At 43.4% G+C, this 72,089-nt stretch overlaps 1 protein-coding gene across 1 annotated transcript; it reads left to right on the top strand.

Annotated features, from left to right (window-relative positions):
• Positions 1 to 31,436: 31,436 nt before the first annotated feature.
• Positions 31,437 to 51,850, top strand: LOC308327087 (P2X purinoceptor 7-like; the record flags this gene model as incomplete). Its single annotated transcript, XM_080780226.1, has 6 exons — positions 31,437 to 31,678; positions 31,985 to 32,054; positions 32,919 to 33,025; positions 46,498 to 46,557; positions 49,397 to 49,581; positions 51,834 to 51,850. 6 exons carry the CDS (start codon positions 31,437 to 31,439, stop codon positions 51,848 to 51,850), a joined length of 681 nt encoding a protein of 226 aa, XP_080636352.1.
• Between the last annotated feature and the right edge of the window lie 20,239 nt (positions 51,851 to 72,089).

Raw genomic sequence — 72,089 nt, 5'->3', positions numbered from 1 at the left:
AGACGTTACAAGTAAAGGGCTTTTCTCCTGTATGAGTCCTCATGTGTGATTTTAGATGTTCATTCCTAGAAAAGCCTTTACCACACACGTTACAAGTACAGGGCTTTTCCCCTGTATGAGTCCTCATGTGTTTTTTTAGATCACTACTCTGTGTACAGCCTTTACCACACACGTTACAAGTAAAGGGCTTTTCCCCTGTATGAGTCCTCATGTGTGATTTTAGATTAACACTCTGAGCAAAGCCTTTACCACAGACGTTACAAGCAAAGGGCTTTTCCCCTGTATGAGTCATCATGTGTGATTTTAGTTCACTACTCTGAGCAAAGCCTTTGCCACAGACAATACAAGTACAGGGCTTTTCCCCTGTATGAGTCCTCATGTGTGATTTTAGTTCACTACTCTGAGCAAAGCCTTTGCCACAGACGTTACAAGTGAAGGGCTTTTCCCCTGTATGAGTCCTCGTGTGTGATTTTAGAGTAACACTCTGAGCAAAGCCTTTACCACAGACGTTACAAGTAAACGGCTTTTCCCCTGTATGAGTCCTCATGTGTGTTTTTAGTTCACCACTCTGAATAAAGCCTTTACCACAAACTGTACAAGTAAAGGGTTTTCCCCCTGTATGAATCCTTGTGTGTGTTTTTAGACTACCACTATGAGCAAAGCCTTTACCATACATGTTACAAGTAAAGGGTCTTTCCCCTGTATGAGTCCTCATGTGTGTTTTTAGACCACCGCTATGAGCAAAGCCTTTACCACACACGTTACAAGTAAAGGGTTTTTCCCCTGTATGAGTCCTCATGTGTGTTTTTAGTTCACCACTCTTAATAAAGCCTTTACCACAAACTGTACAAGTAAAGGGTTTTTCCCCTGTATGAGTCCTCATGTGTGTTTTAAGATCACCACTCTGTGTACAGCCTTTACCACACACGTTACAAGTAAAGGGCTTTTCCCCTGTATGAATCCTTGTGTGCATCGTCAGACTAGACGTCTGATTAAAACATTTGCCACAGTCTGTACAACTAAAGCGTTTCTTCCCCGTGTGGCTCCTCATGGAGTGAGTTTGTTTTGATGATTTCAGTTCCTTGGACAGCTTGCTGCTCAAAGACAATCTTTGTCCTTCCACATTTGTCTTGTGTGATTTCAGTGTGTTTAAAGTTGACTGACCTTCACTGGGCTCATGCCACTCATCACTGTCTTCAGTGTCAGATTCAGAACAGTGTGAAGAGAGGAGCTGGTCGTCACTAGTTGGTTGTGATGTTCCACAGTCCTCTAGATGAGCTTGTGTTTCCATGTGTTGAGTTGAGGTGCCGGCTACAGGCTCTGTCTCTCCGTTTTCATCATCATGAACATCTTCAGCCTCAGTTGGTCTTTGAAGTATCTCCTCCTGTTCCTCTTTAGTCTGTGGTGGTTGTGGTTCCTCCTGGACCAGACTGGAGCTCCTCTCCTGTTGTTCAGTGAAAACCTCCTCTTTACACACAGGGAGGTGTTCAGTGAAAACCTCCTCTTTACACACAGGGAGGTGTTCAGTAAAAACCTCCTCTTGACACACAGGGAGGTGTACTGTAAAAACCTCCTCTTTACACACAGGGAGGTGTTCAGTGAAAACCTCCTCTTTACACACAGGGAGGTGTTCAGTAAAAACCTCCTCTTTACACACAGGGAGGTGTTCAGTAAAAACCTCCTCTTTACACACAGGGAGGTGTTCAGTAAAAACCTCCTCTTTACACACAGGGAGGTGCGGGACGGCTAGAAAAAAGACACAAAGAGAGAAAACATTTAATGTTTGAACTTTGCATTTTTCCAACGTAGTGTTTCCTGTTTCATAGCTTTGGTTTCGAAATCAAAGGGCTTGACATTCCATTTTTGAGCCTCTTGTCCTTTGGACAAGAACATTTACTCACCTGTCCAAGTAAAAATTCATGTACTTTTGTTTGTATTGTATTGAATATAATGTTGCATTTGAATAGTTACTAGAGCGGACGTAGAGGCATTTGAATAGTTACAGATAAGTATTAAGTGTTCAACAGAAGGTTATGACCAGGCCTGAACGCAATACTCGGCCAGTGTTCCGATGAAAACTCAGCAGAATTACCGCGGAATTTGAACACGTTCATCTTGTAGTTTACTTTACCGGCCAGCGTGATTTATTTGGGTTAAGCTGCAGTGGACGCACCCTGCCCCTCCCCTCATTGCTGACTAATATGTTGTGAGCTGGTCTGATAATTAATCAATAATTGACACAAACACTCAAACAGGTTGTTGGAAGTTTCAACAAAGGTGATCCAATACTCCAGGTCTTAAAATGACACTATGTTTAGTTGATGATTTGCATAAATGCAATAATGTCAAACACGGGTTTAAGATTAAATTAAAGTTATTCTCAAAACTTTAAAGTATTTCTCAAAAAATACAGTTTGTATTAGGACTCCCACCCGTGGGTTCTGGGACCCACTGCAGACCTAACAACATCACTGGGGTACCTTCTGTTTCCTAGACGGGCTCTCTACCCATTCAGCTGTCCCTCTCTAAAGGCCACTAGAACAACTATAATAATAAACATGTGAGTGAATAACGAGTGTGACAACATCATTGTATTCTTCCCACAAAACATATTACAAATAAATAAACACGTATTCAGAAGGACAATATCAGTCACCAGAACCAAGGATGGGTGTTTTCTGTGTATCTAAGATGGTTAAAATGGAGTTTGAAGTTACAATTGGGTTGTATATAATAGGAAGTGAAATTAATATAAAATATCTAAATACTGAATCGAGCAAATTAAAAACTGTCCAGAGTGTTCACAAAAAGCCAGAGTAGACGATAACATTACCCACAATTATTTTGAAAGTGAAATATCCCTTTATGTAAGTAAGTAAACAAAACAGCACATACCTATACGGTTATACGGTATAACTTTACGACAGGTTGCATCTTCGCATCAAACAGTCCACGTCTCTGGTCCACCTCTGGCTGTTCCTCTGACAACGTTGAATGTCTTTTGGAGGCCATCTCTCTAGATATGGTAGACCTCTCCCTGTGGTGCTCTGTGGAAAACACCAGTAGAAACAACTTGTACTTATCATTCAATAAAGGTTTACTGAACAACCAGGAGTAGTCTGGTGACCACCGGAGAGACGCGTGACAGCCGGAATGTAGGCGGCACCCGGGAGCAGTATGTTGGTTGGCGCCCTAGCCTGTGTCTTCCGTGAGGAGGAAGCCCAACAACCCCACGGTGAGGCCTTTAGGAGGGCCATTCAGGCTGCAAGAGGAGCCTGCAGCACCACTGTTGCCCAGGTGGAGCCTGCAGCACCACCGTTGCCCAGGTGGAGCCTGCAGCAACACTGTTGCCCAGGTGGAGCCTGCAGCACCACCGTTGCCCAGGTGGAGCCTGCAGCAACACCGTTGCCCAGGTGGAGCCTGCAGCAACACCGTTGCCCAGGTGGAGCCTGCAGCAACACCGTTGCCCAGGTGGAGCCTGCAGCACCATTGTTGCTCAAGAATCCACCACTCCTGAATGAAGTGTCTGGTGCTGATTGATGACCATTTTTTGCCAAAAATCTTAATCGCTATACATGATTATGGGTTCAGACCTGTTGGGCTATACTGTCGTAGCGGCACGAGCACCAACATGCTGTGTGTCTGTCTGTCTTTTGGGGGAACATGAGTTACCAAACTATATATTTATCGTTAGTTGCTGAATGACCCTTTAGTCTCGTTAGAATGAAAGAACGGAAATACATCACATAGATGCACCTGGTATCCTCAGTGACTCACATCATACCCCTCACTCGGGTGACCCAGCCGAGTGATCAAGTCCCGACTTACGTCCCAGTGGCAGTAGCTCCTAGGGGTGCAACGGTTCAGTTAGACCACGGTTCCGTTCGAACCTCGGTATGGGGGCCACGGTTTCGGTTCGGTTTCGGTACAGTAAAAAAAAAATACCCCCTTGTGAAGTGACCCCCAGGAACGCGCCCTACTGTACCCTCTACTGTACTGTACTAGTGTCACTGTACTGGCACACACGAAATCATCATATATACAGTTAATAATGTGCGTGTGTGTTGAGTTGAGTGTGTTGAGTTGAGGTTGTGGCATTTCTGCCTTTTCATTATTTTAAAGGGGGAAAAAAACCTTATATTGCTATTTTAATGTGCCTCATCATTATCTTCAAAAATGCACCTATGCGCTCACACGGGGCATTAAGCACATGGAGGAAAGAGGAGAGGAGAGTGCCTCCTGGGAGGGGAGTGATTCACAGTGAATGCGTCGTGTCGCTCAGAAAAATAGCCTACAAAAGTTTACAATAAGTCTACATGAGGATTTAAGGATATTATGCTTATATTATTAGAAGAAGGGCTTCTATCTACAGTCATGGATTGGACATGGAGTATTTTGTTGGTACTTTTCTGACGGAATGAATGTCCTGCTGCGGGTTGTTTTTGCTCTCCCTCTCCTTCTTAATTAGCACTCAAACAGCGAGTGCAGATGCAGAATCAGATCTGAACAAACTTACAACGACCGTGCTTAGAAACCTGTTGGCGCGAGGTTACTCCGCTGTGTGTGTCTCTGTGTATGACGATCAATAATTATTCCAAGAACGACGTTTAAAGACGAGGGCTGGATTCTCCTCACCATGCCGTCTCTCTCTCTCTCTCTGTTTGTGTGTGTGTGTGTGTGTGTGTGCGTGTGTGTGTGTGTGTGTGTGTGGGTGTGTGTGTGTGTGTGTGTGTAGGGGGTGGGCCGACAGAGTGCTACACTTCTGTGACCGAAAGAGTGCTAGACTTCTTAGTAGGACGGTGTGTGACCGATAGAGTGCTAGACGTCTAAGTCGGCCGGTGTGTGACCGAGAAATACATTCTTCGCAGCTGTAATAAATGAATTAATGCAAACCGAAATAGCGCGGTTCATTAGAGCGCATTGAACCGTGTATGTGGAACCGAACGGTTCGGTTTTAAACCGAAAACCGTTGCACCCCTAGTAGCTACCCTCGATCTAGACTGGAACTCAGCTATGCTTTCTATGGCATAGGTAGCTCCCGGCAGTATCCGACGGGAGAAACTAGACTGCAGGACTAATTGATTAGAGCGACAGACAGGAGATTGTGTGTGTGTGTGTGTGTGTGTGTGTACGTGTCTGCGTCAATTTAACAAAGGTGCAGACGATCAGAAATCAGCAGAGAGAGACCGACGTTTGCGCTACTGTATGCCTAATTGAAGTGGACTCTGCCCCAGACTTTTTTTTCTCCCTGGAAATAAAAACGTCTGGGTTTCCGAGGCTACCCTCGATCAGACCCACTAGGGAAAGACCAGGTGGAGGGACTAGGCTCTGTGGGCCTAGGCTCTGTTGACTCCAGTCCGGGCCCCTCCTATGTCTCACCAGGTCCACTCCTGCTCTCACCACGAGTACAGCCAGGACCTGTGCGTTGGACCAGACTCCCAGCACCAGACACTTCATTCAGGAGTAGTGGATTCTGAGAATAATACTAATACAAATATACATTTGTTTTACCTGAGAGAGTATCGCACCACATCTTCCTACGTAGTAATGTCAAAGTTGACTCACCAGTCTCCTCTTCCTGTTCCTCTTTAATCTGTGGAGGTTGTGGTTCCTCCTGGAACAGACTGGATCTCCTCTCCTCATATTCAGATGAAACCTCTTTACACACAGACAGGAGGAGGGGAGAGAAGGTAGCATCAACAGAGCAACTCAAAGATAACCTTTATTATCCTATTTGTTTTGTCAGGATAACCCTTGTTTCAAAAAATAAGTATCACGCCTTGCTCTGTGAGAGCAAGGCGTTTCGAATAGAGCCTGACATCGGTCTCACTGATGTATCCGTCATTTTAGGCGCCGATGCCCGATATCGGACATTATTTCACTGATGTGGCCGAAGTCTTTTTTTATCATCATGAATGTAACCTACACATGTAAAATGAGGCACCCTTATGAAACACTCTCTTTTGGTTTGATATAAATTAATTTCTTCAACAGCTGCAGAGAATGGAACGCACTGTGCGCGTCGTGCCTGTGACTCTCTGCAGCAGAAAACTCTGCCCTGCGAGTGACTGTCATAATTGGAAGTCCAGCTGTCATTCCGGACCACTCGCCCTGAGAAAATGACGTTTGTGTACAGGCCCGTGAAAATATATGAGAGATGTTTGAAAAGATGAGACATATTTGAATAAACAAGAACTGCCAGAACTTTTACATGGATAACTAGAGGTCAATATTTCACTCCACGTCTTTGGACATATTTATTTAAATGTATTGAAAAGATTTCCTGCACAGGATGAAATCCTCTACGCCAGACTCATAAACAGACATAATATACATCAATTGAGTGTAAAATCTGCCCCAAATTAGATTGTTGGTTTTGTAGTACACTCACGTCGCCACGGCATTTATAAAGTGATCGCAAACAGCTGATCCTTCCTTCATTTCGTTCTGACGTTATTAAATGTGACGGCTGAAATCTATCTGGCACGCCCTATGAAATCAAGCCTCGCCCTCATTTTTGCGACATGAACAACTGCAATACGACCTGGAAACCATGGTTACAGGGGGAAAAAAGTTTCCTTGCCTCAACCCTCTCTCATACACACACATACAGAGGCATGCATGCACAAGCAACTTGCAAGCCCAACTTTGTATCTTAAATAAATAAAGAACGAACACCTGCATGAATTAAATAAAGCTGTAGGCCTACCCTGTCTGTTTCCCTCTCACCTCGCTTGCCTTGCTGTCATGTCGACGCACACATGCACGCACGCACGCAGCTCAAGGCTACATGACACATCGCATTGCCATGAATGGAATACGTTTGTAGGCTAGGCCTATATTAATTTTACCCATTCGTGCGCAGTGCACGGCGAAGGCGATCAGTGAGACTGCGCACTGCTGTGATAAGTGTTGTGGGTGAGTGATGCCTGCATGAGAGATAGGCTACTACAATGTCGTCAAGGCAGTCATAATCAACGTTTATGGAGTGATTTGATCATTGATGAACGAATCATAAACATATGGATGAAGGCTTGCATGTGTGCTGGTATGTGCCGGTGACGCACGCTGCGGTCCCGACCTCCCGACTCCCGCTTTTATCTGAACTGTCAAAGCACTTATTTAAATGGTGAATGATTAAGCCCTTAGTTTACACCTATAGCCTACAATTGCAAATAGGCAAGCTGTATGGTTGTCATTGTCACTTGGAAATAAAGGCGTGCAGTCCATTTATGCCTAAATATTTATTTTTATAATATCAGTGATTATATAGGCATCTGATGTCACACTCATGTGCTCCCAAATCATCTCACCAGTGCGCTCGCATAACAAGGCCAGTAAAGCACTGTTTGATTAAGCACAAACTAATACATTGTAAACATGTTATATTATTTTTAATTATTGATGTATCTGTATTTTAGGCGCCAATGCCCGATATCGGACATTATTTCACTGATGTAGCCGAAGTTTTTTGAATCATCATTAATGTAACCTACACTTGTCTTTTAGAATGTAATACGCCCTTATGAAACACGCTCTTCTACATCCTGACGGTTTTCTGAAAAAGCTTTTTCTATGTCAGTCGTTCTTTGATTTTTCAAAAATAGCAGATCTACAAGCTCGCCACTCGGTGGCGTGCTACGAGCTTGTAGATCTGCTATTTTTCAATAGCTAAAGCATAAGATAATGCTAACACCAAAAGGGGTTCCCGCCCAAAATGGGTTAAGCACAAACTAATACATTGTAATCATGTTATATTGTTTTTAATTATTGCGTGATATTAATTGCTTGTAAAGTTGGAAATCTACCTTTTTCTTTTTACATGCATATTGTGGAGTCTCGAGAGCGACACCCCGTGATGGTAAGTGCGTTGCCAGGGCAACCAGACACGCTGTCAGACAGAAGAAGCCTCGGGCCGTTAGGAACGCCCTCAGCCGCGTGATAGGGAATGTATACGTCCCGAATCTCCTCCTCCGCCAGCTTGAGCTGATGGATCGACCGCACCCAAATCAGCAAGCGGCCACACCCGTCATATAAAAGGAAGACTCAGTTTACGTCTGACAGCGGCTGGTTCACACACATACGCTCACGGAGGCACGCATGGCACACCGTCGGGGGGTAAGAAGACACACACACTTCCACCGAACACACATTCATGTGAATAGCTCTGCATGTCTTAACTGTCATTCTCCTCTCATCACAGGCTCTTAGGAACGGTCCAGGGAATGTCCGAGGGACAGAAACCATCGGACTGTATGACTAAAATATAGAGACGGGAGTTCCATGTCCGCGCATCGCGCTGTGGGAGGATGGCAGCCCCGCCACAGTGACAGCGACAAGGACACTACCCAAAATAAGGTCGGAAAGAAACCTTTAATTCTTGATAATGCATTGAGTCCTGTCTGGCAAACAGGCGCTCATTATATACGCCAGATCGGCTTGACGGCTAGTGCTCTCTCGGAGCAGGAAACCCGCTAGGGGAGAAGACCCACCACAGTTAAAGATAAAGACCGATGACGTCACGAAGCAAGGCAGCGCCGTCACATCTTATCGTTATTCAAACCAAAGCCCTCCAGTGAGGAGCGAGCTATCAGAGACTGTACAAACCTGAGTTGAAATCTAATCTTCTGTTCTCATCCTTCTCCAGGCTGGCGACGACGCCTGTGAAACTGATATTGTATGGAATATAATTTATGTGGAACCTACGTGGGTGTTACATAATCGGGGATTATGTTTATATAATATAAATATATAGTATGATAACGTGGTTATATATATATATATATATATATATATTATATAGGGTACAGTGATTCGACACTTTCAGTCACAGGTCTGGTCTGCTGTGGTGCGTGGAGGCGGAGAAGCATCAACCTCCTTTCTGTCTGCCCACCCCCTTGTCACCAGGAGCCAATCTGCGCTCAGAGGACTAGACTGTGAAGACTACTTAGCAGCAGCTGTGACATGCACTCATTGGCATTGTCTCTCAGTCACCCCATACTGAGCTGAACTCTGTCCGTGTAGGAGCTAGTTAAACGCTGAAGGTTAAACCTGTTTAGAAGCATATAGGCCAGGGGCTAAACCTGTGTTGAGTCCCCTGAGCTTCATTCTGTCATTTGTGATTCTGAGCTAAAGATACAACTGATTATAATTATATATAGGTAGATATATAATATATATATACGGCGTATGGGTGCATACTTTTTGTAAATCTTTGTTAGGCAGTAGTTAGCGTAGACACTTTAGGTAGATTGAATTCGTGTAACATTTAATTTCATTCATTGGTTAGAGTTAGGTAAGAGTGTTGTGTGATACTTTAGAATAGGGCTAGACAGTTTTGATGGTTTATTCAAGTTGCCCCATAAAGCCTGTCTTTTGTTTTGTATTCAAGTTGTATTCTTTATTGTTTATTATTATTATACCTTATCACTTTAACGTAAATAAACAACAATTCTCGTGCCAGCTTGTTGCATCCTCTTCTTATACCCCTAGACATACAAAGGGGAATGTAACAGTGGGGTTTCTCCTGCATGCATCTGTATGATTTGCTGCTAAACAAATAAAGAGCCGTTTGAAACTGCTGCAATCCCCTGTTCCGCCTGCTCCTTGACCACTGATACTCCACAATATACATACAGTTTTATTTTAACATTTTAGGAGTGAATACATATGCTTAGATGCCTGTGACAGCATGTCAGCAGTTCAGACAATGCTGCTCTGCTTGTGTACGACAGAAAAACAGGTGAGGACAAAGCGTACGACAGCTCCCGACCCAACATGATTTTTGTCCTGGCACACGTTCAAGTTAAAGGTTTTGCGGAAATGGTAAATGCCTGAGAGAGTATTGCGACACATCTTCCTACGTAGTAATTAAGGCTGTCACGATTCTCGATACGAATCGAAATTGAATCGAAATTGACGTTCGATTCAATGTATCGAAATGACACACCGTATCGCGATGTTTCATGTTTTTACTTCCGCGAGCGGCCGGGCCATTCCGCGCATGCGTGCTTCCGCTGGGGGAGAAAAAAAACAGCTGTATCGGAGCCGTGCCGCAGCCACACACACACACACAGTCAGTCAGTCACACACACACACAGAGAGAGAGAGAGAGAGAGAGAGGAGAGAGAGTTGACAGAAAAGTGAGAGAACGAGACCGCTGTTGCATTTCACCATGGCCAGTGCTGTTGTAGACAGCGACGATGATGATAGTACACGGAAAGAAGAATTGGAAAACCCCCCACCTTCCTTCAAGTCAAAAGTGTGGAAATATTTTGGCTTCCCAGTGAGTTATGATGGCACACGACGCATCGTTGACAAAACGGCTTCAGTTTGTCGTTTATGCTCCAAACGAGTGCCGTATCCCAAAGGCAACACGACAAATATGGGCCAGCATCTTAGCAGACACCACAAAGACATCGATCTGTCCAAAGATGGTACTACAAAGACAACAACACAGCCAACTCTTCTAGATTCGTATAGAGAAAAGCTTCCAGCTAATTCGCCCCGTGCTAAACAATTAACGCACGGAGTTGCGGTCTGCATAGCTGCAGACATGCGACCACTTTCAACGGTGGAAAACGCTGGCTTTAAATATTTAATGAGTGTTGCAGAACCACGTTACAAAATGCCATGCAGGTCGCATATGACCACACGTGTGTTGCCTGGCATGTATGATGAAGTGAGGGCACAAATCACTGAGGGGCTGAGCCATGCAGATCAAATTGCACTAACAACAGATGGGTGGACCTCGAGAGCAACACAGAGTTACATCACCATAACAGCACACTACATCAGTGACATGTGGGAGATGGAAAATGTTGTACTTCAAACACTCCCAATGTATGTATCCCACACAAGTGACAATTTGTCTAATATCCTGAAGAAAGCTGCATTTGAATGGAAATTAGACAGACCCAATTTCAAGATCCCTATTACAACAGATAATGCAAAAAACATAACCAATGCCACAAAGGCGGCTGGAATGTCACCATGTATAGGATGTGTTGCACACACAGTGAATCTGGCTACACAGAAGGGGATGGCAGTGAAAGACATGGCCTCTATTCTGGGCAAAGTCAGGAGGATAGTAGGCTTTTTCCACCGCAGTACAACTGCAGCAGCTGCCTTTGAAGCCAAACAAAAGGGTCTCGATCTTCCACCTCACAAGCTAATTCAAGATGTAGTGACAAGGTGGAACTCTAGCTACGAAATGTTAGAGCGCTACATAGAGCAGCAAGCTGCAGTTTATGCTGCACTCACAGAGGACAGCGTGAAGAAGAATGCAAAGGACCTCATCACCCTCACTGATGAAGATATTAAAATCATAGATGCGGTGATTCCAGTACTGAGGCCCCTGTCAATAATCACCAAAACACTGAGTTCTGCACAGCTGCCCACTGTCTCTATGGTCCTTCCCCTCCATCACAAAGTCCTGACATCTATGACAATCAATCGCACAGATAAAGCAACTGTGAGGGAGGTTAAATCTGCTATATCAGGTAACTTTAAGGAGAGGTATTCTGACCCAACACTTCAACAGTTCCTGAATGAGAGCACTGCACTAGATCCTAGGTTCAAGTCACTAGCCCACCTAGATGACTTCTCTCGGCGTGAGATCTTCAAGAGTCTGACTGAGAAAATCTTGGAACAGCATCCTAGACAGGTATGTGGTCAATTAATGTAACAATAATTCATTTAAGAAGATTTTAATATTTCATGATACACCAAAAATATTGACCCTTTAAAATAATAAAAGTAATAATGCTTATTGCTTAGATAGAATTAATTTAGGGAAGAAAAACCTTTTAATATTTCTCGACAGCACACCAAAAATGTTGACCATTTGAAGTGATATAATTCATTTTAAGAAATAAATTAAGAACATTTTAACAGCAGCAGTAACACAACAAAACACAAATGGCCCTCAGGATGGCAGCCTCTCATTTATTGTTGACCCAGGCCTCTGGAGAAGAGACCAGCCAGAGCGGTGAAGAAGAGGAGACTGGAGCGGCAGCTCCCCCAGCCAAGAAATCAGCACTTGGTGAACTGTTTGGCAAATTCTTCAGCACACCCTCACACACCATGCAGTGGAAGTGATACTGGTGCCCCTGCCCCCACACCATGGCCTCAAGTTGTGGAAGAGGAGATTCAGCTCTACAAGATGGCCCCAGTCATCGATATTGATGAAAATCCCCTAGAATGGTGGAAAGCTAAAAAGCAGTCTTACCCACATTTAGCAAAGCTAGCCAAGCGTTATCTTGCTGTTCAAGCAACGAGTGTTCCCAGTGAAAGAGTGTTCTCAACAGCAGGGGACATTGTGTCAGCTCAAAGGAATGCCCTCGATCCAGAAAATGTGAACATGCTCATCTTCTTAAAGAAGAATTTGAAAATTAGTGAATGAATAATACTAGTATGACTTAGTATTCACACTTCTTGTTTGTTAGAGCTCTTAGTCTTACCTGTTCAAACAATGAAGAATTTGTAACAGCCAAATAACGTAATTGTTTGGTTGAACTTTGTATTTACTATTTGAAAATAAAAGTGACTTATTGGTAAACAAGTGTTTTTCTTTAAAAACCAAGATATTGGCCTAAATTATAATTATATAACCCTCAATGCTGAAAAAGGAGGTTTTAAAAAAATAGATTGAAAAAATCGAATCGAACATCGAAGCAAATCGTGAGCTTCATATCGAAAATTGAATTGAATCGTGGACTAGGCGAATCGTGACAGCCCTAGTAGTAATGTCAAAGTTGACTCACCAGTCTCCTCTTCCTGTTCCTCTTTAATCTGTGGAGGTTGTGGTTCCTCCAGGACCAGACTGGATCTCCTCTCCTCATATTCAGATGAAACCTCTTTACACACAGAATGGAGGAGGGGAGAGAAGGTAGCATCAGCAGAGCAACTCAAAGTGCTTTTGTCAACTCAAAGATGACATTTTTTCTCCTATTCGTTTTGTCAGCATAACCATCGTTAAAAAGATGTCTCGAGTCTCTTCACAACGCCTCACAGAGCAAGGTGTTGAACTTGTGAGTAGAGCCTGACATCGGTCTCACTGATGTATCTGTCATTTTTGGCACAGATGCAGACATTATTTCACCGATGTGTTTTTCATTAATGTAACCTACACCCTTATGAAATGCGCTCTTTCGGTTTGATATTAACTAATGTATTACAGCTGCAGAGAATGGATTTAAAAAGGCTCTGCGTGCCGTGCCTGTGACTCTGGAGCCTAGGCTGCAGCAGAAAATCCTGCCCTGCGAGTGACTGTCATAAATGGAAGTCCAGCTGTCATTCCGTAACCCCTCGCCCTGAGAACTGTTACATGGATGTGAAACTAGAGGACAATATCTCACTGACCACGTCGTTGGAATTATTTATTGGGTGAGTACAAACTGAGTGCGGAGCACATTTATGCTGCTCATATCTCCTTGCTCACTGGGAGCGGAGGCATCCGATCTATGGCTGTGTTTACAGGAATAAACAAAATAAGATTAGCTACATCATCACGTTAGATTAAATGGGCGTGTATGTTCTACGCGAGGCGGAACCTACATGGTGGAAACGCTTGGTAAAGAGGGAGTCCGCTGACTGTCAGGTTCATGAGCCATTCCTTTTTTATATACTGTATATTTTTTTCAAGTTCAAGTTTATTGGTCATTTTTAAAATACACACACCTTATACAATGTATTTAGGGTTTTCTTTTTTGACCAAAAGGGAGTGTTTGGCAGAAGCCTCAGCTTATAGTGCCAGCCCTTTTAATATTCAAAATAACTTTTAGATAGGAAGAATAGATACAACAAACAAATAAAAAAACAAAAACAAAACAAAGAGAAAAACAAAACCTAACAGAACAAGACAAGACAAGACAAGACAAGACAAAAACAAAACAAAAACTTACAGACAAACAAAAACGGAGAAGGACAACAGAAATAATAATAATAATAATGGTAATGATGATGATAATAGTAATAATAATAAACAAAGGAGGAAGGAGTATTTTGGTTATACTTTTGGTTATACTTTTATGATATCAATCCACTTTATACTTATCTATCATATTGTTTTTAAGAGTTTTTTTAAATAAATGTAATGAGCTGCTTAATTTTACTTCTTTATTGAGGCTGTTCCACAATGTTACTCCTGTGAATGTTAAAGATCTTTGTTTGCCATTAGTTCTGGTTTTTATTTTTGAATAAATGCATCTGAGATTGTATCCTGTTTGTCTTATATGAAACATCCCCTGGATGCAGTTCGGGAGCATGTGATTATTGATTTTGTACATGAGTTGAGCGATTTTAAAGTCTACTAGTTCTCTGAATTTAAGACTGTTTGATTTTATAAATAATGTATTGGTTGGCTCATAGTACTCAGCATTGTGGACAATTCTTATTGCTTTTTTTTTAAGTATATATATTTGGTTGCTTAATGTTTTATAAGTATTTCCCTAGACTTCAATACAGTATGTAATGTGTGGTAATATTAAAGATTGATACAGAATATATAGTGAATCCATGGAAAGAATGGTTTTCGTTTTAGGCAGTATTGCGATGGCCCTTGATATTTTTGTTTTTAGTTGGTTTATATGGGAATTCCAGCTTAGCTTATGGTCAATAACCACGCCAAGAAATTTATTTTCATAAACTCTCTATTTTTACTGTATCTATCATAATTTGTATATTTTGTTCAGTTTGACGATTTCCAAATATAATAAACTTAGTTTTATTTAGATGTAATGATAGTTTATTTGCATCAAACCATATTTTTATTGTTTTTAATTCCCTTTCCACTGTATCCAGAAGATGCTTCAGATCTGTGCCAGAGCAAAACAGATTTGTGTCATCGGCAAACAAGACACAATCCAGCCTCTCTGAGACTTTGCATATGTCGTTAATATATAAAATGAAAAGCTTTTCCCCAGGACGGATCCCTGTGGGACCCCACAAGTGACTGTTGATGATTCAGATCTGTCATTATTAATTTGTACATATTGAGTTCTGTTTTCTAGATAGTTTTTTATCCATGCATTTGCAACCCCTCTAATACCATATCTATTTAGTTTATCCAGTAGTAATCTGTGATTAATAATTAGTAATAATAATTAATAATTAGTAATCTGTGAAATGCCTTTTTTAGATCTATAAATATTCCCACAGTATATTCATTATTTTCGGTGTTGGTAGATATCTTATCTATTAGTTCCATAACTGCCATGGTTGTGGATCGGTTAGATCTGAAACCATATTGTTGGTCGCTTAATAGATTTTTTGTTTCTATGAAATGCTCCAGTCTATGTGCAAAAAGCTTTTCTAATATTTTTGAAAATTGCGGGAGAAGAGAAATTGGCCTATAATTGGAGAAATTATGCTTATTCCCATTTTTGAATATCGGTATGACTTTTGCAGTTTTCATTTTATTGGGAAATATTCCTGTTTGAAATGACTGGTTGCAAATATGGGTCAGTGGTTTTGCAATATATAATATAATATTTTTAACTAGACTCATATCAATATCATCACAATCAGTGGATCGTTTATTTTTAAATTTATTTACCACATCAATTAGTTATTTCTCCTCGATTTTCATTAAGAAAATGGTATTGGGGTTGTTATTAATGATATTTACATCAACACCGTCCTTAATTATTGGGTCAACAATCTCATCTGCCAGATTAGAGCCAACCTTAATAAAATAGTCATTAAATTAATTTACAATGTCCTTGTGATTGGATATAAGGGGTTTACTTTCTGTCGTAAAGTGCTCTGGATAATCCGATTTTTTTTAACCTTTCTTGATTATGCTGTTTAAAATATTCCATGTACCTTGTGTATTACTTTTATTTTGTTGCAACAGTTTATTGTAGTATTCCTTTTTATGAAGTCTCATTATACCAATTAATTTGTTTTTGTATATTTTATATTTATTTTCGGTTTCCTTGGTTCTGTTCTTTAAGAACTGCTTATACAATTTATTTTTCTTTTTGCAGGCATTTTCCAGACCTCTTGTCATCCAAGGCTTTTCTTCAAATGTGTGTTTTTTCTGTGGTCTTAGTGGACAATGTCTATCATATAGAGTAGTAAAAATGGAAAGGAATATATCATAAGCCATATTTGGGTCAGCATGAGAGTAGACCGCATTCCAGCTTTGCATTTCCAGATCGTGTTTGAGAGCCTCAATAGCTTCTGGTGTTTTATTGCGAGTTAATTTGGGATTTTCAGGATAACTGTGAGTTTTTGTTTTGATATGGTTTTGGAAGGTTGCAAAGACTGGAAGGTGGTCTGTGATATCATTCAACATAATTCCACTTACTATTATGCTCTCAATGTCATTGGTAAAGATGTTATCAATCAAGGTTGCACTATTACAGGTTATTCGTGTAGGTTTTAAAATAGCAGGAAATAGGCTTAAGCTATACATTGTGTCCACAAAGTCTCTGGTTTTTTATGTTCTTTAGCATTTAAGAGCTTCACATTAAAATCACCAGCAATGTACACCGTCTTTCTTTCAATCATTTTACCAAATAGGTCAGTCATTTTGACATTGAATGTATCAAGACATGATCCCGGACTTCTGTATACACTACTTATAATTATACTCTTTGATTTTTCCACATATATTTCCACTGTAATAATTTCCATGATATTTTCCACAGTTAATGACATTGTTTCAATTACTTTGCATTTGAGATCATGATGTACATACAAAGCAACTCCTCCATACTCATTGTTGGGTCTGTTCATGGTGAATAATTTATAATGGTCTAATTCAACATCGGCCTCTTTGTCTTTTGAGAGCCAGGATTCCGATATCGCTATAATATTGTATGTTTTAAACTGTTTTAAATAGTCCTTAATGTCTTTAAAGTTTTTATGGAGACTTCTGCTGTTGAAATGTATCATTGACAGGTTACCGTCCATTTTTATATTTTCTTTAAACTGCTCGGTGTAGTACTCACAGTTCCAGTTTGTGTCGTTGTAGACGTGGTTATTCGGGTTAATGCTGTTTCCAAGTTCATACGACTTGTATTCTGTATAGTCAAACATTTGTAGGTTTAGCTCCTCATATTTCTGTGCAGCCACTGCAGCGTTATGATCCATATCCCGCGGTCCAAAATCATGATTATCGACGTCGTCAAAAGGGAAATAAAAATCATTGTCTCTATTTGTGTCCATCATAGATTCGGTAGTAGTATTTGAAGAGGTTGTTTACTTCCATGGACAGACCAAGGGAACAATAAAAACAACAAACACAGAGACGGACGCTATAGCCTAGGGCTAGGCCGGCTATATAACTGTTATCTTCGCAGCGTAGATCTACACTGTGACAGCGCAAGCACTTAGGCCGAAGTGTCATTATATTCATTGAAGTCTTTTAATTCCTTCACCGTCACCACTTTTTCGCTTTCAGGTGATCCGTCTTCGTTTAGCCGGATTAACACCTTGCAGTTCCTCGTCCACGTTGATTTTATTTTTCCTTGTTTCTTTAGCAAGCGCGCCTGCCTTGAGATTGCAGCATTCTTTTTCGTGAGATGCTCATTAACATACACTCCCGTCCCGGCCAGCTTCTTACCCTGTCGTAATAAATCAATCTTGCCTTTTCGGTTGGCAAAGCGAACTATAATAACAGGCTTAGATGTGCTGTCCTTTCGAGGTAGTGTGTGACAGGCCGAGATGTTGTTGCTTGAGATGGGCATGTCAATACTTTCGAAGAACGTGACAACTTGTTGCTCAAGTGTTTGTAGCTCAAGCTCAGGCGCATCCTCGCCTTTGTCAGTATCAGTCGCGGCCCTTGCATAAGTTTGATGCTTTGTTTTCAGGCCGGTGATAATGATGTCGTCCATCCTTGTGTATTGTTCCAGGTTTTCCATCCTATTCTCCAAGGCGTTGATTTGCTTGTCCTTTTCTTTTATAATTGTTCTGAGGAGTTTCACCTCCTCCATGAGGTCGATCAGTTTGGTCTGTTGTTTGGAAACGTTTGCCATCTCCTCTGATAGATCATTTAATATGGACCTGAACTCCTCCATATCCTCATCCGACTTGGTTTGTTTCTTTGGTGGCATTCTGTTTATTTTTTTATTTCTGTAGGCTATTTAGATAGTCATGATATTATGTCCAGCAGCAGCATGCGTGCGTGCGTCAGCTTTCTTTCTTTTTCGTACTGGTATATTTCACTTGAGTGCTATAGCGCCACCCTTTGGCCAATGGTCGTGGGCTTCATGTCTTCACCGTTTGGCATAGCCCTCTATACCATAATGCCAAGATCCGCGAAAACCGACCGGTTCAGCCAGAACTGCTATTTTTGGCTAAAGGAGAAGAAGAAGAAGATGAAGAAGAAAATATAGCTGCAAGCAGCGATAAGACGGCGTCAAGCAATATATGTGACCGGCCCCCGGTTTTCGATCACGCTGACCGGTATGAACTTCAGCTACAAAGATATAAATGCACCGTGTAGCTTTGCATCTTTATTTAATCTTTGTATCTTTTGCATCTGCCAATGTGAACGCAACATTCTTTTTTATATATTTTTTATCCCACGATTTTTGTAACCCATTTTTCACCTCTTTGTTAATGATCCTGGACTCTACACACCCTCCGCCAACCTGGGGAGAGCAAGGACTTGAACTAATGCTTCCTTCATGCCTGAGTATCCAAGTTGCTCCTGACAGGGGGGAGTTTCCCCTGGTTGGACGTAGCGCATGGAAGGAACACGTTATTCCAACCAGTTCCTTTCCCCTCCATCAGGCGACCGGGCTGGCCAGGGGGAGTTTAGACCAGGATTACTGCATGTTTTTTGTCAGGGGACACAAGGAGAACATGTGAGGGTACCTACCCTAGGGGACACAAGGAGAACATGTGAGGGTACCTACCCTAGGGGACACGAGGAGAACATGTGAGGGTACCTACCCTATAGGGGGACAAGGGGAGAACATGTGAGGGTACCTACCCTATAGGGGACAAGGGGAGAACATGTAAACTCCACACAGAAAGGCCCTTTTGCCAACCCCGCCTCGGGTATGGGCACTGATGACGTGGAGGAGGGAACACGCCCCCAGCACCCACAGTGTCCCCAGCGGGAATCAAACCCAGGACCTTCTAGCTGTCAGGCGACAGCACTACCAACTGTGCCACAATGCCCCGAACGCAGCATTTTTGAGGACAGCTATTTCTTATCACACCGTTTATGGTGGTTAGGTTTCCCCCAGGTGTGGTGGAGAACAGTGTTGTTTTTGGCAGCAAATTTAGATTTTAGTTCTCTTAGTCTCTTGAATAGTTTATTTAGTTTGAGTCACATTTTAGTCACCTGGAATGCTTAGTGTTAGTCTAGTTTTAGTCGACTAAATCTACAGTTGATTTAGTCGAACAAAATGTATTTTGGCGGGCCGTCGTTATTATTGTTTTTTACACTTGAAAATAGCCGATCTACAAGCCCACAACACGTCGCGCTTGAGCTTGTAGATTGTCTATTTTCAGCATGCAACTAATTGTAAAATGACTTATACTGGATATATATTGGTATATTTAGTCTTAGTTTTAGTCATCATAGCTTAGTTTTCCTTTAGTTTCCATTTAGTTTTGATCAGTGAAAATAAGTATTCAACAAAAAAAAATGTCTTAGTCGACGAAATCAACACTGGTGGAGACGACGCTGGTGTGCCTGCAGAGTACCTGACTGACTGAAACTCTTGTCACAATGTTAGCAGTGGTAAGGTTTTTCTCCAGTGTGGATACGCAGGTGTGTCCGTAAACAACATATGTCAATGAAACTCTTATCACAATGTTTGCAGTGGTAAGGTTTTTCTCCAGTGTGGATACGCAGGTGTGTCCGCAAACAACCTATATCAATGAAACTCTTGTAACACTGTTTACAGCAATAAGGTCTTTCTCCGGTGTGTAGACGCTAGTGTTGTAGTTCTCGAGACATGGTCTCGTCTCGAGACCGGTCTCGAGACCAAATTTTCGTGGTCTCGGTCTTGTCTCGGTCTCGCGCTTCTCGCCTTTTTTTGTCTTGTAGTCTCGTCTCGGTCTCGCCTCTCATTTGTCTTGGTCTTGTCTCGGTCTCGCGCTTCTCGCCTTTTTTGTCTTGTGGTCTCGTCTCGGTCTCGCGCCGCATTTGTCTTGGTCTTGTCTTGGTCTCGGACTTATTGTCTCGGGTCTCTTCCCCCACCGAGACCACTCGAGACGAGATGCAAAACGTTCTATTATATCAACCCGATCGCAAGGACTGAGAGAGTGAGAGTAGCCCATTCACATTAATTAATTAAAGACAGCTGTTAAGGAGAACAGCGCTGCATGACGTTCATACAGGTCCAAAGAAGAGCACATGTTGATGTTATTATGATCATTCTATCATGAAATTATATCAGCCTCAGGCAATGGGCTTAAATAAATAAAGTGTCGGGCGGGAGGCGGAGAGTTACGCACGGCATTGACGGCAATACGCATGCAGCGCCCGGCATACACAGCCTGGCATTTAAATATATTCTACCAACAGTGCAAGACTGCAAGCTTTCTTTTTGTGTTGTAAGTTAAGTTGTAACTTGTAGCCTGTAGTCGTTTTAATAAACGAGGTTGAGCGGTGATCTAAATACTGATCTGAAAATAGCCAATCTACAACTATCACAACGCGTTGCACTGCAGCCGTGCAGCGCGACCGCGACATATGTATGAACTATGAAGCATCGCCTCGGTTTAGTTTCATCATGAAAAGAGTAAAGAACCACCACCTACCTGACGTTACATCTATACCTAAAGTAAACTAAAATCCATCCATCGTCCACGGTCCACCTTATGTGATCATGTCTTGTCTTGTCAGGCTATAATAAAAACGATCATGTGCAAATCCTTTGTTGTATAACGTGCATGCATGCCTCATTGACATTGTTGGTTCACTACCGATTTATTTACTAAAAGGCTCAAACAGCAGCAACCAAAACCAACTAATAAACTATTGTTTTAATTTGAAGGTGAGCCATAGCCCATAGCCATTAATCTGAAAGGTTTTGGTCGGAAACTGACAAACTGACAGTGACGGACAGTGTGACAGGTGAGGTCACAGTTCACAGGTTAATTCAGTGCATGCGCAATGCACAACAAATGTACTGGTCAATAAGATGTCGGCTAATTCAGCTGTTATAAGGTTTGGCTTTGTGGAACACAAAAATTACATTTGCAAGGATAATGGGGGGAAAAAGCACAGTGCAAAGTGCAAGCATAAATATTTGAATGAATCATGCTGTGTAGACAAGTATACCTAATTTTGAGCTGTTCCAAAGTAAAATGTGTTTCAGATCAAGATTGTTATCTGTACCTAATAATACTACCTATCAAATAAGAGGGAAAAATAGTCTTGGTCTTGACTCGGTCTCGCCTCGCGGCAGTCTTGGTCTCGGTCTCGACCCTCCTAGGTCTTGGTCTCTGCCCCCTAGGCTCGCATCGGTCTTGGTCTTGGTCTCGACCCTCCAGGTCTTGGTCTTGGTCTTGGTCTCGGCCCCATAGGCTCGCATCGCTATTGGTCTTGGTCTCGGTCTCGACCCTCCAGGTCTTGGTCTTGGTCTTGGTCTCGGCCCCCTAGGCTAGCAGCGGTCTTGGTCTTGGTCTCGGTCTCGACCCTCCAGGTCTTGGTCTTGGTCTTGGTCTCGGCCCCATAGGCTCGCATCGCTATTGGTCTTGGTCTTGGTCTCGACCCTCCTAGGTCTTGGTCTTGTCTTGGTCTCGCTTTAGGTGGTCTCGACTACAACACTAGTAGACGCTGGTGTCTTGTCAGCGTAGCATCTGGGAGAAGCTCTTGTCACATTGTTCACAATGGAAAGGTTTTTCAGAATCATAGGTGTTATATATATATGGTCTGATTAAACCGTTCAACTCCACCGTTACCAGCAGGGTGGTAAGGGGTGGTGCGGCTCTTGGAAATGCCATACGTATCGCATAGCTGTCTCATAAGGGCAGATTCAAAATTGGTTCAGGGCAACCGAAGGGCTGAATAACATGGGTCCACAAGGCCCTTACAGTAGTTTGGGCGGTTTGGTCACATGTCAGAATGGCCCAACTAAACCGGTTAAACAGATCAGTTGCTACCAATATGTTTTGATATTCATCGGTGGGTCGACCTAAGGTTAGGAAGTCTATGCCTATCACCTCCAAGGGATAAGATACAGCAAAAGGGGAGTATAAATAATGATCTGGTGCCACCCACATATAGAACAAATATGGGTAAATTCACATTCCACAGCACTGCCACTCAGGTGTGGATTTTTTTCGGTGCCATCCTTTTGGATAAAATGTGCTTTTTTTTACTGTACCATGTACAGTTTTTGCATATGATATATTGTCTAATAAAATAATCAAAAAAAAAAAAAGGGTGTAGGGGCGCTCTCGGCTCTACTCTGTCTCGCTGGAGGCTGCAGGCGACACAACCCTGTTGGAATTGACGTACCTCCCCCTCCATGCCAGGCCAGTAGAACCTCCGACGAAGCTGGGCGAGGGTCCGGTCCAGGCCAGCGTGGGCGGCAGCTACATGCAGCTCTTTCCAGACTTCTTCTCTCCTTGAACCTGGACAGACAACCTGGGAATACACCTCGTGTGTGTATGAGTCAGTAATCTTGCGATACAGAATGTGGTCATTAATGTGCAACTTCTTCCACTGTTTGAATAGCATCTGGGCCCCCCGAGTCCATGTACGGCGTTCAGCCAATGCTGGTACCTTCTGTTGGGCTACACACCTTGCCACCACTTGGATGTCCATGTCCTGGGCCTGTGCGTCTCGCCACTCACTGCCAGCTCCACGGCTGCTGAGGTTACTGGGAACCTAGACAAGGCATCTGCATTGACATTGCTTTTACCTGAGCGGAACTTGATGTCGTAGGTGAAGGCTGCAAGCCGTGCGACCCAACGCTGCTCCACGGCTCCCAGCCGGGCGGTCTGTAGGTGGGCAACAGGATTGTTATCAGTATATATGGTAAATTTTACACCTGTCAGATAGACTTTGAATTTCTCAGTTACAGCCCATTTAAGGGCCAATAGTTCCAACTTAAATGAACTGTAGTTGGCATCATTCTGCTCCGTTGGGTGTAGGCTCCGACTGGCATAGGCGATCACCCGTTCTTGGCCATCTTGTACCTGAGCCAGCACTGCACCCAAGCCACGACCACTAGCGTCTGTGTATACTATAAAGGGTTGAGAATAGTCGGCATAGGCCAGTACCGGGGCTTCGGTGAGAGCGGACTTCAGGGCATCGAAGGACTGTTGGCATTCTGGGGACCATATTACCTTCCGTTTCTGTGACTTCTGGTCGGCCGGAATACCAGTCAACAGGCTATTTAGGGGCCGTGCGACGGCGGCAAAGGTGTGCACAAAACGTCTGTAGTAGCCAGCCAGCCCCAGGAAACCTCTGACCTCTCGAATAGTGGACGGGACAGGCCAGTCTCTCACAGCCACAATTTTATCGGGGCCTGACCCCGTCACAGTCCACCACATGGCCCAGGAATTTAACCTTGCTCTGTAGTAGTTTGCACTTATCCAGTCGTAGCTTCAGTCCATGTCGCCACAGTTTTTGGAACACCTCGTCTAAATGCTGCAGGTGAGAGGAGAAATCAGGTGAATACAAAATGATGTCATCTAAATAAACAAGGAGGTACTCTGCCAATTGTCCACTAAGACATTGTTGCATCAAACGTTGAAACGTTGCAGGGGCGTTACAGAGGCCAAAGGGCATTCGCTTGAACTCATACAGACCCAGGGGGGTGGTGAAAGCAGTCTTTTCTTGGTCTCTAGGGTCCATACCAACAGTCGTGGAAATTTTCATTGAGTGTATGCTCATTTTTCTTTAAATCTTCATCCTTAAAAATACATTCCACATGGGAAAACCCCGGGATTTGGGAAATTTTCAATCCCAAAATGCAAGATTTTGTCGAAGACACGACACAAGGTTTGAACAAGTGCTGGTTCCACTCTTTCTTGAATTTCTTTTTTTTTGCCATAGGACAATTGGATATTGGTCTCGTACTTCCACTGCACCTGCCACAGCTCTTGGTCTTGGGTCACCTTGCTATCCATGTCCATGGCAATCAGGAAGGTGCTGAACTGGTTTGCCTCGTAGACATTTGTCAACCTTATAGCTCTATGTTTTTTTGTATGTTTCCTCAAAGGATCCTCCCAGTAGAAACCACTGGTAATGCAGTCCAGAAAAGGAATCGTGTAGTCAAGTTGATTAGGTTTCAGAGTTGCAAAACACTTTCTATTCAGCCAGGATAGCTTCTCTGCATTTGAGTCAAAGGTGTGCTTTTCCCAGGTCTCACGGTTGATAAAATCAACGGTTATGCTGCCACTACCTGGTTTTTTGCTCTGGGCTTTATAGAAGGCTTCAGAGTCCATGCGGTTAATCCCTTGGACCCAACCCACACTTATTTTCTTTCCAGCTTTCACAGCAGCTTTAGATTAGCCATTAAATGTATGGGATCGGAATTATAAACGAAAGTTTTCGTCGTTGGATAGCCTCTACACCAGGTTTTTTGGGCCATCTTTCCGGTCAATTTAATCTCCCTCACTTTTAACATCGGTCCCTTCAAGAAGCCCTTCATGGCCTCAAGGCCCTTTCTCCTCTGAGCTGCTACCTGACAGGCTGCATGATCGGCCACAAGGTTAAACCAAGTTTGCAGTGACTTGTATTTGCCATAAGTGTCAGCCAATGGTTAATTTGCTTGTGCTGTCGCCGTCTTCGCCGCTTTAAGCTTTGCAGCACGGCCGCCAGAGCTGCGTTCAACGCCGCCGCGTCTATTGCCGCGTCCAGCTTTACCTCCAGAATTGGGTCTAGTTGCAAGACTGCAGGCTTGGGGCGGCCCATTGCCAAAACAATAAGCTTTTAGGGTGGAATCAGACATAACAGGGTGCAGTGATGCCCACAGAACTATATCGGCCGCCGAAACAGATCCACTAGTTGGTGTGCCTGTGGTCTCACTCTCCACACTAGTTAGTGTGCCTGGGGTCACACTCTCCAGACATTCGTCCAGGAACTTCAAGTGTTCATCGAGGAAGGTGGATGCCATTTTTCCATCCCCTTTCAGCACAGCCATGTCGAGGGCCTTCATAAGCGCCGGCCGAAGACTTCTTCTTTCCCACCGAAGCCACCGATCAATGATACACTGTTCATCGGTGGATGGCTGTTGGATGGTTGTACTCACTTCAATCAGTCGCCTGCAGATTTCGTTTGCACAGAAAAGGTTTTCTTTTCCATTTTCACTGAGGAATGGCATCAATCGCTCCTCGGGCTTGAAGTATACGACAGCACATTCAACTCCTGTGAATTTGAGCATGGCTTGCATCTTCAGGCAATCTATATTGCCATCACTAAGGAACAGTTCCATATTGAACCGGTGTAACGGCTGGCTTAAAATGTGCGTGCAGTATAGGCCTAACTGGCCTATATGCTTTAAAATTGACAAAACTGTAATAAAAAATAATTAAACTCGCGCTCTGTTCCATGGGCATTGGGCTTCTCTTAGTCTAAAAAATAACGGCGTTCTCCCCAGCTTAGCTTGAGAGAAATGTTCTTCAAATAGACTTTGCTGCATTAAAGTCACCTGTGACCCCGTGTCCAATAGACCTTGCAATTTGACACCTTCCATATTTAAATCAATAGTTGGACACTGCCCAATAAATGCCTCGGTAGCCCTTGATTGTGATGTTTCATCCACCCCTGCCCCACGGACCTCAGCGGCAGGGAGTTCTAGTTTAAAGGTGACTGATTGGTTGTAGTGGATCTGCAAAATGTAGCGATGTGGCCTGAGCGCTTGCATTGACGACAGATAGGCCTACCTTGTTCGTCCCAATCATTGTCATAGGTTGGCGTGTGTCGCCGCTCACGTCGGGCCTGCGGTTGTGTTGGTGATGGTGTATGGGTTGGAGAGCCCTGGAGGAGCGGTCTGATTTCCTTCATGAGCTCTTGAGTGAGCCCTTTCATCTGTGATTTGACATCCTCCATAATTTCCTTTCTTAGAGTTGCTTTCCAATCAGCCTCCTGCAAGGGTTTAGAGACAGGTGTGGGATTAACTGCATGACAGGTGACTTCAGTCGCTCTCATACCTCCATGCTCTGTATACAGTAGCAGTGCCTCCTGCCGCACTTTGGCAAAATCCTCGTCTGGGTGTCGCCTGGCATAGACCCTCAGAGCCTGGGCAAGCGGTCCTTCACAGAGCCCCAGGAGGAACTGCTCACGAAGAACAGCATCGGAGGGGGCGGTGTCTGGGTTGTGTCGCCGCAGCCCACAATATAACTCTCTCAGCCTTAAATAAATGCAGAAACACTTTCTCCTACCTGTTGAGTGCAACTAAAATACTGTGACCGGAGTACTGGGATTGGGGTTTTATGACCATACAGAGAATCTAGATAATCAAATATTTCGTTCACTTTGTCTCGCTCTGTGGCATCAATAACATTGACCTGCCGTTTTGCTTCTCCTGCTAGTGCCCCCAACACAATGGCTACCTTTTTTTCATCAGTTAGGTCTTGGGACCCCAGCAACCCTTTAATTTGTTCCTTCCATTCTGAATACTTCATATCTCCATCTGGTCCCTTAAATTTAGGCAGCCAAGGGGCACCCGGGTATACAGGCATCATCATCATAATTAAAGCAAAATAACAAAATCCAAAACAAACAAAAACAAAAAAATATATAATATAATTCAGTCTTTACAGTTTTCCTTTTGCTCTTTTGTCTGGTCCTGCCGACTGCGCCAATTTGTGGTCCGAGCTAAAAACACCAATGCACTAAAAACGATATACTTATAAATTTACCAATAAAATATAGTGATAGTAATAAAGTGCAGAGGTGCTTAGCTTAAAGATTAAATGAGCCGACCACGCCACCTTTTTCAGAATAACCTATTAAATAACATGAAAGATAAAACCAAGGCAACACAGGTTCGAGTTAAAAACCAGTTAAAAAGAGCATATAATTTAAAGGAAAACAGCCAGGTGGTGGGGAGGAATTAACACAGTAATTTTATTGGACTAAGACAGGGTGCACGGTTGGCGAAAGGGCCTTTCTGTGTGGAGTTTGCATGTTCTCCCCGTGTCCCCTAGGGTAGGTACCCTCACAAAAACATGCAGTAATCCTGGTCTCTAAACTGCCTCCCCCTGGCCAGCCGGGGCGCCTGATGGAGGGGAAAGGAACTGGTTGGAATAACGTGTTCCTTCCACGCGCTACGTCCAACCAGGGAAACTCCCCCCTGTCAGGTGTAAAGGAGCAACTTGGACACTCAGGCATGAAGGGAGCATGAGTTAAGTCCGTTGCTCTCCCCAGGTTGGCGGAGGGTGTGTAGAGCCCAGGATCACAGTAGATGATTGGCACAGGGGTGAAAAATGGGTTACAAAATCGTGGGATAAAAAATATATATAAAAAAAAAAGACAGGGGGCACTCTAAAATGGCCAATAGAAAAATACAATTATACTTAAAAGCACCCTAAGCCTAAAACCCTAACCAATCCTATATAACTAAACAACTAAAAACCAAAAACAACAAAACAAAACAACAATCAATCCCAATTAAAATGTCCGGAAGCAATGTGCAAATGAGCAATGTGCAATACAGCAAGGGGAGGTTGTGCAGGTCAATCAGGGAAGGAGCCAGATCTGGTCGTCAAGGCGACCCAGGGTATGAACCTGGGTGTATCTGTCTTCTGCTTGCAGTATGCAACCTCTCCGTCTCGTCTGTCGTTCAAGTTCGCCTGGTCACACTTGGAGTTGGACGCCTTCTCGTCTGGCTCGTCACACCAGTCGCTCTGGAGCTCGCTGTGGCTCTATAAAGTGCAGAGTGCAACCCAGTCCGTCTCCCCTGTATCTAATCCCCCTTGCTGTCCGGTTCTATTATAGAGTTCTCCGTCGCAACTGTCACTCTTCTGTTCTCTGTCCGTCTCGTCTCATGCCACAAACATTTATCCTTCCGCCTGTATGTCATGGGCCCCTCCCCTCCCCGTACTCGGCCCTTGATTGGCTGAGTGCTCCCATACCGATCACCACTTGGACAGCAGCTGTGTGATCTATCATTAATTTGTCCTGGGTGCAGTGGCAGAAAACAATTAATGCAGAACAACAAATATAAAAATTAAACAAATCATGCACCAAATAAATCAACTCAAATAATACACAGCTAAATACACAGCAAAATACACAGCAACCAAATAAATAACCAATAATAGAAATAGCACAGCAAAACAAGAAATAACAGTAATAGGAAAGAAAATATGTTTTCTGCCTGCTGACATATATATGATTTATTGTGTCACAGATTCATTCTGACAGCCACGGATCTCTTCACCAAGTGGGTTGTGGCAAAATCCCAGTACACCAAAACGGCACCCGAGGTGTCCAGGAAGATTGTTAACATCTTAATGGACTTCGGACTCGTACAGCGGATAATCACTGACCAGGGACGTGAATTTGTAAATGAGGTAAATATTTAAAGAAGTGTAGCCTATGTGTGACACTGACTGATTATCAAATCACTCATATATGTAAATGTTGTTTGCATAATGAATATGTCTGCAGCTCAACCGTGGTGTTTTTGAGGCCCTTGGGGTGAAACACTGCGTCACATCAGCCTACCATCCCCAGGCCAATGGACAGGATGAGCGCACCAACAAGACCATAAAGGACGCTATGAGCAAATACGTTGGGGAAGAACAAAATGACTGGGATGTCCATATAAGGGGGGTTGTGGCTGCCGTCAACACATCGAAACAGGTCATATTGTGTAACTACAGCAGATGGAAACTATATTTAACAGAGGGAGAAACTGTAAAATGCAATTGATTGTTCTTTTTTCTTTTCTTAAAAAAAACCAAACAGAGGTCAACCAAGTACACACCTTACTGTGCACTATTCGGGCGACACCCTTGCGTCCCTGGTCTCATTAATGCTACAGAACCAGCGGATGATGAGAACCCTATTTGTGAGGATGTGATGGAGGAGCACCTGGAGACCAAGGCCAAAGACATTGCTGATATGCATGCAAAGGTGATGGTGAAATGTTCTAGTTCTAGCAGCTTTGCTCTGATGCCTGGAAAAGGTCAGTTGGGCTCGGCTGGACATGACGTGTTAAAGTGTGGCTTGTAAACTGAAGGCTGTACCCCTAAATCCCCCACCCTGTGGAGTAAGTAAGAACTATACTATACCTGTGTGTCAGTGAATGGACCTTTTGTTCTGAAGCCCTAGAAAGGAAGAAGATTTAAGTGAATTAATTATGAAAGTTTTAGTTTACTGTTTTGCTCCCTGAAAAGACAAATGCAAAGCTAAGAGAAAGTCCTAAGCTAAACCTTGTGAGGATTGCAACCAACATCAAGATACAGCCAGGCAGGGAACCGGTTTGAGCCCAGAGTGTGGCACTCGTTTATTGAAAAGCCAAATGATATTCACAGGGAAAATAATAATAATAACTTAGGTTCAACTCAAAAGTTCAGTATTCGCTAAAGGTAGCACTTCTGGTGCGTGTGAGCCTAGGACAGCCGCTCTGGGCTTTGTGTCCCAGTCCTAGGTTTCCTTCCTTTTTTCCTCTATGTCTTCCAAGTTAATGTAGTTGTCAAGCCCTTCCACCCGAGCCCAACGGTGATCCGGCTCTCAATAATGGTCCTAGGAGGTGAGAGATATATAGTCAGTTTGACATATTGGTACTGTACAATATTAGTGAGGGAGTGGGTGCTCGCTTACCGTCAGACCGCGTGCCATCCTGCCCCGGAGAGAGTCAAGAGCGAGTGGGGGAGATGAAGGCTTCTTATAATGTTTGGCTGGGAGCACAGGTGTGGCTCATCTAAAGCCCTCCAGCAGGTAATGGTGGTAGTACCTGCCCCCTATGATGCAGCCCAGCCTGTTGTGTTTCACTCCGCCTCCCCTGCTCTCTCTCTCTCCAGGGAGGTGCTCAGGTGGCACGCGGTCCCTCAGCGAGACACCACAACCTACCTTTGTACCACTTACCTCCTCCATTGTCCTGGTCCTCCTGGTCCCGGTCCGCTGGTCCTCCATCGTCGCCCTATTCCCCCTAAAAGAAAGACTGCGTAGTTGCACTTACCTCTGAAAATTGACTGCATTTACTTTCCTGTAAGAGAAAGGTTTCTGTTAATAAAAGGGCGCCATGCCACATTTGATGCTAATGAAAACTATTATTATTTTTGTTTCCCCAGATCTACCACAACATCAAAATGGCCCAGGATATCAAAAAAAAAGAATACGAGAAACGCAAAGGAAAGAATGTAAAATCGCTCTCTTTTAAAGTTGGAGACGAGGTCCTGAAAGCCAACAAAGGGAAGGAAGGCCGAAAAGGAGGGCGACTGGAGCCAGAATTGAATGGGCCCTACATTGTAGCCTCCATTTCATCAAAGGGTGTCGCGAGTCTGTCCAACATGACGACGGGCCCCTTCTGAAAACAAAAACGAATGTCGTTCAGTTGAAGCCGTTCATCAGGCCTGATTTCAGAGGTACTGTTAATACAATCATGAATGGTAAAGACTATCTACAGTATGTAGTTTCTGAATAATTCCATATTCTTCTCCATAGAGTCAGGAATGGACATCCCTCAAGCAAGTAGCTTCCAAGGTACATTAAAATGCAGTTTTGCCTGAAGCTGTGGTAGTAAGGAATATAGCCAAAATATTGAATTGCCTCTCCATATGCATGTCCCTTTTCCTTCAATTAACAGTTGACTTGCTGCATGACCATTCATACTGGTCTGGTGCAGACTGGTCCAGGGAGATGCAACCACGTCAACAAATGCTGGTTGGTCGGAATATATCTACTGTATTCTCACTTGTGTTCATTCTTTTAATTTGACTATCTTGTTTTTAACTGTTTTTCCAATCTGTTTCAGCTGGACTATGTACTTGATGCCTCCAAAAGGGATGAAGAGGTCATCGTGAGGGATGGCAAAGTCTGTCTTCATCGCTCTGACTTTTGGACATTGGGCTCTCCCCGATGGATGGACTCAAATGTAGGTATACAGGCTGTGGCGCTTTGCATTGCATTGCGTTCAAAATGAATGCACACACATTACTTACCTTTTTTCTTTCTCTATTGCATATTGGAAATGCATGCCTCAACCTTGTGAGCGAAGCCGCTCAAAGACATGTGAGGTTTTATCCATAATCATAAAACAATACACTGTCATCCACTCCAGTCTAAGTATGGCTTTTGAGCCTCTGAGTGGTGCAAACCAACAGTTGTGTAATCTTCATGATTATTTAATATGTCAATATAGGGCATAGATGTACACATTGTGGACGTCTATGTGGTACCGACGTGGAAGACCCGGTCTGTGGATCCTATCCCTTTGTTTGTGCCCATCCCACCCCCTCGCGTCACCAGGCTTTCCACCCCGGAAGAAAAACAACACAGACTGATCCAATCGGAGCCAACCCCGCCCTCAGCACAGAGAAAGTTCACAAATTAAAAAATGGATGACTCGCAGGAGGAGGAAGCCTTACTGTCCACTGTCGAGTTTGAGGAGGTGGAGGAGAATGAAGAGGAAGAGTCAGACGGTGAGCAGGAGGTGGAGGAAGAACAGGAGTTCCATGACGTCCACGGAATCAGGCCCTATATGTTCGAGCCTCTGCTGGCCGACGGTGAGGAGGAGGGAGGTGGAGCAGCAGCAGCAGCAACTCCTCACCCACGGGAGCATCTTGATGTGTCTAGCTGGTAACGTTCCTTTATAATCAAGTATTTATTGCCTATGCATCATGCATGATGAGTTTGTACCTTAGTGGGATAACCAATAATGTGTATTATTGCATGGTAATAACTAGAGAGAATTGCCGTACGTTACTTTAGCAGTTGTGAAAGTTAGCTTACTGTAATGGAATATCAGCTTACACTGTGAAATGTATGATGATTCTTATTTTCTGACCTGGTTGTTATACTCTTTAGTCGTGAAGTTATTTACACTTTTCATTCACACAAATCAGTGCAAGCCCTCACATTATTGTTTCTCTGCTTATCATTCAGGTGTACCTGTGGTCACTGCCAGAATATGGATGCCGCTATAGACAGGGTATGCTGTAAAGACCATGACAGGGTTAGTACATCAAGATGACTGTCAATAGCATGCATAACATTATGTTGTTATAATTCACTGTTTAGACATAAGCTTGTGTCTCTAACAAACCCACATACATACATACATACATACATACATACATACATACATACATACAGTTTTTAAGGACCCACTTTTAGGCCAGTGCACCAGAGCAAGCTTTTGCCTTTTTTTAAACCCCACCCATTTTAACCAAATACATACATAACTTGGACTCAGGGGGGTGGACGCCTCTGCCTTGCATAGTCCCCAGTGAATAGGCATTTTGCCCTTCACTGGTAACCTTATTTTGGATTTGTTTTAAATATAGGAAGGTTTTATGGGCTGGGCTTTTTACTAAAAAGCCCCCCCTTTTAAAATACTACACACATACATACATACCCACCTACATACATACATTTCAGACGTTTTAGCAGTTTTTAAGGACCCACTTTTAGGCCAGTGCACCAGAGCAAGCTTTTGCCTTTTTTTAAACCCCACCCATTTTAACCAAATACATACATACATACATACATGTACATACAACGTATCTACACCAAAATGTCCCCTCACATTATCCATACATTTTGCATGTTTATCATGTATTCAGGTAAAGATATAGGCAACTAGAAAAAGTGCCCCTCTGTGCACAGGACGTTCTGGAAAATTTGGGGCAGAGGTTCATCGTTGGCATCCAGGGAGTGTGTGTGTGTGTGTGTGTGTGTGTGTGTGTGTGTGTGTGTGTGTGTGTGTGTGTGTGTGTGTGTGCAAAAACATACTCTCTCCCCATGCCTTCGGCCACCAATGTGTATGTGCTGAACATTCTGCATTGTTGCATATTGTTTATTTTGCTCTGTTCTGCAGGTTATGGACAAATGTGCAGAAGAAGAGCCTGTCCCTGAGTGCATCACTCTGCACCCTGGCTTTGCGGGTGTTTCGTTAAATCCGTGGGTACAACAGCTGACATACAGGTCGGTGGTGGAGTCACATGGTGTACGTCATATGTCCAAATAATGGACAACTTTGTATGTTATGCAAATGCAGCACAACCCCTAGCCTGGTAGAACCACTCCCCCTGCTGGACAACATTTGCATTCTGCCAGCTGGGTGAGTCTGGGGCCCAATCCCAAATGCCTCCCTCAAGCCCTGAGCCCTGGACCCTCATTGACTTTAGTGACGTCAGCTGTAAGGGCTTGAGGGTGATAGGCTCCAAGGGCTCCAAAAAGGGTATAAAAGGAATGGGACAGCACTTTGCGACGTCTCACGTTGCCTTGACGACAAAAGAAACGTTGCCTTGACAACGCAAAATTGCGACGATGCTAACACTAACAATAGCTTCCCTGGGCCTTTTAATTCTTTATTTGTTTTTGAGCCAACCTCGCCGAAGAAGACGGCATGGGATGGATATGGTTGCATTACAGGCTCTTGCTCTTCAAGATGGACAACAGGTAAATGGCAAATAAACGTCAAAGTGCTCCAAAACAGAATAAAAAACATATAGTTTGGTTAAAATAAACCTATGTATGAAGTATGAATGGAGGTAGGTTAAGTTATATTTAATGGTTAAAACGTTTTTCAGTAAAAGGTTAAAGCACTATATTCTGATAGTAATCATTGCTAGTATTTGTTCTGTATAAAATTAAATGATTCAGATGAATTAGTATCCTGACCTGAAAATGCATTTTCTGTTTAATAAAGAGCTGGAGAGACAAGGAGACTCTTGTTACTGGACAAACTATAGAAATGAATACTATCTGAATATAGAGATATTTAACACTTATTTTAGCCAAAGAAAATGACTTAACCTACTTTTGTATAGAAAAAATCGAGCTGTGTGTAATAGCCTAGGCCTATGCTAACCACTTGTATCATCCTGAATCCATGTTAATGCAGTGTTTTATTGTGCATTTAGGCATTCCAGCGCCTAGGCCTACATTACACCAGGCTGAACATCCACATACCAGTCCTCAGGCTGTACATGGATCCTGAGAGGAGCATGAAGCCTGTGTTCAGGCTCTCAAGACAGGCCTTCAACAGCCTGCTGACCACCATCCACCAGGACCGGGACCATGGCTGGGGCCATCATTTAGAAGTATTAGTTTTTGTTTACTGGCTTGCTCATGGCTTATCATATCGCGTTACCAGCCATGCATTTGACATCCCCAGATCAACCATTTTTCGTGTTGTTCACAGAATAGCCAAAGATATCAGGAAGGCCAAGCAAAAAAATATTCATTTGCCACCACCAGACCGCCTAATAGAGGTAGGTCAAGGATTTGCCCATTTGGCACGGCATCAGGCCTTCAGTAGGGCTGTGGGGGCCATTGATGCAAGGCCGGTTATAGGGGGGGGCAGGGGTGGGCACAGCCCACCCAAACGTGCGTCTTGCCCACCCAATCAAAAGTTATGGGGATCCTTTATTTTTAAGCCTATAAAAGAATATCACAAAATATCTGTACCGTTTCTGATTGGGTGGGCACTGCGCAGCATTTTTAGACCCAACAATGAACGCATACCGCAAAAGTTGTGTCTCGGTAGCGAGGCGGAGCCGCGGAGGGACCAGACGTCTAGCAAAATTTGCACAACAGAGACGTGTTCAGAACACAACACAGAGCACACAGGAGAATGAGCCGTGTCGGAAAACCCCTACACATAACCACGCCTCCAGCAACAGATCCACGAATCAGGAGTTCTACATGCTCAAACACACAAAATGAGAAAATACGCTTCAGTGATTCTTTTTCTTTTTTTTTCTAAAAGAAAATAAAGTTTAGATCACACAATTACTCTCTCTGTGCTCCCGTCTGCTACTCTGCTCACTCTGCTGGTAGCAAGAAAGAGAGCGACATGCATCCTTTCTTTAAGGCTAAGCCTATAAGCAAAAGCAAGCCTAGTGCTGCTTCTGCCGCAGTCACTAGCACATCTGTTAGCGCTGTTGCTAACTCAGAGGCTAATCAGACTATCCCTTCTGCAGTCCCTAGCACATCTGTTAGCAGTAGCACTGTTGCTAATACAGAGGCTATCGCTGCTGTTCATGCCCCCCCCCCCCACAAACAGTGTCTCAACACCGGCCAGTGCAGCTCCAGTGAGCACAGAAAAAATATATATAAAATAAAATAAAAGACAAAAAATACATAAAAAGTAAGATAGATATATTAGATAGATAGATAGATAGATTAGAATAGAATAGAATAGATATAGATATAGATCAACAGGGCACAAGCCAGATATGATAAATAGATAGATAACCTCACCTGATATGATAGATAGATAACCTGATATGATTGATCGATGGATTTAAAAAAAAGAAAAAGAAAAAAGATTAAAGAAAGATAAATGCAGCCTCAACAGGGTAAAATCCAGATATGATGATTGATAGATAAAAAAATATAAGCCATGTGTACAGAACTAAATAAATAAAAACTACAAAAAAGGAAAAAATAAAATAAAATAAAAGACAAAAAATACATAAAAAGTAAGATAGATAGATTAGATAGATAGAATAGAATAGATTAGATAGATTAAAATAAATGCAGCCTCAACAGGGCACAAGCCAGTGTCCTATTGTGCCGGTCCCAAGCCCGGGTTAATGCAGAGGGTAGTGTAGATAGATGGAGATGAACTGATATGATGATAGCATAGTTTTCTATGCATTTTGGGGGTTTGGGGGGATTTGACACCCCAAACTTTTTTTCGGCCGCGCCGCTTCGCTGCGCGCCGGGTGTCGCTCGCAGACAAGTCGCCCCCCTTAGTATTTTATCTGCCCACCCTAGTGGTGCTGGCTAGATCCGGCCCTGCATTGATGGCTGTCACATAAAAATCAAACCACCCAAAACCAACAAAAACTGCTATTACAATTACAAAGGTTCATATTCCATCCAACTACAAGCCATCTGTGACTCTGAGGGGAAATTCCTGGACATTTTTGTTGGCTATCCTGGTTCTGCACATGACACCCGCATACTCCGAAATAGCCCAGTTTATGCTCAGTCATTATACCCACCACCTGTTTTTTTTATTTTGTTTTTTTTACCCTTGCATCGACCAGCCAATCACAATTATCACACCATTTAAAAAGCCATATGATGGACCAATGCAGGATCGATTCAATCGACTGCATAGCAGGGCTCGTAATGTAATAGAGAGAACTTTTGGCATTATGAAGGCACGCTGGCGGTCCACTTTATTCAAGGCACTGGAGGTCCGACCCGCCTTTGTATCAGAGGTTGCCTTGGCATGTGCGTTCCTGCATAATATTTGTTTGGCCAATGGAGATGTCCTGGACGAAGAGCCAGAGGAGCCAGATGAGCCTGCTCCACTTGACATTGGTGACAGGGAGAGCAGTGGGAACCAGCTAAGAGCCCAAATGTGTGGCCAAATTTCAGCACCCAGGCAGCTCCACATAGTATTGAAAGATCATGACTATGCCAACATCTGATTTCTTTTTTTGTTTGTTAAAGCTACCACAAATATGATTTATAGTTTATAAAGTTACATTTATTGACCATTTATGTTGTGGAAATAAAGCTCATTGCAATGATATTCCTGCCTTCTGTGATTTCATTTGTTTGATACATACTGTGAAGTTGCCCGAACGGCCAAGGCTCCAAGAACAGTCAGAAATGCCGTTTCAGGGTATTTATTTCGCCCCCAAAACTCCTCCGCCAAAGTCCAGTACAGATTCAACAGGACAATAACAATAATACTGAAAAATGACAAAATTAAATAAACACTTGAGCAAACACTACTGAACAAAACCCAAATGGATAAGAGCTCTCTTTAGGCTGTACCTTGATCCCACAAGGCCCTGTAGCTCTCCCTCAGGGATGTTACCTGTGTCATTGCCCACATCTAACTAACTCACTTGTCCCTGCAGCCTCCCATAAATAGGGGTGGATCATACCACAGGACACAGAGCAATTAGCAACCATTCTTCTCAATAAATACTTATAAATAAATACTGCCATAAATAATCCGTTGTATAAAAGTAACCTAAACATACTAAAGATGCGTTACCATTAAACAAATATAAAAAAGCATGAACACTCAATGACAAATACTCAAAGCATAAGAAGTACCCCCCCCCCCCCCCCTCCCCTGCATAGCACTTGGTCCCTTCCTAAATCAAGGGCAATGCCACCAGCAGTGCAGGAGAGACAATTAGCAAACAATCAGTGAACACACAGTTTTCCATACACACGTTTAAAACATTAGTCCTTGCATGTTATAGAAAGCAGTTTCAAGTGTCTTTGTATATAGGGCACGGGTTGCCCCGTGACATTTCCCCCCCCCTTCAGAAGACGCCCCCTGTGGCATCCTCAAAAGAAGGTCCGCTGTACAGTTCTGGCCCGTTCTGTAGAAGACCCAGAGTTGGAAAACACAAATGAAAGTCACCATTCGTCTCCATGCCTCACCACTGGCACCAGTGCTGCCGCCGCCCTGTCGCTGCCACCGGCCGGTTCTGCTGCTCTGCAGGCGCCATCGGCTGAACCCTGGTTGCCTCAGTGTCCACTGGAGCTGGGTGATTTGAGGGTTGACTCTGTTGAGCTGGGGTTGACCATGTTGAGCTGGGGCTCGTGCCTCTCCTCCGGACTCCTCTTGAACCATCTGAAGGTCTTAAACTGCCTGGCACTGTCCACCTTGGGCTGGAAGTCACCGATGGCTTCCCCTGGGGCACCCTCTTCCTCTGAGACTGTGGCTTGCTGTTGCTGGTTCTTGGGAGGCATCCTGACTGTTCACTTTTCCGCTGCCACCACATGTGAAGTTGCCCGAACGGCCAAGGCTCCAAGAACAGTCAGAAATGCCGTTTCAGGGTATTTATTTCGCCCCCAAAACTCCTCCGCCAAAGTCCAGTACAGATTCAACAGGACAATAACAATAATACTGAAAAATGACAAAATTAAATAAACACTTGAGCAAACACTACTGAACAAAACCCAAATGGATAAGAGCTCTCTTTAGGCTGTACCTTGATCCCACAAGGCCCTGTAGCTCTCCCTCAGGGATGTTACCTGTGTCATTGCCCACATCTAACTAACTCACTTGTCCCTGCAGCCTCCCTTAAATAGGGGTGGATCATACCACAGGACACAGAGCAATTAGCAACCTTTCTTCTCAATAAATACTTAATAAATAATCCCTTGTATAAAAGTAACCTAAACATACTAAAGATGCGTTACCATTAAACAAATATAAATAAGCATGAACACTCAATGACAAATACTCAAAGCATAAGAAGTACCCCCTCCCCTGCATAGCACTTGGCCCCTTCCTAAATCAAGGGCAATGCCACCAGCAGTGCAGGAGAGACAATTAGCAAACAATCAGTGAACACACAGTTTTCCATACACACGTTTAAAACATTAGTCCTTGCATGTTATAGAAAGCAGTTTCAAGTGTCTTTGTATATAGGGCACGGGTTGCCCCGTGACACATACTATAAAAGTCTTCATACACAACAGTGACCTTCAAACACATTTCTTTACCCACAATGACATACTGTATAAAGCAAATAAATATTCATGCTGGACATTTCAATTAAAGGAACAACAATCATATGAAATCAACTGAAATGTATTGATTGAAAGAACAATATTAACATATAACCCATAGGGTGCAGCATAAACTTCAAAGAAAAAGTATTTTTTGGCATCTTTGCCAAATTGGCAGAGAACCTAATTTGGTTTCTCTGCCAACTTGGCAAAGATGCCAATGAGGGTGTCAAGCTGTTTTTCCTTTTTCTTTTCCCTCTCTTCCTCCCTCTCATCAAACTCCCTCTGCCTCTTTTCCTGCCTGTCAGTGTATTCTTTTAAAAACTCAACCACTTCACTCTTTCTTTTGGTTGCTGATGTTCCTGGGGCTGATGTTCCTGGGGCTGATGTTCCTGGGGCTGCTGATGTTCCTGGGGCTGATGTTCCTGGGGCTGCAGTGGACTCTGATACTGAGCAACAGCCTGATGATACCTCATCGTGCTGTTGCTCAGTATCAGAGTCTACTGCGGTGGAGATGATGTTGAGTGGTTTTATAGAGTCCTTGTGACCCAATGCCTTGTGCATTGGGTCAAAAAAGACCCATGTGGCAGGAGTCTTCTCCCCATCCTCTGTCCCTGACCCAGTCTTGTGTAATAGCAGGTCCTGTGTGTGGAGTATAAGAAAGACAAGGATAAATTACCACATTACATATATTTTTGATGAACCTTAATTACTTATTGGTATTCATGAAGATTCACCACCAGTGTAAAGTAACCCACCCACATCCAGAAATCCAGGTGACCTGTAGGGCACATCACCACATAAACATAATACATTATTTACCCTATATATTTTTTTAAAGATTTTCCCACTTTTTGGATGCTTGTGCGACTGTCACCTCACCCTCCAAAAGCATCTCTCTTAGAATCAAGCTGATGAGAGAAGCAATTGTATTAGTTTCACTATAGTGCAGGGACGGCTGGTATGTATGGGCAAGGGGGGCTGAGCCCCCCCTATCCTATGGAAGAAAGATGAGAAATTATTATTAAAATGTTTTTGAAGAGATTATTTTATATGCTGGTGGAACCTAGAGCAGCAACAGCATCAAAAAGTTACAAGAAGGTCGAAATGGGCTGATTTTCCTTTGCCCAAATTGCTCCCATTGGCATTCATTGAGTTGAGTGATTGACAGCTGAGATGACACGCCTGCTTGAATTAGTCGCCCTTGGGGCTAAAATCTCTCAGCCCCAAAGCCTATCGGAGGCTCTACTCAGCCCTAGGGCACACCTCAGGCCCGTGAGGTCATGGCCTTTGACCAATCCCAAGCCACCTATGCTTTGTTCTGTGAAAGTGAGAAGCGAGGTGAAGAAAGGGAGAATTAAAGGGCCACTTCACCCCTGACACAACCTGATCTTATTTTAATCTTAATGTTATTTGTAATAGATAACAGTAGCACAATTTGAAATTTGCACCCTTTGACCAGAAAAATAATGAAGTCTGTGTATTTGACTAGGGGTTGACTGGATTGCAGAATTCCTACAATGCCCATAATGCTTTGCTGCGCTGTTCCTCAGGGGGAGGCTGCGTGTAGGTGTGACTTTATCCTCCCATTTTCTAAAAACAACAAATACACATGGAAGTGCCCCAGTGTTGCCATGTCTGCTTATCATAAGCAACTTTAGGCTTATTTTTGTTGCTTGTAAATATTGGTGGTTCACTGGTTGATTCTTTTTTTTGGCTTGTTTCAAAATGTAGAACTGATATTTGGGCTTTCTTCCAAATGTTTTTTACACCAGTGGTTCTCCATGAACATGCCAAGGACCCCCAAATTAATTTGTATTTCTCCACGTAATTTGTGCCATGGTGCCCTGTATTAGATATGTGTTAAAATGTTTGAAAGATATTCCACATTTGCACTTTATCCACTCAAGATTATTTTTTTTAAATAGCCGGCTTATGTGCCTAATATATGCATAATATAAATAACCAAAAGTATATGTGCATATTGTTTTTGGGCTTGTTTGCACTTTGCATGGACATGGTTGCTTATTTCTCTCACAAAGTCAAAGATCTGGCAACCTTCACAGCTTGCAGAACTTTTTGCAAAAATAACAACAAACCTCACGTTGACTCATACCCACTTTTTGCTAGCTTTTTTGGAGTGGATGACTGAAAAACACGACATGAAGCCCTTTCTTGTACAACGTGAAGTCTGCTTCTCCTTTTTCTTGAACCAGTAAACGGTTGGATTTGTTTTGGAAGAAAGTATTCACTCTTCAGGAATTAGACAGAGCCGCTGCAGAAGCGTCTTGTTTTTCATGCATGTTGAAAATTGTCATGTAGCTTTTTATAGCAAAGCAAACTAAATATATAAATTAGTATAGTATCACTAGGTTTTTCCTCAGAATTGTTTCGTCATTCCCACACCATAAAGAAAGTCTGTGATTGACATTGAAGGGAGATATAATGCATTTTATAATAAAACAAAATGTACGTTTCATATTCATGTGCTATCCCAATAATTTCAGAGAACATGTTTCATTGTAACCGTGTCATCATGCTTTTAATTAGTGTATATGGTAACATATGTTTTACTGTACGTAGTTCAACTGTATAGTAAGCAATCCCCAGCTAAATGATTACATGAAGGTAATGTACAACACGTTATGCAATAAATATGAATCTAATAATTTCTACCAAATGAAAATCGTTCAAATGAACACTATATGGAATTTGGGGTGCAACCTTTTTTTCATTGTTTTTCTATAGGCTATAGTCATTAGTCAATGAGCAGCAAGCAGGTGCACATCATGTAAACGTTTTATTAGATAACTTCATAGCTGTTTTCCGAGTTTTTAAATGATGACATGAAGGCTTGGAAAAGGGAATGTTCTTCTTTATAGGTGAACACAACTCTTCAGCAGTTCCTCGTTTTGAAGGCTGAAAACGACATCCGTATTGTCTGTCCTCCTGATTCCTGTAAATGAGAGAATTATGGCCATCATTTATCCGACGTGAAGCCTGATTTATACTTTGTACGCATGCATGGCATTGATGCACCACAAATATCAGACCTACAAGCTCACAAAGTGTCACTCAAATCCGCGATGCGCTGTGAGCTTGTAGACCTATTTTCGGGTCCCAACGTAACGATATGATAGAACATGGCTGCGTCTATGAACTGGAATCTTGATATGAAACAAATATAGTAGTACTACAACACTCTGAACAGTCTGAAATACACATACATAGCCTAGCTACTACCCTAACGTAATACATCTCTCACATTAAAGCAATCAATTGCTAGATTATGCAAGTTTACATAATGTTTACACTTTGCAGAAATGCTATGGTTCACATGACGCTCGCTCGTATGACAGTCATGTTTCAGGGCTACAGAAATACTTACTTGATCAAGTAAAAAATATCCAGGGCTCTCCTCTTCTGTGTATTCGGGTTCAAATAAATATTGTCCATGGAGTCCGTGGATCAGTATAACTCTGCACTGCAGACGCCATGATATTAGTACACAAACAAACTGAGGAATGCAGCGGTGGGGGTGGCCTGGGGTTGTAGGTGGAACGGACACCCCTCGGGGGGCTGTCTTCAGGTGTAGGTGTAGCCGTGTGTAGGTGACGCGCATACTCTACGGTGACGCGAGGTTAGACTGTTGTAGTCCGGAGGGGAGGGGCCTCCGTGTTAGTGACGTACATAACATTTAGAATTTACCAGGATATCTGAAAACAGAGATTGCACACAGAAAAACCCAGGAAAAGTGTTTCTAGTGCCCTAAACATCATTAAAATAAGATCAGGTTGTGTCAGGGGTGAAGTGGCCCTTTAATAACAATGGCGGGGGGGCGGAGGAATTCAAATGAACGAAGTGGATTATCTACTTTCAAATAAGTTTTCCCTTATGTCAACGGGAGAAAAGTTAGAAGTGAAGAGGCTGGGGGCACATCGTCCAAAGGATATAAAAATAACTCAAGTGGAAAAACGTCAAACTCGTACATTTTGCGCAAGTTGGTATGAAAAAGCTGAGTGGTTGACAGCGAGTGTTTCCAAAAAGGCCTTGTTTTGTTTTCCATGCTTGCTATTCGGGGGAGACACAGCCTGGACCCAAACAGGTATCATTGATTTGCATCATTTATCTGAGAAAGCTAAGAAACATGATCGCTGCTCAAATCATATTGGAAATTGCATCAAGCTGTCAATGTTTGGTAACGTCAATATCGCGACTCAACTTGATGAGGGCCACCGAATTTCAACACAGAGGCACAATGAGCTGGTGAAGAAAAACAGGCATGCATTGTCACGGATTGTGGACTCTATAACATTTTGTGGGACACATGAGCTGGCTTTACGGGGGTCAGACGAAACCGCGGCTTCATTACATAAAGGTGTGTCTCGGGATCTAGTGGATCGCTTCGCAATTTTAGACAGCCAGTTAGCTGAGTACCTTGACAGCACAAATGTTGCGAAATACACATCCAAGACCAGCCAAAATGAGCTGCTTGACTGCATGCTAGTAGTTTATGAACTGCAACTGGCTGAGGAAATTTCAAAGGCACCATTTGTGGCTGTGCAAGCTGACGAGACAACAGACGTGGCCTGCACATGTCAGTGCGTAATTGTGTTGCGCTACATCACTGCAGGCTGCTCCATTGTGGAGCGATTTTTGGGTTACTTCCCGTTAGTGGACAGAACTGCAGCGGGACTTGAACAACTGCTCACAGGAAGGCTTGAGCCATACCATTTGGAAAATAAATTGATTGCACAGACGTACGATGGGGCAGCAGTAATGAGCGGCGCGACTTCAGGCTTACAAGTCAGGCTGAGAGAAACATATCCACACGCGCACTTTGTTCATTGCTATGCACACCAGTTAAACCTCGTTATGCAGAAGGCTTGCTCAAATGTCAAACCCGTCCGAGTATTTTTTGCCAACATGACAGCCTTTGCATCATTCTTCTCCAAGTCCACTAAGAGAACTGCAGTCCTGGATGAAGTGTGTGGCAGGAGGATTCCAGCAGCAGGGCAAACGAGGTGGAATTTTAAAAGCCGCACAGTCCACACCGTGTTTGAACAGAAAGATCATTTGAAAGAAGTGTTTGAAAAAATACAAAATGAAGAGTCTATGGATGATACTTCAATCAATCAAGCCCACGGACTGTCTGCATTGCTGGAGGACGTGAACTTTCTTTTCTATTTATCATTTTCCACTCTGCGCTGATGCATGTTGATATTCTGTACAACGTTATTCAAAAGCGAACCACAGATCCTATCAAAACTAGCAAGGCCCTAGATAATTTTTCCTCCTCCATAACTGGTCTAAAAGACAAGCTGGCCACAGATTACGCACAGGGAGAGGAAGAAGAGCCACCACAGGCAAACGCAACTGCAGCAGCACGGCCGCACAGGGGACCGCCGCCTGCTAATGTGACAAATTGCCAACAATGCTGTGACATAATGATTGAGCAGTCAAAGGTCCGCTTTTCCAAAGCGCAGCATTTAATTTCTTTTGAACTGATTGACAGTGCCAACTTTGTTTCCCCCAGAAGCAGTTGGACACGGCAAGTGAATATTATCCTATGATCTGCAAAGAGAAACTGAAGGGTGAGCTGATCGCGATGTACAGCAGTGCCGAGTTTGAGGGGATAAATTCTGCTATGTCTCTTTTGAAGAGTATAACTGAGAACAATCTTCACAAGACCTTTTCTGAAACCTTGAAATTGACCCAAATAGCCCTCACAACCCCCATGCCAAGTGCAGAGAGTGAGAGATGTTTCAGCACACTGAAGAGGATCAAGACGTTTCTCAGAAGCACAATGGGACAGGATAGGCTGAATGCCCTGGCTGCACTATCTATTGAACGGGAATTTGTCGCCAAGATACCAAACTACAACGACCTGGTGATTGATATGTTTGCATCCCAGAAAGGCCGTCGATGTGAGCTTCTCTTTAAATAAGGTAGGCCCACAAGCTGTGTGTGTGTGTGTGTGTGTGTGTGTGTGTGTGTGTGTGGCTGGCTGTGTGTGTGTGTGGCTGGCTGTGTGTGTGTGTGTGTGTGGGGGTGTGGCTAGCTGTGTGTGTGTGTGTGTGTGTGTGTGTGTGTGTGTGTGTGTGCGTGCGTGCGTGCGTGCGTGCGTGCGTGTGTGCGTGTGTGTGTGTGGCTGGCTGGGTGTGTGTGTGTGTGTGTGTGTGTGTGTGTGTGTGTGGCTGGGTGTGTGTGTGTGTGTGTGTGTGTGTGTGTGTGTGTGTGTGTGTGTGGCTGGCTGGCTGGCTGGCTGGCTGGCTGGCTGGCTGTGTGTGTCTTGACATTGACATGCGTGTTTCTGTTTCCATGATTAGCTGTAGATGGCGCTGTTTGGATTAAAGTGTCAGAGGGTCGCTGCCTGGCTGATGGTGTGTGTCCGGCCAACAAAGTGTTACTGCTGCCTGTAACCCATGGTATCTTGATGGGATGCTGTTGTTGCTGTAGGATGAACAATGGGTATCAATCATAGTGTAATAGATTTTCTGAGTAGCACTGCATGGGTACTGGGTTGTTGTGGAATGTGATGCTGATGCTGTTGTTGCTGTAGACCAGTATTCTGTGAACATGCTGTAGTATAGGGTGAACAATGGATAGCATGTTTTTGTGTTGAGTTGTACTTGTAATGTACTGTAATTCTGCAAACTGTTAATAAATCAATAAATCAATCAGCATATACTATCGTATATTGGCCCGTAGCATAAGATTTCTTAGGCAGCCCCTCCAACCTCCATCACCAAGAGCCGCCACTGCTATAGTGTGTGTGTGTGTGTGTGTGTGTGTGTGTGTGTGTGTGTGTGCGCCGCACAACGAAATGTTGGGGTAGCAATCATAGTAATGAAACCATCTATAAATTTAGTTTACTTACTCATATCCTTCCATGGAGGCATTTCTGTACCCCGTGAAATGGGCGTCATACTGCACACGCAGTTGGATGAACTGCGTGGTTTGCGCATCGGTCCCTGTTGTTCGTACACATAACAGTAAAGTAATTGAATCAGATCTGAGCAAAGTGCAATTGCGAATCATTTCAGCAGAGAACTAAAGTACATTTCTGCTTATTCTTATTCATCATCAGTGAGAGAGAGCGTTCTACTTACATGTAAACTTATTTTTAGTCATTGCAGCCATTGCCATGATTGTCTTCTGTTCTCCAAAACGTTGTAATCAATGTGGCTACACTACCCGTTCCTTCTTCAAACTATTTATATTCCAACAGTGTCCGCTGTAGGTGCTGTTATTGGATAATTCCGAAGATTTCTCACAACGCTTTGCATTGTGGGCAATTCCTTTGACCAAAGTCAGCATCGACGCTGACTTTGGCAAAGGGCACATAAAGGGGCGGGGCTGAGCCCTCACTGACTTACCGATTTCAAATGGGACATCCCTCAAGCCCTCGCAGACTTCACGTGAACGCGCAGCTAAGTCAGTGAGGGCTCATTGAGTCAGCAAGGGAGTGGATTGGGATTGGGCCTGGGATCTCTCAGGCTGAGACGTGTACATCAACTTATTATAGTCTGTGTGATCTAAAGGAAATTGAAAATTAAATGCATTTGGTTGTCCATTCTACAACTCTATTAGGGAGAGACTTTTTAATAAGATAGATCCAAATCATGACTTTATATGGTTGGAGGATTTCGAGAAACTGAAACGCCTATTTCAAAAGCACACCTTTTCATTTGCCTCATTCCTTGAAAAGGCCCATGGTCAATGAGGAGGAGGGCCATGTAAAATGGCCTTGTTTATTGATTTATTTATTCTCCAAATACTGTACAAATGTGTATTCATGTATTTAATAATGCATTTCGGAATATGAACAGGAAGGACTGTAATGTCAGTTGTTTTCAATGTACCTGTATGTATGTATCATATAATCCCATATGGGATGGGCCAAAGTGGCATGACATGAAAATAAATATTTAATTCATTCATTCATACAGTGTTATGTATCAACGGTTCGGCGAGGGGTTCCAAGGTGAAGCGGACTTCTCAGAGCACGAGTAAGTATACTATAAATAAATAATTGTATTTCTGTAGCCATTGTTGTCAATTTCCTCTTGGCATCAGTGCTTGTCAAACCCTTTCACTTTTATGATGTAATCAAAATGCTATGTGTTGGAATAATGATCTGAATTGTATATATATTTTATTATTGATATTACTATTATTGTGAAGTACCTAACACCAGACAGGAAGTGCTTGTTAACTATGTGTATATAACCCGGTGTAAATAAACCTGTCAGAGATGTGCATACTACTGACCCAGCAACACATAGCTGATGCCTCCTGGTGTGTTATTTATTTACTCTTCAGTGTTATTCCTCCGTCTATATTTCTTCACTTTATATTTCTGGTACAACACGCAGTATTACAGCTGTGAAACTCAACAGGTTATGGGCCCAGAGAGACCGGATTTATTTACGAGGTGAAAAGTTTGTTGTCGGCGTGCTTTGCCAAACTAGTCTCGAGTTAGGCTAACAACAGAAGAACGGAACCATGCGGGCTGATTCGAGTGGTCAGACTCATTGGTCAAGATTGTGTTTCGACGGAGATGCTGAGAGATATATACTGTGGGAGACGAGGATGTTGGGACATTTGAGACTACAGGGGTTGAAGGATATCGTCCTAAAAGATCTCGAGCCACCCGTTCAGGGTGAAGAAGTTGATGTGCCCTACGAAGACAAGAACGCTATGGCATATGGAGAGCTGGTCCAGTTTTTGGACAGCAAGAGCCTGTCGCTGATTACACGAGCAGCGACGGATGATGGACGCAAGGCACTAAAGATCTTGAGAGCCTTTTATACAGTCAAAGAGCCGGCTGCAGCAGCATCAGGAAATGACGGTGTCATGAGCGCCCAGATCCGAGTGCCGCAGCCGTCTATGTCTATGCTACATGAAAGTCCTGATGATGACCAGCGAGGGACGGTGAGCGTTGGTGACGGTAGGATGTGCTACAGATGCGGCGTGAGAGGCCACATCGCCAAAATGTGCGAACGCCTGGAGTGGTGTGAATACTGTCAACGTTCTACACACCGGTACGCGGTCTGCAGAAGGAGGAGACAACAGCGGCGAGATGAGGCACGGAGAGTGTCGGAGAAGAAGAACAGCGAGCACGAGTACTCATTCGGGGTGAGAGACTGTGATGCCGAAGTTCAACAAGTGAGAGCCGAACGAGGACATCGTGATCGTGAGAGACAGACGGGTCTGATGGTCGACACAAGAGCGACTTCCCATGTCATCACGGACATCACAAAGTTCACAAGTTTCGACGGCAGTTTCCAGCCTAAAGAACACTGTATGGAGTTGGCTGACGGTACGAGATGTCGGGGAGTGGCGGAGCGCAGAGGAGATGCAAAGGTGATCCTGATCGACAGCAGGGGGCAGCGCCACACAACTACCCTGAGACGGGCATTATACATTCCTACATATCCACAGGACATGTTTTCGGTGCATGCAGCAACCACCAGAGGTGCCACTGTTATTTTCCAGAAAGGTAACAATGTTCTGAAGTGCAGAGATACCAGGTTCAAAATATATTTGTACAACAGAATGTATTATTTGAACATAGTGAACGACCAGAAATGTATGGCTAATGCTAATGGTAAAGTGCAGACGCACAGGTTGAAGTGTGTGATCCCACCCATTGTAGAGCGCCAGACTGTTAATGATGATGATGATGATGATGATTTATATGTGCCGAGATGGAGGGGTAGGTCTAAGATAAATACTCCACTCCTACCACGAGGGCAGGTTCAGCAGCAAGTGCACGAGGCGGTAGTAGCTACACCTCAGGCAAACCAGACTGTGCAGGTTCAGCAGAAAGTGCACGAGGCTGTAGTAGCTATACCTCAGGCAAACCAGTCAGATGAGGGCGAGGCTAAAGATGAGGCTAAACAGCAGACACGTTACCCTTCCAGAGTGAGGATGAAGCCAGCCTATTTGAGTGACTATGTAACTGTCAGTGCAGAAAAGGTCCCGACGAACATGGACTATTCCTACAGCTACAGGTTAAGAGTCAGACAGCCAGAGGGCAAGAAAACAGTGGGGGAAGCAAGCAAGAAAGCAGTGGGGGACAGAAACGGGATGGTGCATGATTATTGGACTAAAAATCACACTAGTACTCAAAACCCAGCTATGCAGAAGAAAATGAGAACACAAAAGAAACCAAAGAGAAAGAAATGTTCATTTGTGTTCAGTGATCTGATTTTGTGATTTATTTAATCTGCTATTTATTATTAAGTATTTGGAAAGAAAATATGCATTTGAAGAAGAGTAATATGTGTATCTAACTTTATTATTGAAACCAGTAATGACAACATGATGACGGATGGTCAAAGGTTTAACTTGAGTCTGTTACAGAAGTGTTTTGATTTGTTTGAAGAGACATACGCATTTTGTATTATATGGTGAAAAGAAGAGAGGGGAGAAAATAATGTATATAAGAGAAATGTATGAAAAAGAAAATATATCCAATGTGAGATCAAGTGGGGGTGTTGGAATAATTATCTGAATTGTATATATATTTTATTATTGATATTACTATTATTGTGAAGTACCTAACACCAGACAGGAAGTGCTTGTTAACTATGTGTATATAACCCGGTGTAAATAAACCTGTCAGAGATGTGCATACTACTGACCCAGCAACACATAGCTGATGCCTCCTGGTGTGTTATTTATTTACTCTTCAGTGTTATTCCTCCGTCTATATTTCTTCACTTTATATTTCTGGTACAACACGCAGTATTACAGCTGTGAAACTCAACACTATGTCCTTTCCTTTCCATGTGCAAGAGTATTTGTAGTAAATCATTTTCGCATGTCATTGATTCTTTTTAGGCGTTACCGGTACACAGCGTACCGCTCATTTGTGAGGTGGTGTTGGGGGTACTTGGGAAAAGGGAACCGGAGGGTCATCCCATCCTGTGCCGTCACCCAAATTAGGGCCGCTTATCCTTCTCCTGCTGGGCAATACACAGGATTCCGGCTGCCACACAACAGACGTCCTCCCAACAGGCACACACGTTTGTTGTCACTGATGGTTTTTCTGCCTATTTTTTATTATTTTTATGTTAGGCTTTAAATATATAAAATGGTATATAGGCTTTATATTGTTTGTGCATTCACCCACACATTCATACACCGATTGCGGCGGAAGCCATGCAAGGTACCGACCAGCACATCGGGAGAAATTTGGGGTTCAGTGTCTTGCCCAAGGACATTTCGACATGTAGACAGGAGGAGCCTGGATTCGAACCGCCGACCCATGGATCATTGGACGACCTGCTCTACCTCTTGAACCACAGTCAGTTACTGAAATAAAGCTGCTTGTTCATGTGTAACACATTACATGTTTCTGGTTGGGTTTTGTAATGCACTATATTAGATGTACTAGATATTGCTGATCTACAAGCTGACAACACATTGCAGCAAAACGAGTTGTGAGCTTGTAGATTTCATCTTTTCAGTGTCTGACACCCGCACTCAAGTACGAGTTTCACATGCTGCAGGAAAGTTTAGTTCTCTGGGGAAACATTGTGCACAGGTTCAAATGACCTTTTGCCCTACCACAGATGCTGTTGAAATGGCATATACATGCTCCTTAGATGTTTTGCATCATCACAAGCACCCCTACTTAAATCTTGTGCCTGTAAGATATCTGTAACTTTGACATTAGCCAGGTCTCTTGGGGAGTTTGTAGTACAAGTCTAATTTATACTTTGTTGTACGAAATGAAAATAAGTAAAACTCTGGTCATACAACCAAGCGACATACAAAGTACAGGCCTATACATTTGCCTTATCCATAGGCCATAGGCCATCGTTGCTCAGGTTAGTGGCATTGTAATTGTGCAGTTATATCGCTCGCAAGACCTAACCACTTTCAACCTGGTGTGCGTATTTTTGGAATGTCAATTTCCAAAGAATTCACTGAAACAGTCACACCCTCACAGAGGCGTAATTTCAGAAAGAGGGTGGCAAAAATAAATAACCTACCACAGCCCCATTTCTAAAATAACAAAAATAGTGGATCTACAAGCTCTCAACGCGTTGCCAAGCGACGCATTCAGAGCTTGTAGATCAACTAATTTCACTATTTGTTTGGGGGCGGGCGAAAAGAGAAAATGTTCACATGACATTCCCAAAATAGTGATGCCACATTGGAAGTGGTTAATGGATGTATGGCTGCATACAATAAAAGACTTATCTAAATTATAACACATGTCACATGTGGATGGACGCCGGGCATAGACTGCAATGAAGTCTGATTTAATGTGCTAAAACAATTTAGACTTGGGCACAATATGGGGAAGTATATACACAGTTGTAACCCATTCAGGACAGGGAGCCCTTTTGGCAAAATACAGATAATTCTGGTGGTCCTTGATATGAAAAAGGCAGAGTACCACCACCCAAAATTGAGACATCTCAAAAACATGAAATCTATGTACAGGTTGAAGTAAAACTGAGGGGGGCACAAGAAGTGCTTGAATACTAAATTATGCGAGATTTGTAACCAAATGGACCCTTATATTTTGTTAATTGAGTGTGAATTTAGAGAAAATGTAGAATTGTTATTATGATCAACGTTTACCTGTTGTGGTACCACATCAATACAGCGTGGAATTGTGGAAAATCATATCCAAAGATAACAATCTGACAGGCTAAATCTCATTCAGTGGTGGTCCGTGTCTCAAATGCCAAATAAATAATGGGCCTTGGTATGGGTTGAAAAACACTGCTCTAAAAGATGGACTACTTGTTATTTACTTATTTTAGATATAAAAGAATAGATAATAAGTGCCACATGCTTTGGTAATGGTACTGTTACCAAGTGGGATTGTAGATTGGCTGTTTGCCAGTAAATTACATACTGGACATGAGGCAGACTTGCAGGTGAAAAATAAGGTTTAATGCGTTCCAGGCCACATAATAATGAATTGCATTTTTATAGCGCTTTTCCAAGTGCTCAAAGCGCTTTACAATGGTTCATTCATTCATACATTGGGAGACATGTCTGTCAAGATAAAGCATTACAAAATAAAAGAATTGCCAGAACACTTTGATAGAGATAGAATACAGTCTAAACTAGTCTAAACTAACAACTTTATCTAAAATATTTGAATGGGCATAAATGAAAAGACACCAGAAGCTGTAGATATTTCAATAACCACTTGATACGTTAAATAGCTAAACTGGAAAGGTCACTTGCTGAACTTGTGCTACTGTAGATCTGCTGTGTACACCTGCTGTTTGCCATTTTATGTTACTCTCAGTGGTGGAGAAATGGTGATGAGAGAGGGGATGAAATTGGGTGCATCTGATGCATGTTGTCCCTGTTGAGCACTGACGAAGCCTTTTAAATTCTGCTAGCTGAAGCGCTGGACTTTTCTTGGGCAGGACTTCTCTTTACTGGGATGAAATTGGTGTGTGTGTGTGTGTGTGTGTGTGTGTGTGTGTGTGTGTGTGTGTTGGGGTGATTAGCAATATTGGACACTTCTTGCAAGTGTGTAATTGTGTTGCAAAGACTCAATTACGCAACAAAAAATATCATAAAGATGGATAAACGTTTGATATGTGATATCAATAATATTATGAGAACAGAATGAGAAAATAGAACAAAAAAAACTAAATTGATGTCAAACTGTGTGAAATACATGCTGTGATGAGAAATATATCTACTAGCTATAATGTAAACTTTAGCTTGAAGGTCACAGGTGTCCAGCTCAAACTAAACCAGAAGATGAAGTCATCACAACACAGCAGCCATACCTAGCATGGAAAAAAGAAAAATCACAGACGTAGCATGGCATAAACTCTTGAAGTGTGTTTAAGTGTTTGTTTTCTTGTCACCGTCTGACCATAAACATTATACTAAATATATAATGAAGTAAATAATACAAATTATATCACAAAATACTAAAGGTCATGCAATACCATGACTGTTGTCGCTGATAACCTCCAATAAACTAATCAGCTGGCAGAACAAACTGGCAGAATAAACTGTATGACGCACAAATCAAACATCATAGCCAAACATAAGCTCAAGTTCCAAAAATGTTTACTTACATATGTTAAGCTTTAGAAGGCGTTTTCAGAATCGGCCTCATCGGTATAAATGGGTTAAATGGCCTGGCTTAGTTTAAAAGCCCACTCACCACGACAAGGTGCAGGCCGAGAGTGGGGACAGAGGACAGACACATGGGGTGGGGGGTGGGGGGTGTCAACTCATCCAAAAAGCCTGTCAATCAACAGGAGTAGTGTCAGGAGCAACTGAGTCACTATAGTGGGATGACAGCAACCAAGTACATATGTGTGTGTGTGTGTGTGTGTGTGTGTGTGTGTGCGCCTGTCAATTTTACCAGTAGTGTCAGGAACATCGGGGCTCAACTGAGTCACTAGTGGGGTGACAGCAACCATCCAAAGTCGTGTGTGGTGTGTGTGCGCGCCTGTCAATTTTACGGTTACACACCGGCATTCCGACGCATCGCCATTCCGATCATTGACTTCTATTGATCGGAATGGCGGGGTTTCTCCCCTTTGGTTAAGACCCCGCCACTCCGACGATTAAACACATCGCTATTCCGAACCCTATTGATCGGAATGGCGGGGTTTCTCCACTTTGGGAAAGACCCCGCCACTCCGACCCCCCCCCCCCGCCTCCGATACGTACATCAATCCTGCCCCCCCACCACCCCACTCCGTGCATGTGCGTGGGGAGGCGGCCTTTTTTCCGTATGGTCGAGATGTCTGTCTGACGGACAGACTCTATCTCTATTATTATTATTATTATTATTATTATTATTATTATTATTATTATTATACTGATGACAGTGTATGATTGCCGGACAGCGAGTCTTCTTCAATGATCGATAAGATATTATATAGCCTGCATGCTGCGTAACCTCAAAGCAGTCACGTAGGCCTACGTGTTGCCCTGCAGTGGGAATATTAAAACGCAATAATATAATGCTTGTCACATATATTGTATTATAAACATTGTCATCATCATCATCATCATTGTTGTCATCATCTTATTATTATTTGTATTATTAGTTGTTGTTGTTATATAGGCCTAGGCTATGATTCTTGTTATTGTTGTTATTTTCAATCTTCCTTGTGAATAGGCTACTAATCCAATATTTTCATGTTATCTTACTTGTGAGTAGTATCTAATGCGCAGCCTTAAGCCTATCTTCCACACCCAAAAGTTCGCTTAGAAGGTCCGGATCAGAGACCAAAATGTTTAAATATGTTGCATTTTGGTCCGTTTAGTTCACACAGGACTTTGAACCAAATATATGTGAACAAATTGATCGATACTGACAGAATATGCTATTTCTATGGAAAATTACTTCACTGCCAAACACACACACATGCGCACACACACACACACACACACACACACACACACACACACACAGTGCGAACCCGGTCTCTCTTTTAGGACTGATTCTAATGGAAAAAAGGAGGACACGATTTGAACTCTCTCTCACTCTAACAGATCACAGACACGCACTGCCCAGCTCGCTTTAAAGCCCATGACTAGAGAGAGACTTATTGCATAGCCCACTGTGGTAGAATAGTGAAGTGCATCACTCCTTTGCAGGACTTGTCGACAACCATACAAACGTTTTTGAACAACGCTTATATATCCACCCATGGTGCAGACCACAAGACGTGAATGTAGCTGCATTCTGCAATGCATTATACGGCATAACTTTGCGCGGCGGCGCATACTAAAAAAAAAGCTAACATTCGAATCTGTACATATTGTAATGTAATATATATGTAATCTGTACATATGTGTCGATAGCTTGTAAATCTGTTATTTTTTCCAGCATGTTAACTTAAAACATTGAAATGTGCTGGCTTGTAGAGGGTACTGTATGAATAAGCAAAATTCGTTACTTAGTAGGAACGAACAAACCAACAGCCATGCAGCTTAAAGCTGCTCAGAGAGGAATCTCAACATAAGTGGATTTCATAATGTGCAGTATAGGCCTACATGTGTCATAATAATTAGTAAATCAGTGTACACAATCTGAAGAAAACCTGGAGACTGACATTCAGTATAGGTTAATAAAGATCAAATATATGGACTGTACAGTGCAGTACACATTGATGATAGCGGACACCATTAACCTTAACCTAGATATACCTTCAGAACCACTTCAAGAAATACAGTTTGTCAGACACCAAATTAATTTACAGATTGGACTCAAAAGCAGGCAGACAGGTAACTGGTTTTGACAGTGTTTATTAACAAGCTTGGGGGGAGGGGGGGGGGGGGGGTGAGGCCGCCTCAACCCCCCCCCCCCCCTCCCCCCAAACAAGCTTGGGGGGGGGGGGGGGGGGGTGAGGCCGCCTCACCCCCCCCCCCCCCTCCCCCCAAGCAAAGGGACCAGGCAGAGACTACTACTTTACAAAACTTTTCCACCACTGTGCACATCGTTCTGAAGGTATAGGCTATGGGTTAATTTGGATATGTGTCCACCCTTTGAATGGGCACTAATGTTGAGACTGAGAGTATAGGCTACTTTTGTACTGAATTTAAGAGCTGAATATTGTGTATAGCTGTAGCATAGCGCCCCAAAGAAGCGCACATGACTCTGGTTTGGCTGCATATGATGTTGAATGAAAGATGTTGTATCGCTGATACACCTTTAGGCTTATGCTGCATAATATAACAAAGGCCTACAGTGTGGCACATATAGGACTTCACAGAGCGCTTCCACTTTTCACCGTCTTTGGTCATCTTTTTCTTTGTTTCCCTTCTGGTGCGCAAGTCAAATTTACTATAGGCCTACCTATGTTGCAATGACGTGGTGACGTGGGCACATAATTGGAGACACACACACAGTCACACACACAACAGATATGTCCAGCATGTAATTATGCATACAAGTTCAGTTTTGCTAAGAAACAAAGAATTACAGCCAGTTCAGATTTTTTATATGTGTATGAGACAACATTAAACGATAGAGCCTACACTGTTCAAAAATTGACATGCAGCCTACAGTGGGAATATATGAAATTAAGTGGGCTGTCCTATCAAAGTACGTATCAATCATAGAAGAAGGCACTTTCCCGGAATTATTCAGCTTCTCGCTCTCTCGCTGTGCGCAAGGCAGCCTCCCTTTACATAATTACATTCCCCACCGGTTCCGGAAAAAAACGGAATCTCTCTATTCCAGATGGCAGACAAAGCAAGAATAAGTAATAACAGGCGAGACAGATGTACATCATTTATAAGTTTATTTGTATTTAATAAAAGGATAGAAATATGACCTGTATTAAAAAAAAAAAACTTTTGACTTTGACACACACACGACACGCACACAGCAAATGGAGTGAACGCCCGGAGGGTGCGGGTGTCCTGCAGGGATGCCTGGACTCATTATAGCCTACCGTATGCAGTCAATTATTATTATTTTCTCTCTCGTGCGCTGTCATGTCACATGTCATCCTGACCGTGCCGTTTGCTTTCATGGACAGATGAACAGCCGAGACAGATCTTTATTTAATGTAATAAAATGGTCGGATTAATAGGCCTATGCTTCGACAAAGGTGAGAATTGGCACGCGCGCGCGCACACACACGTGCGCCTTTCCCTGTGCGTTGGCGGTGTTTAAATTCCGGAGGGGGGGGGGTGATTGTGTAGCCTACGTTTCGGACGCCGTTTCGGAGGGTGGGGTGCTTGGTGGGGGCTGGGGGAGGCGGGGTTGTGTGTTGGGTCGGAATGGGGGTGCGTCGGAATGGGGGTGCGTCGGAATGGGGGTGTGTCGAAATGGGGGGGAGTCGGAACGGCGATGCGTCGGAATGCCGCTCTGTTCCCCAATTTTACCAGTAGTGTCAGGAACATCGGGGCTCAACTGAGTCACTAGTGGGGTGACAGCAACCATCCAAAGTCAATTTTGTGTGTGTGTGTGTGTGTGTGTGTGTGTGTGTGTGTGTGTGTGTGTGTGCCTGTCAAGGCAGGCAGGTAGGTAGGTGTGTGTGTGTGCGTTGGGGGTGGGGGACGACGACAATGGGAAAGGATCTCGAGACAGCATGAAACAGATGATACAAAAAACAAAACAAGAGTGGGGACAGAGGACGGGGGGACGACGACAATGGGAAAGGATCTCGAGACAGCATGAAACAGATGATACAAAAAACAAAACAACTAAAATCATGTTAGAATGATTTTAGAGTGTTCATTATAAAGACTTGTGCTCCGCAAAGATAGCTCCAAGCTTTACAATAAACACTACTGACCTGCCCTGGTGGTGATCACTGATCACGGTTCGGCAGCAAAACGGGACCATCTGGACAGATCTTCATCTGGGCCGGGCCTCTCATATTCGGCACAAAGAGCTGGTGGGACTTCAATGGCCTCAATCATCTCCTGATACGGACGTGGGTCCTTCACCACCACCACCAAGAGCTGCTGTAAGGCGTCCACATAGTCTAATACAGAACAAGACATGCAGACTCAAAACTTGTTTCACAAATTCAGGCATCATATTGTTTGCATAATATTATTATTATTATTATTATTATTATAGGGTGTGAGCCAATAGTCAGGCCAATGGGTTATGTGGAAATATATAAAGGTGTCATTTGTTTCGTATTCAAATGCTGCCGAGCCAATCAATAAAAATCTATGGGAATCTGAACTGGAAAAGGACATGCAACTTATGATTGTGTGTGTGGTGCTGTATGTATCAGTTATTGCAGTGCTCTTGACCAAGACAAATTCCCTGTTAGTCTGCAGCATTCACCACCAGGGAAACAAAGCAGTTCTTCTTGGAATTGTTTTTTGTTTATATATGAAAATCAAACCAGTCAATCAATCCATATTGGAACGTACCGAATGTCGGCTTGGCCTTCACAAAGGCCCTGGAGTATTCGCCCTTCTTGAACTTGGGGAAACGCACAGTGGTTTTTGGCTTTCCATCTGGCCCCAGAAGACGCTCACGTGCTGCGTTCTCATTGTAATGCAGGCAAGCCAAAAGCAATCTGAAATATAAGGGGGGGGGGGGGGGGGGGGGGGGGCAATTAGTACTCTAGGCCTAAATGACATCCAGTACATACATTATGGAACATTTTCAATTAAACAGGGTTCCCAACTTCCCACACATTTGTACACATGCTATCGAGTATCGCATAACACGGTGCAACACGGGTAACACAGTGCAATGTGTTGTGAGCTTGTGAAGCTGTTCTTTTCGTTGTGACGTGATGTATACATTAGGCCGCACTCACGGAGCTCATTACACATTTCTGTTAGATGTTAGACATGTTTTATGAACAATGTCAACAGCCAAAAACAATGTATATACATACAGAGTAATTCAAGGCCTGGAAATGTGTTTTTCTAATTTTAAAAAAATTCTAGGAATTTCATGGCCATGGGAATGTTTTACAGTTGGGGCACCAACAAGTGGTCCAGGCGCATGCCACATATAGGCTCTGGCCTGACAGCGTCACAGTGCATTCACTTGATACTATCAACAAAGGCAGAAAAGCAACAAAAGAAAAGTAATAATAATAATCTAAAAAATTGTTTTACATCTTATACTAAGCTGCAAGCATTCTTACTGAATTCACCAACCTGCACAGCATTCCAATGAACGGAAAGACCACATTCTTGGGGGCCCAACGCAATAATAGAGCGTGAAAACTCTCTAAGGATGAGGTCTGTGCGTGAGGACTGATCTTGGCGATGTCCTTCAGCAATGGAGCTTTCAGCACCAGGTCACAAAACCGTTCACAGGCTTTGGTATCTGAGGAATGATAAAAACAGAGGATGTAAAGATCACCACTTATCAGTTTAAAAATCAGAACAAAAATGTCATGACAATTACAACTGATGACGACATTTATTTATGACGACTGTAATGTTTGTTAGTAATCAGTCAATAGAATCACAGTTCCCAAACTGGAAAGACATGGAGTGACTGCTACTGCGCATGTTCTCACAATATGAAGACTGCAATGCCCTCTACTGACCATTGGCAGCATCTGTGTTCTTTGCACTTGACTCAATATTCAATACAATACATTTCAAGTTTCAACAATAGCTTTTCATAGATTTTAGGCAATCAGGCGGGGTTTATTTATCAAATATTCATTTCTACAGATACAAGCTGCCAAATGTACCGCAAAAGACTGTGCTAACACTACAAAGCCATGCTGCCACGCCTGACAGACAATGCAAGAAACGTGTTCCACTTCCACTCACAATTTAGGTGGCTTTTAAAATGCGGTACTTATTCCTTCATTACAAATGTGATAGGCCTATGTATTTGTATTTGGCATCTCATACGTGTAAATATAAAATCAAATATAGCCTACAATTGAAACCTGCTATTGCATTGATGTTCTCCTGTGTTCAACGAGTTTGTGTGGACACATATCTTTGCCGTATGGGCAGTTTTTTAAAATTCCATATAGGTATAGCCCAGGCCTAAGTGTCACAAATAGCTGTAGATAGCATAAATGGTTATTTTTAATGATATAAATTATGTAATTCATATTTAGAATAAAGTAATGAAGAAGTACATTTGTAGGATTTCAGCATAAGATGTAGAGTAGACAATGTAAATTTCTCACTTGGTAACAGCCATGCTCTCTGTGCAAGGTAGTCATGGGCACAGTTGGGGAACAGTGGATTGGCGTGGGCGTGGACGTTCTTGGTGATGGATTTCCACTTAGCCACGGCCTCTTCCCCACTCTGCGACGTGGATGTGCACCAGTACAGGTGGTTCACAGAGCTCTTTCTCCACACTTTGACCTCATCACAGCCACGCTCCTTCCCAAGAGCCTCCAGTTTCTTGGACAGGGCTTTGAACAGGATAAGAGAGAGAAGCGAAAGAAAGAAGAAAATAAAAAAGAGTTCACAAGAAAATAATTAGTTTACACATGCTAAGTAATAACAAGTAGACAAAAAATGTCTTGTGAATAATAACACTAATAATAATATCACTAATTTACTGCGATTGCTTGGCTCAATAAACAACCTTTGGCTACATGTCAGGCATTGTAGAATTGCTGGATGTCCTTTTTCTGCTCTTTCATGTACTTCTGTACCTGCAGGTGACGGTCAGTTACAATGGCACCTATTGTCAAGCCAGCTGACTCCAGAAATGACAGGCTCCTGGTGAAACCTGCGATTTCCATGTTGTTGCAGTAGCGGACGCCTTGCTCATTTCTCTGTCAACAAAAACAATGAGTTTGCTAATGCACAGGTTAATTCTGGACAAAGATGTGAAGACTATGACCATTACATAATTCCTACCTGCACAAGTTGGATGTCCAAGATCCTGTTTAGGTCCACGTCCATCATAGTGTATGATCCATACTTTGCGCTGTGGCCTGTGGGGTGAGAGAGACGGTTATTACTGCATTTCTACAAAAAAATAGCAATGAAGGTGAACTAAACGTAGTTATACTAACCCGGCGAGTCAGCTCTCATGTCGCCTGCCAAAGTAATGGGCTTGCCAGCTGCCTTCGCAACAGCCAAAACCTTGGCCTGCTCCATCTTCCAATGGTGAAGAATGGTTGGATGAAGGTATGACCGTTGGTGGCGGTAGTAAGTCCTCGGAGTGAAGGACTGGAGCCGCAGTGATGACAGAACCTACGTTTACAACAAGAAGAACATGGTCACTAATACTATACCAATGTGTTTAGTACCAACTGTAGTTGTTGTTGATCTACACATCAACTTACCTTGTGGACCTGAATAAATGAGGCGCCATTAAAAGCCACAGCTGCGGAAAGCAGAATGTTCCCAGCTGGGGTGCTCCCAAGATAGGGCTGGCTTTGCCACTTAGCGGTATGTTCACAGTGGAGGCAGGTCTAATGGATAAAGAGCAAAAGCAGAAATATTGATACAAAGAGAAATGAGAAAGTATTACACATGAACAATAGTGATTATACATGGGGTGACTGTGGCTCAGGAGGTTGAGCGGCCACATGGGAACCGGAAGGAACCTGGGCTTCCCCAGAGTTAGTGCTGAAGTGTCCTTGAGCGAGACACTGTCCCCTAATTGCTCCAGATGAGCAGCTTGCATGGTTTCCGCCGCCATCAGTGTATGAATGCGTGTGTGAATGGGTGAATGTAATGCACAATCTATGTAAAGCATTTTGGATAAAGGCACTATATAAATGCACCATTTACACATGATTTAATTACCTGGGTGACAGACAGGAAAGTTCCCAGCACGTGCTTCTGCAGTCCATTTGCGGGTGCAATTCGGACTAGTGTTAAGCAGCTGAAGCAAGTTGTCCTCAAGTACTTCCTTGCACTGAAAGCTGGAGTACTGGAGAGAAGATATTACAACATGTTAGAACAGATATATGATTTCATAACAAACACAAAGGGCAGGGGCTCATCAAAGAGCATTAGATTATTATTATTACCTGCGAATATCCTGTGCACCGACATCGTCAGAGACAGAGTCATCAGGCACATACGTCTGTGTCCCCGTGCTGTCCATGCTCTCCACGTTCTCTGCTGCTGCAGCTAAAATCCGTGGCCTTTTTACAGGTGTGGATGTGGGAGTCGACATGGGTGTGGACGTTGGTGTTGACGTGGATGTGGGTGTGGATGTGTGCCGTGTCTCTGGATGGTCAATGCCACACTGGTCAGGCATCCATGTTGAAGCACTCCTTGTGTTTGGACGCACCTGGATTCCTAATTCACACAAAGAAACACATTACAAAACTTAGACAATAAAAAAACAGCATGTAACTTAGAAAATCAGACCAGTCTGAAGCGAGTGGTGCAGCACCGCCTATTGGTACTCTAAACATACGGTAGTAAAATAGTCCCATAGTAACAGTCACATAGTCCCATAGGGACAAAACTGTTCCTTGGAGTGGTTGCACGACTCAAAAACACTGCTGGCACAATGTTTTGTAATAATGTAACTACGATGTAGTAATCTGTATATATGGAGTCTCGTGACATCATGTCTCCATATATGGCCTTCTCCATAATATATGAAGATCACACTGACCTGTTGACACTATTTTGGGCATAGATGCAAAGATTGTCAAAAACAGCTGCTGTGATGTATGGACCAATATAATCTCAAGATACTTAGTTTACTACCACTATTAGCCAGGGGGGGCAGTCAGACGGATATTTTGTGAAGCCACTAAGGAAATGAAAGTTCATATAATGGCCTGTTGTGGCGCTCTCATTGGGCTCAAAAAAACCCATAGCCCCATAGAAGTCCATGTATTTGGGCCCAACTTCACCTAGACTGTATTACCTTAATAAACATGGTCATGAATACTTTTTGCTTCCAGTCACTAGTTTAAAGTCTCATTTCTAATGTCATAATATTCTTTTTGGAAAATTATGGTCCCATTTAATAGAAAAATGACCATAAAGTCGCGCATTGTTCTGAGGGGCGTGGCTACCGTTACAGTCTATGAACGGGATCCCCCACCCACTCGAGTCAAAATAAAAACCAACGAAGAAGAAGGGGGAAGTCCCGCCTCGTTGTCTGGGCCAGCCAATGGGCCAGCTGGCCTGAACTGGGCCAAAACGGATCTAGAAAGATGGCGACTTCCATTTCAAGGACTGACAGGCTTCATTTTACGTTCACGTTAGACCCGCGGGACGCTTTGTCCATATTTTTTACAGTCTATGCTATTACCACATTAGCCAACTCAGTTTCTTATAACATAGGCCTAATGTATACAGCCATATATCAGTACCCATATTACTTTAGCGCTCTCTCTCTCTCACACACACACACACACACGCACGCACGCACGCACGCACGCACACACACACACACACACACACACACACACACACACACACACACACACACACACACACACACACACACACACACACACACACACACACACACACAATTACAGGACAGACCGACCAGTCTATACCTTGGTGCAGACAGACAGACTGACCGACTGACTGGTCTATACCTTGGTGCAGAAAAACAGACAGACAGACAGACACACTGTCTTCGCATCTTTGGTTTCAGATGTGCCTGAGATTTGACTGTCTTTGTCACCACAACGCACTGGCATCCATAGTCTCTAGTGGTTGGCTGAAAACACATAAAGATCAAATCATTACATAGTTCATATAACCTCTGAAACGACTATATTAGCTACAAACGAGAGTAGAATGAATTACCTTTGGTGGAGGAGAGTTTCCAACCGTGTAAGTGGACGGTATTGCGTCCTTTGACAGCAAAAGGTGGCTTGCAAATCCCGCCGTGAATCGACATTTCTCAAAGCAGCCATCTGAGAAGTGCTTATCACACAAACGTGAGTTGTTGAAAACCCCCCCTTCTTCAAAATGTGTGAATTCCAACCATTTTTGCCGAAGCCACGGATACAGTTCCTTATGAGGAAAGGGGAACAGCGAGTAGAAATTCGCACAACCAAACACACAGCGACGATGTTGAGGCATAATGTCGAATCTCGAGTCCGAAGTTGGAAAGAATTCCTGGGATCTTGTATTTCTCTATGTGTGTGCTCAAACATAAAACGACTGTATATTCGCGCCTCTCGTCTGCCTGCCACGCCTACTCCTGACGTGAAAACTAGACAAGAGCGCACCTAAACTACCACCACTATGGAACACGCAGCAGCCCTCACTGCCCTCCTGGCCAGCCAGGCTGGCCTACAACGGAGCTACAGGACGCTATGCAGGGACTGCTTAGGAGGATGAATCAAGAGGCCAACCACACCAGGGCCCCGGGCGATGTGCTGACAAAACTGGCCACCGACGATGACATCGAGGCGTTCCTGGAGCTATTTGAGCGCACCGCCACCAGGAAGAGGTGGCCACTCGCCGAATGGGGGTCCATATTGGCCCCATTCCTCTCAGGTGAGGATCAGAGAGCCTGTCGGGACCTCCCCGCTGTTGAGGCCCGGGAATACGAGGTGTTGAAGGCCGCCATCCTCGCCCGCCAGGGCCAAAGCCTCCCAGCCAGAGCCCAGCGTTTTCACAATTGGACATACCAGCCGAACCTGCCGCCGCGATCACAAGTGGCCGCGCTCCGCCGGTTGGCACACAGTTGGCTGCTGAGCCCGGGAGAGCCAGCCTGTGTCGACCGGCTGATAATAGATAAGTGCATCCGAGCCGTACCGCCAGACGCCAGAAAGTACTCGGCCCAGGTGAGCCCCGCCTCCATTGACGAGCTGGTAGCGCTCCTGGAGAATCACCAAGCATACACTGAAATGCTGAGAAGCATTAACAAGGCAGACCCGCCGAAGCAGACCGGAGAAGAGCGCTCAGGTGGACGGGACCGACGACGACAGAACACTGGACCCCCGGCGCAGGCCCCCTGACAAGAGACCGGACCAGAGCGATCGGGTCGAGCGCCTCCCCGACACTGCTATGTGTGTGGGAAGCTGGACCACCTGTCTTGGACATGCCCCGCCCGAGCGGACGTCAGTATGGCCACCGCCGCATCGGACTCGGCACGACCCTGCCTATATGGCACCGAAAAGAAAAAAAAAAAGCAGACTTCCCTGCCGGTAAAGGTGGATGGGAAAGACACGCACGCGCTGCTGGACTCGGGCAGTGTGGTCACTCTGGTGCGTCCCGCTTTCGCGGGCCCCCTGGGGGAAGAGACCGTGGCCGTGACGTGCGTGCACGGAGATGTGAAGCGCTACCCCACCTCCAGCATCCGAATCCAGACCCCGCGAGGAAGCGCCACTGAGGTGGCTGGCGTCGTCCCCGGACTGCCCGTGCCCCTCCTCCTCGCCGCCGACTGGCCTCTCTTTGAGCGGTACTGGAACCCCACTATCCCCCCGTCTAGCGCTCGGACGAAACGACGTAGACGCCGGGCCGCCGGGCAGACCCAAGACCCACGCCCAGCGTGCCCCGCGTTCCGTGACAGCTCGAGCGCCGGCCCGAGTGACAGCTCGCCGTCAGACGAGCAGGGGAATGGTATGAGCGCCGAGCCGCGCAGCAAGGAGGACACCGCGAGAAAGAGAGAGAGAGGACGCCGGAGAGGAGGAGAGTGATCCGTTTGACGAGTTTCCCCCCCCTGACGCAGACCCCCCGGCGCACTACGGCGAGTTCGCCACCCAACAGTGGGCAGATCCGAACCTGGAGGCGGCACGACAGCGGGTGGCAGAGATAGATGGTCCAGACGACGGAACGGTGAGTGCCAACCCCTCCCCTTATTTCATCGTGAGAAATGGGTGTTTATATCGAGTGGTTACAAAGCAAGGGGGGGAAAGAATTGAACAGTTGCTGGTGCCAAAAAGCTATGTGTCTCGTATGCTGTACCTGGCGCACACCCATCAACTGGGGGCTCACCTGGGTATAGAGAAAACATACGAACGAATCCTCGCTCGGTTTTACTGGCCTGGAGTAAAAAGAGCAGTGGAGGATTTCTGCCGGGAATGCCACGAATGCCAGCTCGTGGCTCCCAAACCCCATTACCGTAACCCACTCGTCCCTATGCCCATAATAGAAACACCATTTGATCGGTTGGCCATGGATATAGTGGGCCCACTGCCGAAGTCAGCCCGTGGCCACCGCTATATTCTGGTCATTATGGATTATGCCACCCGCTATCCAGAAGCAATACCGTTACGCGCCGCCACTTCCAAAGTCATTGCACACGAGTTAATGATGCTGTTTAGCCGTGTCGGCATCGCCTCGGAAATCCTAAGCGACCAAGGGACCTGTTTCATGGCCACGGTATTGAAACACTTGTATAAATGGCTAAAAGTCCGCAGCATCCTGTAAAGGCAGTCTGTGGGACACATACTCAAAAGACAATTCATAAACAATGAATAATGAGGCAGCACAAAATGTCAGAGATTATAAGGATTTTACTCGAGTAAGAAGACAAGACTTACATGACCTGTTACATGCATGGAAAACCCAGTCTCGCTCTCAGAATGACAAGAAACAACAGTTTATATAGCTTGCTCTCACACAGACAACCCCCCAACATATAGCCTCAAGGCGTTCACCAAATGGGACAGTGACATCGTAAACGAACAGCTTGTAACTTGTAACTTGGAGTATTATATATGTTTAGTCTGTAAATTTCCACAACATTACCCCACTTTTAAACATTTAAAAACTCATAAACACCATTTATCAGTACATCGCAGATGCAGGCAAAAACCTGGAACACAAAATGTTAGATACACAGGCGAAATTCCTACATGGCCCTCTTCGTCATATAGAGCGACCGCTTTACAGCCTACGATATACAGTAACACAATGGTTTTACAACAATAAACAAATAAGGCAACGCCAAATTAAACATACAACAACCGTTGCAGACATCGGACTCAAGAAAACATCTCAGCACCAGAGAGTGTCCATTCAGAACTGTCCACTTGCACACTTCACAGACAGCGCACTGCAGGTCCCATGTAGTTAAAACCACACAGAGCAAACCAAACCCGAAGGTCTCTTTCGCTCCTTCACGGAACATAAGCACAGAGCACCTATGTTCATCACATCCTCAGGCATGTTGCGAGCTTGCAGAATGGCCATTTTGACAGAACAGCCGCACACGCTGCAGCTTTCCAAAAGACCAGAAAATGTCACCACACAGGTAACGCAGCTTCCGAAGCATGATCACAGAATCCAGAGTCCAGAGTGCTACCAGCCCACAACTCCCCATTCAGGAACATCAGTGTGGAGACGTCATTGTAGCAGACTAGCCACACATCATCATCATCTCCTAAGCCATACTGTCATGTTTTTCCAAACAGACTCTTCTCATCATTATGGAGCTGAAAGGAACACACTACAAACCAATTTGTAAAAACACCCTACTCTACCTATTACTGTTGATGGTGGACTCAACACTTTGTAATATGACGGGAATATGATAAATCATATTAACATGGACACATGTATATACCAGTCAGCTGTACTTTATAGACGGTTGGTTCCTTACTCACAGAAGGTGTACAGTAAGTGGCATTTAATTAAAGCTCTCTCTCAGAGCTCTCTTAGTCAGCCTGTGAGAACAGAGCCTTTTACTGGGGGTGCAATTAAAGCCTAGGGGTCTGCGTGAACTTCTTATCTTAGCTGCATCTCATTTATGGCTAGCCCACCACCTTTTCCAATGTCCCTACAGCTGGCTACCAGCTGACCCCTAACCCAGTAAGCATATGTGCGTAAGTATCGTCACGGACGGAGAACCCATATGGAACTGAGCTCATTCTATACCCACGTTGCTTGCTTACACTAACTATCACTTAGCCCTATCTCTGAATACATCCTTATGTCTCTACTATATAACACACAGCAGGTGAAATATTCTATGCACATAGAAAATATCTTCAGAACATCAAGATGATGCATATTTTATCCATGTAATACTCACAGGTTTGATTCCCCAAATCCAATGATACTTTCCTCCTGTAAACACAGCAATATAACCATTTCCGGCGCGCATGCACATAATTTCAATCCGAGATTAGTCATTTCCATTAGTACTTCATACCACAACCATGTGAGTAATCAATCTTATGACACAACATGCATTCTGGACGCCTCCTCCTTGGACCTAATCAGAAAACTGGATCAAGAACATAACATTTATACAGGAAACACATTGTATTTCCATACTTTGTCTATTTCCGGGGCGTCCCCCGAAACAAAACTAGTCAGGCATCTAGAATCCTACTCACAGGCCTCACCGCGGACTCATTTTACTGCCTTCCGAGAATGCAGCGAAAAGCACCACAGACTTCATCCTATTGTGAATGCACCATTATAGCACTCTATTCTAGTATTAAAGTTCACAAATGACACTCAAATCAATAGTTTAATCAAAACTACACAGGAACTTTTAACTTTTAAACTACCATGCGTTTTGCACGTGCATCTCTAGAGCTCAATTTTAGGAGCACATTAAACAACGTTTAACCAATGTACAATTCATTAGTCACCTGGCAAGAAGAGCACATCTTTTGTGGTTCACTATTATTCCCTGTCTTCCTGAGACTATGATGACTATCTTCCTATACTTTCTCCATTCCTCATCTAGAGGATTATGACACTTCATATAGAACGGATTCATCTATATCCAGTTACATTAAGTATTACAAAACTCACCAGCTCACAGACCAGCAGAGGTACATGTAATGTTTTTATAGGTTCCATCCAATCCGTGGTATACAGCCTCTTACTGGACCCTACAGCTAATCGAACAATGTGTAACTCATCAATATGATCCTTATTATTTTTAAGCCCAGCCTATTCCGGCTTGATCACAATCTGATCATGTAAACAGGTTATCCCAGTACAGTATGTCTTAAATTTAACTCATACAGCCAATATATCAGTAGAAATAATTGAATCACTATTATTTCTTGTCCTGACGTCAGTGTCTTTTTTCTCTTCCTGCTCATATACTTATTTATTTATTTAGATGACGATTGCACAGCTTATAATTGCTCTTACTACTGTATTGAATGGTTGGGCTAGAATTTAGTGGTGCCTCTGTTTGTTCAGAGACCGTATCCTCCTTACTAATATCACCACTATCTGATATGCGAAAACACTTTCCGCTTCTCCCATTCCATTTACTAATTCAAATTCACCAGAGTGTAGCACAATATAGCTTCGATCAAAACCGTCATGTATCCTTACAAATATTATTTCAAATCAATTGTTATTTTAACAAAACTATGCCTGCGATTTACTGTACTTGCATCCTAATTAATTCTCTAACCGATACGATACAATGTAGAGATTTGACTAATTTTACACTGCCTACATTTCTACAGATTTGACCTCAACGTGACCTATATGACTGCAGTAGAATATTACCTATATTATCTTTTTATTACTTATTTAGTACTGTACTATTGAACTCCATTAATTTATATTTGTATTTTAGTATCTAAACTCTGACCACCTGTAGTTCAGTGGCCTTGTGGTTAGAGTCCATCCTAAGACTGTGAGGCTGAGGTTCAATCCCCGGCCGGGTCATACCAAATGCCTCCCCGCTTGACCCTCAGCATCAAGGGTTGGATTTGGGCAAGTACCTACGACATACTAGCGTCATGTCCAGGGGGTGTACTTGCACATCAAGCTGCCTCACGCTACAGAAACAGGGGATAGGCTCCTGCCCTATGACCCTCATGGCTCAGCAAGGCTACGACCTCTGAGCAGCTGATCATAGTACTGGGGGCTTTATTGCCTTGACCATGTTGTAAACTCATTAACATTCAGAAAAGGTTTTATTGTCTCTATTTTAACCATGTCACAGGAACTCAGATAATGGTCTTGCAACAGCACAGTACTACAGTTTAGTTAATACAACCTATTTTGTTTTATAGCAGCTACAATTACAAACGCAACTCCGTACAACTCTGTACTCACTATCATTTGATCAATGTTCATCTGTCAGCTCAACCTCACCCCTCCATAACTGCAGAGAAAACCACACAGTCAGTCACAAAAATAGCTTCTCTTGCACTCAGTTGTCGCACTCAGTTGTCACAAACGTGTTGGGTTCAAGAATCTGTTTCCTTCAGATCCCGAACATACTCTGTCCCCAGTGATTTCCCAGAGATCCCCAGTCTCTTTCACATCACTGTTTGCCATAATGTTCCATCTCACAATGTCAGTGCATCAATGTCCATGTTAGTGACCAATGTTCAGTTCAGTTCGTTCTGATGTATCAACCCCCCTCATACTGGAAAAAACAAAACCAGCAACCAGCAGGTTGAATTTGACTGTGGTATCCTCTTTCCAACAGAACAGGACGAGGCCTTATTGACAGCTGTACATTTATCTTTGCATAATATTGCAATCCACTGCACACTAACGTTTGCAATCATAGCCGCTATATTCTATTCCGTATTTTAACTTTTTGGGTTCCTGTCCTTCAAATAATGTCATATCTCTGTCACATGCTATCCAGCTTCGCTAATCACAAGCGCTGCCCCATTTCTTATACCGGGCAAATAGCATTTGGCATACTTGTTTAATTGGAGAATGTACATGCAATTACTACTTAACTCTTTTAAGATGTATAAGACCAATGTTCAGCTGTATCAGAATGAGGTATTGTAACAATACCATGTATCATTATAATTTCATTTCCATGAGGGCTTAACCCCTCACTATAATTCATAGTGAAGTTAATAGACTATGCTACTGTGGTTACTATCTACCCAAATTTCGTTTTGCTCCCCATTCTGATAGAGACAATGTCTACAATGCACTTAACTAATTTAAGCTATTTTAAAAAACAATGCCCACTAAATGTGCTGCTCCTATTTAGCATCCCACCCATAATGGGTTACATTGGTATATATATGTTTTTTTTTTAAATGGTATACTGCAGATTTACACTTTAAGACATACTGTAGATTACCCAACCTGATATACTAATTACTTACTTAATTTCTTTCTCTACCAGACAATTACCTAAAGTCCCTATATAGAACACCATCTGTTTCTTCCTCAACTGATTATTTCAACAAATCACTACCTCCAAGCATTATTTTGCACCGCATGGGGTGAAGCACTCCACATTCCTTTGCATCTTTTCCTGCTTTTACGACAGCCTATATTACACAAACCACCCCAAGCCACATTTTACGTCCTTAATTTAATTTAACCCTAACACTATGGTTATGGCAAACTTAAACAACTTAAACAATAATCACTATTATGAGTCCATACAACTCTTCTCCTTTCTTCAGCTCTTTTGAATGCATTGATTGCATACACTATACTCAGTGATATATTTTCGGCCTATTGTTCCTAGATCCTAATCTTATTCTTCAATCCACACTTCTTTAACCTCTACTTTTACCAAGGCAAGTTGAGTTACTTATAATCCGGGTCACATACTGCGTTACTGCCATTTCTCTGCTACTTCTGTAATATTTCTTCTTTTCTTTACTGTCTATAATTTAAACAACGTGCCTCGTGCACATAGCAGATCCGCCATTTAACAAAATCAAGTTATCTTTATCTCACAATCTTACTAAACTAATTGACACACTGTCCAATATACTATCGAAAGGACACTCTTAATCCAGAGCGATTTACAACAACAATATCCTGGCCATACTCTGCGTATATTTCAGAAAACATTAACATGGCATTGGCAATTTAGATAAAATGTCACGACAACCCCCCTTGTAGGGAGCCGTAGAATACTGAATAGCCCCCCCCCGGGCAAGCTATCATGCCATGTTAAGAAAAACAAGTCTCTACCCTAGACAGTCACTGATCAAAGTTTGAGTTCGAATAACCCATACTAACATAAAATTAACCTAATCAGACACTCAACCGACCATATGAGGTTTTTTGTAGTTGCTTTTTTATCAAGATTACTCCAGCCCCACATATATAATTATATTATATAGTTATATAATGTAGTTAATAGACTTAACTATTATAGGCCTGCTATTTTATCAGGATTACTTCAACTCCACATATGACACAGAACAATATCTATAATAGAATATCTTATGATTTCAGCACACCAAAAACTACTCAACTGTCCATAAATGCACCGAAATATCTTCTACAGGCCTAAAAAAAATGTTCTTCACAAATTTGAGCATTTCACTCATACACATACTGTAGGTACTTTTATTCACTTCTTAGTTTCACTTCCTTAGTTTTATCCCTATTTTTGGAACTATTTCCGTTTTCTCGTCTCGAGAATTATGTGATTAAAATGTATTACTTTACCTCTTAGGCATACCCCTATCTCAGGCATTCTCATAACTCCATTTTAATTTTAGGCTGCATTTCAGACTATTAAATCTCAGTCATTCCCTCACATTGCCCCTCTCATACACACACACACAGGCAGATAGGAAAAAACACTCAAACACAGTAGGCCTACATTCACACACTGGCTAGCCAATTTTCGTTGCTTCAGAAAACAACAGGGTACCCTAGGCAGGACCATGTCCCCCTATTAGACAGCAGGCAACTTAATGAATGATTTATTGAATAGACTACCCTTTTTTACCTCAAAATGTACACTGGTACCATTCGTCAGACCTCCATCTCTAACCATAAGTCATTCAACCAACCAAACACTGTTCCTCCGTCTCTCATATGCACATATGAAAGGCAAAACTTCACAGTTTCCCTCTTTAAATATAGGCCATGCCTATCGTGATCACAACCAAATTCATCACTGATACTTTAAAACCCTGAACAAATGCAATACCTCATTTTCTGAACATCCAAACAGACCCATAATACTCACTTGCGCGATGTCGACCCAGCCGAAAGACAGAACTTTACCCACCAGGCCGAGACGCCAAGCCCATACAGCACTCATCTCGGTAGGACCTCCAAATATGTAAAGGCAGTCTGTGGGACACATACTCAAAAGACAATTCATAAACAATGAATAATGAGGCAGCACAAAATGTCAGAGATATAGAGTATAAGGATTTTACTCGAGTAAGAAGACAAGACTTACATGACCTGTTACATGCATGGAAAACCCAGTCTCGCTCCCAGAATGACAAGAAACAACAGTTTATATAGCTTGCTCTCACACAGACAACCCCCCAAC

Source organism: Protomyctophum bolini (assembly GCF_963924005.1).
Source record: "Protomyctophum bolini genome assembly, chromosome: 13".
In the NCBI taxonomy this organism is placed as follows: Eukaryota; Metazoa; Chordata; class Actinopteri; order Myctophiformes; family Myctophidae; genus Protomyctophum; species Protomyctophum bolini.
This window is presented reverse-complemented; position numbering and strand designations above follow the sequence as displayed.